General features: G+C 32.4%; 2 protein-coding genes, 2 non-coding genes and 1 pseudogene across 7 annotated transcripts; all 5 read left to right on the forward strand.

Moving 5' to 3' along the window:
- Positions 1-7,889: 7,889 nt before the first annotated feature.
- LOC150023309 (uncharacterized) lies at positions 7,890-11,636 on the forward strand. Its single transcript, XM_090296937.1, has 2 exons — positions 7,890-11,047; positions 11,148-11,636. Exons 1-2 carry the CDS (start codon positions 8,104-8,106, stop codon positions 11,513-11,515), a joined length of 3,312 nt encoding a protein of 1,103 aa, XP_090153063.1. The 5' UTR covers positions 7,890-8,103; the 3' UTR covers positions 11,516-11,636.
- Positions 11,637-22,935: 11,299 nt separating this feature from the next.
- On the forward strand, positions 22,936-26,649 carry LOC137810546 (uncharacterized; annotated as a pseudogene). The gene is made up of 2 exons (XR_016517499.1): positions 22,936-26,062; positions 26,166-26,649. The product of XR_016517499.1 is annotated as an uncharacterized LOC137810546 (transcript).
- A 22,779-nt stretch (positions 26,650-49,428) lies between these two features.
- Positions 49,429-52,236, forward strand: LOC137809040 (uncharacterized). 3 transcript variants are annotated; one of them, XM_090297518.1, is made up of 7 exons: positions 49,442-49,612; positions 50,070-50,162; positions 50,422-50,499; positions 50,828-50,917; positions 50,996-51,079; positions 51,159-51,233; positions 52,070-52,236. In XM_090297518.1, the coding sequence occupies exons 1-7, from the start codon at positions 49,524-49,526 to the stop codon at positions 52,140-52,142; spliced, it is 582 nt and encodes a 193-aa protein (XP_090153644.1). In that variant the 5' UTR covers positions 49,442-49,523; the 3' UTR covers positions 52,143-52,236. The 3 variants fall into 3 exon arrangements, with proteins under 3 accessions (XP_090153646.1, XP_090153644.1, XP_090153645.1); XM_090297519.1 differs by lacking the exon at positions 50,422-50,499 and having other exon boundaries at positions 49,456-49,612; XM_090297520.1 differs by lacking the exons at positions 50,070-50,162; positions 50,422-50,499 and having other exon boundaries at positions 49,429-49,612.
- Positions 52,237-58,584: 6,348 nt separating this feature from the next.
- Positions 58,585-58,780, forward strand: LOC137811916 (U2 spliceosomal RNA). The gene has a single exon (XR_011081195.2). It is a non-coding gene; the product is annotated as a U2 spliceosomal RNA (small nuclear RNA).
- A 2,270-nt stretch (positions 58,781-61,050) lies between these two features.
- On the forward strand, positions 61,051-61,354 carry LOC150023310 (signal recognition particle RNA). Its single transcript, XR_016518033.1, has one exon.
- The last annotated feature ends 10,735 nt before the right edge of the window (positions 61,355-72,089 follow it).

Consider the following 72,089-nt stretch of genomic DNA (forward strand, 5'->3'; position numbering starts at 1 on the left):
CTCCTTAATATGACTTTATAGTGAGAAATGCATAATAGGTTCAAACATAATGTCATTTTTCATCAATAACAACATAATTTGTTTTCCACAACATAATTTACATGCATATACATAAAGTAGAAAACATAAATTTCAGAAACTTTATTTATCAATGAGCTCAGAGTGTCAAATAAGCATTAATAACAACATTCATCATTCACTAGTAGACATAATACCCATACTTACAACATGACCAGTAAATGTTTTGGGCAGTAACCCTTTTGTTAAAGGGTCAGCAATCATAAGATCAGTGCTAATATGTTCTATTGACACTCTATGTTTCTGAACTTCTTCTTTAACGGCAAAATATTTCAATTCCATATGTTTAGCACCTTTGGAATACTTGTCGTTTTTAGAAAAGAAGACAGTTGCAGAGTTATCACAATAAATTCTCAGCGGCTTGGCAATACTGTCAACAATCCCAAGTCCTGAAACAAAATTCCGCAATCAATTAGCCTGAACTGTGGCCTCAAAGCATGCCACAAATTCAGCCTCCATGGTGGATGCAGTAATGATTGTCTGCTTCTCACTTTTCCATGAAATCACTCCTCCGGCTAAAAGATACACATAACCAAAAGTAGACTTTCGTGTATCCACACAACCAGCAAAATCTGAATCTGTATATCCAATCACCTCAAGATGATCAGATCTTTTATAAGTAAGCATGTGATCCTTCGTTCCTTGCAAGTATCTTAAAACTTTCTTTGCAGCTTTCCAATGATCCAATCCTGGATTACTCTGGTATCTACCAAGCATACCAACTGCAAAACTAATATCTGGTCGTGTACAAGTTTGAGCATACATTAAACTCCCAACAATAGATGCATAAGGTATATTCTCCATCTGTTTCCGTTCCAAGTCATTCTTTGGACATTGCATGAGACTAAATTTGTCTCCTTTCTGTATTGGAACAAGAGATGTCGAACATTTATCCATTCTGAATCTCTCTAAAACTTTATTAATATATGCTTTCTGAGATAAACCTAACAGTCCTTGTGATCTGTCACGGAATATTTCAATTCCTATCACATAGTATGTCTCACCCATATCTTTCATCTCAAAGTTATTAGAGAGAAACTTCTTAGTCTCACTTAATAGACCAAGATCATTAGTTGCAAGCAAGATATCATCAACATACAGAATCAAGAATATAAACTTGCTCCCAATGACCTTCAGATATATACACCGATCAACGATGTTTTCCTTAAGATACCATTGCCTAGAAGCTTGTTTAAGCCCATATATTGATTTTTTAAGTTTACACACCATGTGTTCCTTTCCTTCTTCAATGAACCCCACTGGTTGGTCCATATAAACATCCTCTTCTAAGTCCCCATTCAGAAAGGCAGTTTTGACATCCATCTGATGTAGCTCAAGATCATAATGAGCTACTAATGCCATGATAATTCTAAAGGAATCTTTCTTAGAAACAGGTGAAAATGTTTCCTTATAATCAATGGCATCCTTTTGAGTAAAACCTTTGGCAACAAGTCGGGCCTTGTAATGTTTGATATTGCCATGAGAGTCATGTTTAGTCTTAAAGACCCATTTGCACCCGACTCTCTTGCATCCTTCTGGCAATTCTATAAGGTCCCATACATCATTCTGTGCCATTTTCTAACTCTTGTAGATAAACCACATAATCATTCGAAATAGCAGACTTTCTTTCTCTTTGAGATCTTCTTAATACTATTTCTTGTGGTTGTTCTACTACAGGTTCATTGTTAACTTCATGATCATTAATTTGTTGTTCTTCTTCATTGTTGAGTGACTCAACTACATTAGGAACAACAATACTTGAAGTAAATGTACTAGTTAAAGGAACTTGTACTCTAACTTCCTTAATCTCCACATTTTGTGAAGTATCACTCCCACTGGTTTCACCATTTTCAATGAACCGTGCATTTCCAGATTCAACAATTCTTGTGCTATGGGTAGGACAGTAAAACATATACTCTTTTGACTTTGCTAGATAACCAATGAAATATCCACTGATTGTTCTTGCATCCAATTTCTTCTCTTGCGGATTGTATATTCTAACTTCTGTCTGACATCCCCAAACATGCAGGTGTCTCAAACTGGGTTTCCTTCCTGTCCACAATTCAAAAGGTGTCTTTTGAACTGCCTTACTAGGAACCCTGTTCAACAGATACATGACAGTTTTTAAAGCATACATCCACAATGAAACAGGTACAATTGACTTACTTAACATGCTCCTAACCATATCCATTAAGGTTCGATTACGCCTTTCCGAAACACCATTTTGTTGTGGTGTACCTGGCATTGTGTATTGAGCACAAATACCACGTCTTTCAAGGAACTTTGCAAACGGACCAGGGTGTTGTCCACTTTCATCATACTTTCCATAATATTCACCACCTCTATCTGACCTGACAATTTTCACCTTTCTGTCTAATTGCCTTTCCACTTCATTTATATAATCTTCCAAGGCATTCACCGCTTGCGATTTTTCATGCAGTAAATAGACATAACCATAACGTGAAAAAATCATCAATAAAAGGTGATAAAATACCCTTTTTTATTGAAATAACTTGCATCAAAAGGTCCACATATATATGTGTGTATAATTTCAAGAAGCTGAGTACTTCTTGTGGCTCCTTTCTTAGTGTGTTTTGTTTGTTTGCCTTTAATACAATCCACACATACATTCAGATCAGTAAAATCCAAACTTGGAAGTATTTCATTCTTTACTAATCTTTCCATCCTTTCTTTAGAAATATGTCCCAAACGTTTGTGCCACAAGAAAGCAGAACATTCATTCACCAAACTACGTTTAGTGCCAACATTATGATGCGAGGTCATAAGAGTTTCAGCATATAAATTATCAAGATTCAATCTATATAATCCATCATAAAGAGCACCAGATCCAATCAAATTGGCACACTGATATAAACTGAAACAACCATTCCCAAATTTAAAAGAGTATCCAGCAACATCAAGTTTAGATAACGAAACTAAATTCCTAGATATACTAGGTACATAAAAAGTATCCATTAAGTCTAAATAAAATATAGTGTCGGGGATTAAACGATAAGTCCCGACTGCTTTCACTGGAACCTTCTCTCTATTCCCCATGAAGACAAAATTTTCATTTGGCTTTATGGTTCGGGTTGAAAGGAATCCTTGCATCATGTTAGAAACATGAGTTGTGCATCCATAATCAATCCACCAAGAATTATGTGGAACTTCCGTTAAGTTTGATTCAAAACATACATAATAAGCATTCATGATGTACTCATTAATGTTCCAACAAGAGACTTATCAGCGGTTTGGGAGCGCTCTTCCATAGACTTCATGAATTCTTTTTGCATTCTCGGTTTCGGGAAGAGCAGACTTAATATTGTTTGCTATGCTCATCCGCATAAACATCAGGCTAAGTCTGTTTGACTTTTCCCAAGCTCTATAATGAGCTTTCTCCTCATTGCTACTATCATCAGTAATAGCAGCAAGTTTCTCGATTCGAATGGCCAAATCAAGATCCAATACACCTAAGTGAAATTGGACTTTTTCACTCCAGTCAGAAAAATTTAGACCATTAAAGACTGGAACAGACGTAACTTGCAAATGTAAGGCTACAGGAACAGATACTGCAATCACACATGCTTAACATTAATACTTCGAGTCATAAACTAACCATACAATACAAATTCAGAAAACATTCTATGTATACTAATGTTCTCCTTTGGGAGATTCATTAATACACAAAACATAATGATGCCAATAGTATTAACTTTATTTGGCAAGATATATGCATTAACTAGAAACACTTGTTATCTTTGAATATACATGCAAAACTAATAACACATACTCACTACCAACAATCATATCCATTAATTATAAGGACAACTAATCAACCTTTGGGCGATCCAAAAATGTCTTATAATAACGAATTTCCATTTACCCATATTTAAATAATTTAGCATCCATTCTATAGGTAATTGAAATAAAATTTATCAATAATCTGGAATTAAATAAAACTTAAAGATTTGATCACTTTGGTGATTACAAATCTACCATACAAATAATTCCATAAATAATATCATTAATTGAAATAAAATTTCATCATCCATAATTTGGAATTAAATAAAACATAAAGATTTGATCACTTTGGTGATTACAAATCTATCATACAAATAATTCCATAAATAATATCATTAATTGAAATAAAATTTCATCATCCATAATTTGGAATTAAATAAAACATAAAAATTTGATCACTTTGGTGATTACAAATCTATCATACAAATAATTCCATAAATAATATCATTAATTGAAATAAAATTTCATCATCCATAATTTGGAATTAAATAAAACATAAAGATTTGATCACTTTGGTGATTACAAATCTATCATACAAATAATTCCATAAATAATATCATTAATTGAAATAAAATTTCATCATGCATAATTTGGAATTAAATAAAACATAAAAATTTGATCACTTTGGTGATTACAAATCTATCATACAAATAATTCCATAAATAATATCATTAATTGAAATAAAATTTCATCATCCATAATTTGGAATTAGATAAAACATAAAGATTTGATCACTTTGGTGATTACAAATCTATCATACAAATAATTCCATAAATAATATCATTAATTGAAATAAAATTTCATCATCCATAATTTGGAAATAAATAAAATATAAAGATTTGATCACTTTGGTGATTACAAATCTATCATACAATAATTCCAAAATCATAAATTTTTTTTTACATAAAGCGGAAAAATTAATTTTCCATTCCTCACTTTCAATCAATCAATTAAACTTTAATTTAATGCAAATTAAATTACATTATAACATAATAAAATTTCATTAAAATTTGAATTTAATGCAAATTAAATTAAATTAAAAATTAATACATAAAGTGGAAAAAATAATTTTCCATTCCTCACTTTAATTAAAATTTTAATTTAAATCATTAATAAAATAAATGAGGTAAGGAAATTAATTCATAAGTTTCAGTAATTGAATTAAAAATAAAATAACATAAGATGAATGAATGACATAAGGTGCGGGAATGAATTCATTGTTATTCATAAATTGAATTCAACATTATATTATAATTTAATCTAAAGTGCAGGAAGAATCAATTCATGCTTTTCATTAATTTATATTATAATATATATTATATTATAATTCCATAATCAGAAATTAAATCCACATCATCATCTTTCTCACACCTTTCTTTTGGAAGGCTCCTACCACAATCACAACACTACCACGTGCAAATAAGGTTCACGGAAGCGGTGAAGGCTTGCGGTCCCACTAATAGGTTCATAGGGTTTTTAACACTGTTAATGGCGTTGGGTGCAGGAAGATTAGGGTTATGTTAATGGAAACCTTAATCCATAAACCCTAATTTTAAAATTAGGGTTCTTCAATTGGATTATTTTAAAATTAGGGTTATTTAATTTTTGATGGTTTAGGACAATTAGGGATCTATTATAGAGGAATGAAAACCTTAATCTATAAATCCTAATTTTAAAATTAGAGTTCTTAAATTGGGAATATTTTAAAATTAGGGTTCTTTGATTTTGGAAAAGCATTAATGGAGAATCACAAAAATGAGCAACTAGCTCTGATACCACATGTAAATTTTTAAAACATGAATGAACGTAAATTGAACACATACAATAATGTTCACATATAGATCTTATCATATCATGACTCTCACACAATCATACAATCAAGAAGGAATAGGCACTTACCTTGATGATCCATGAGTGATCCTAATTGAGCAATTACTTTATCTCCTTTGTCCCAATCTATCTCTTAGCAATTCCGTTCTTGTCACACACTTTCGTGATGGTTATCAGTGAGACAACTATTATTTGCAGAGACAGAACCCTATAGCCTTTTGTTCCCAATCTCTATGAGATGTGGGTTTTCATTAGGTATATCATCAGATATATATTTCTCACGTTAACCAATTGACCATTTATTCTATTATTATTATTAAATCATATTTGGGCCCAAAGCCCAAACTCTAAGTCATGTGAGTCACTTTATAGAAGTTAATTTACATAATTTCTTACACATTTTTCTTTTGCAAAGATTAGTGCAAAGAGCAGGAAGGCAACCAAGTTGTAACCAACAGAAATGACCTTACAGTTTTCTAGTCCAAGTATGTTTGGAGGCTCTGAAAATCAATCAGTGAAAAGCAGTAACATGTGTCGATTTTATCTATCAAAATACATTTTTATGGGAACAACGTCTAAGGGGTCTGAGTAAAGCAAACAAGAACCGTGGAGGGAAAAGTGACTTATTTCTGTTGTGCTTGTTAGGAAATTCAGTCACATGGTTTTTTCATAGGTTCAAGTTTGGTGTATTTCTCTTTTGGTTTAATAGTTGGAAGAAATTATTGGTAGTTATCTATGGACTCATTTTACTATCCAAAGCTATTTTATTATTTTCTGGGATGCAGGTTTGGTTTGTAGGTTTGGTTTGTAGGTTGTGTTAAGAACCTTACTTTTTTATATAAAGGTTGAAGTTATTAAGGCTGGTATTATACGTAATTGAATTTATAGTTAATTAGCCTGCACTACAAGAAAATATTCTGTTTATAATATTTATTATCGACGAATAGATTTACTTACAAATTTTTGTTTGTCGATAATTACGGACGAATATGAAAATTAAATTTTTTAACCAAATCAATACTCGTCAGTAATATCTCTTAGTAAAATTCGTCAATAATTGAACATAAATCAATATATGTCGATAATATTGATCGATAAAAGAGTTTCAATATTAATATTATCATAATTATATAATAATAATACTATTAATTAAGATAATAATAATAATAATATTATTATTATTAATAATAAACAAATAATTATAATGATAATAATAAAAATAATAAAAATAAATATAACAAAAATAATTTCGTAATCACTTAATTATTTTCATCAAGTTGTTAAAGTTTCTCCCATATACTTAGTGAACCTAGATTTGATTCCCTATAACAAAAAAAATTTAATATTAACTATCATAACTCTGATAATAATAAATAAAAATATTATTAATTACCAATAAATTTTGATCATTTATAAAATTATTTTTTTCTGTTATGTTCAAATATTTGTAAGTTTTTCCTAACAATCCAGACAAAACTCCTAAAAAATTAAGATTATCTAAGATTTGTAATTAAGTTCTTCTTGACAATTCAAACAAACTCCTAAAAATTAAGATTATATATATATATAAACGCACACACATATAACTTTGGTTAAGTTTCCTTTGGTTGAGCTGCAAAGGAAATTGGATATAAATCTAAACCAATATCCAAGATTAGTTTCTTGTTATTTTTATGCTTATGCTACATGCTTATGTCACACTTAATACTTCTAAATTTTTTGGTCAAACCTGTCGCCCCATTTGAAATTTCTACTAACATCTGCAAAGCATCTTCCTACGTTGATTTAATTCAATTTTCTTTCTTGTGTAGACTTGGAAACCTAACTTGGTGCTTTGTTCGATGCAAATTTAATTAATTAGATTAATTAGTATAACAACTTCTCTTTTTAACTGCTCCTAAATTTTTTATTATCATAAATGAGACCATCGAAGTGTGAATTTGGGATGTTCGTTAACAACAATTTCTAATTATGTATAATAAACAATTTTCAAGTAGACTTTGACTTCCGAAAATGCAAAGAATTTCATCATTGTTTAAATGGAGAAACTTCGGTTAATTTTCTCTACTCTCACACCATTAAACAAATTAAAATATCAGTTATTCTATAATATAGTGAGCTACAAGCATATGCCTATCATATTCAAGTATATATAGTGAGCTACAAGCATAGTTATTGACACCCAACACTGTTATGTTATGTTGCTACCTTTCTCATTTTCCTTTTCTCTCAATCCTCTTCATTCAGATTCTAGTCATCAATTTCTTTAGAAATCTCATTCAAACTTTCATTATAAAGCGTGAAGATAGGTACTTTTTCTCTTCAAAACTGTTGTAGCTTTTGAATTATCAATTTCTTTTTAGCTTGCATGTGTGTGTGCTAACTACACACATCATGGTGAGATTCAACTTGGTCATGCTTTGCTTATCTGTGTTGTTATGTGTTGTTAATGCATTGAACACTGATGGGGTGACTCTTCTGTCACTCCAGAAGCATTGGACATTTGTTCCTCCTTCCATAAACTTGAGTTGGAATGCTTATGATTCCACTCCATGCTCTTGGTTAGGAGTCCAGTGTGACAATAACCATAATGCAATCTTTCTTAATCTCTCTGAACACTCAATTTCAGGTCTTTTGGGACCTGAAATAGGACACTTGAGTCATTTGCAAACACTTGACTTGGATTCAAACAACTTCTCAGGGAAAATACCTCCTGAGTTAGGAAATTGTAGTCTGCTTCAGAACCTGGACCTTTCTTATAACAGTATCACAGGAAACATACCTGATAGTTTGAGAAACTTGCATAACTTAGTCTCTTTCAGTGTTGGGTACAATATGCTAACTGGTCAAATTCCTGAGTTCTTGTTTCAACTTCAACACTTGGAAGATCTTTTCCTGAACCGAAACTCTTTGATTGGTTCCATTCCAATGAATGTTGGGAACGGTACACAAATTTTGATGTTGTATCTGGATGGTAATCAGTTGTCAAGAGGGATTCCCCCCTCCATTGGAAACTGTAGTAAGTTAGTGGAGCTATATTTGGATTATAACCAGTTGCATGGAGTTCTACCTGAAAGTCTTAACAATCTCCATAGTGTTGTTAGGTTAAGTCTTAGTAATAATAGACTTGAGGGTACCATTCCATTATTTGGTTCTAGCATATGTAAAAGTTTACAGTATTTGGACCTGTCAGTCAATATATTTAGTGGAGGCATACCTTCAACCTTGGGAAATTGCAGTGGATTAGTAGATATTTATGCTTTCAACACAAGTTTAGGAGGCAACATCCCATCATCCTTGGGCCAACTAAGAGAACTTTCTATTCTTCGCATTGAAAACAATCATTTGTCAGGACAGATACCTTCAGAAATTGGTAATTGTAGGTCATTACAACAGTTGATGTTGAATAACAATGAACTTGAGGGAGATATTCCAAGTGAATTTGGAAAGCTAAGTCAATTGCAAGATCTCAGACTTCATTACAACCATTTGACTAGTGGAATTCCAGTAAGCATTTGGAAAATTTCTAGCCTTCAAGAACTGCATGTGTATTACAATAACCTTTCTGGGGAGGTGCCTTCAGAATTGGCAGAACTCAAACAACTGAAAAAACTCACCTTGTATCAGAATCAATTCTCTGGAGTCATTCCTCAAAGCTTAGGAATCAATAGCAGTTTAGAGGTGTTGGATATCTCATATAATCACTTCACTGGCAACATCCCACCTAATCTTTGCTTTGGACAGCAATTAGTTAGGCTAATCTTGTCATCAAATAAATTTCAAGGTGGTATACCACCTGACATAGGAAGATGCACAACACTTGTTAGGTTACGACTTGATGGAAACAACTTCACTGGACCTTTACCTCATTTTACAAGCAATAGTAGTCTCACCTTCGTGGACTTGAGTGAGAACAATATCAATGGAGCAATTCCATCAAGTTTGGGAAACTGCACAAATCTTACCAATGTTATTTTGTCCCACAACAATCTTTTTGGTATCATACCCTTTGAGCTAGGAAACCTTGTGAACCTTCAAAGGCTAAACCTTTCTCACAACAAATTAGTAGGTCCTTTGCCACCTGAGCTGTCAAACTGCAAGAAAATGCAATACTTTGATGTTGGATTCAATTCTCTAAATGGTTCATTCCCATTGAGTTTAAGAACTTGGACAGGGTTGACAACATTAAATTTAAGGGTCAATCATTTCACTGGTGGTATCCCAACTTTCTTATCAGAATATGAAGGCCTTTCTGATCTACATCTTGGGGGAAATGATTTTGGAGGCCAAATTCCTAGATCAATTGGTGAGTTGCACAATCTTTTGTATGAGTTGAATCTAAGTGCTAATGAGCTGACAGGTGAAATTCCTCCAGAGATTGGGAAACTGAAATCCTTGCAAAGCCTCGATATTTCTCTTAACAACCTGACTGGAAAAATTGAAGTTCTTGAAGATCTTTCTTCATTGACTGAACTCAATATTTCATACAATTCTTTTTCTGGTTCTCTTCCAGACACACTGGTGAACTTGCTCCATTCTTCTCCCCTATCATTCTTGGGCCTTCCTGGCTTATGTATCAGATGTTTTCCATCGAATTGCTCCAAAAGTAACAGCTTGAAGCCATGTGATGAAGGAAATTCTACACATAAAAAAGGGCTGAGTAAAATTAAAGTTGTGTTGATAGCACTTGGATCTACACTACTTGTAACATTTCTGTTACTTGGTCTTGTTTACTGGCTAGACTATAAGCAACATGTGAAGATTTTTCCTGAACAACGGTCATCAACTTTCCTCAAGAAGGTGATGAAGGTTACACAGAACCTAAATGATAGGCATATCATTGGGAGAGGAGCGCATGGAGTTATTTACAAAGTTGAATTCGACCAAGACAATGTTTTTGTCATAAAGAAATTTCCCTTTTCAGACAACGATGATCAGATCACTAGCATGACCACAGAGATTAAAACCACTGCGATGATCAGGCACCGAAATCTAGTAAGAATAAAAAACTTCTGGTTAACAAAGGACTGTGGTCTAATTCTGTACAAGTACATGGAAAATGGAAGTCTTCATGATGTTCTGCATGAGAAGTATCCACCACCACCTTTAGAGTGGAATGTCCGCTATAAGATTGCAGTTGGAATTGCACATGGACTTGAATATCTTCATCATGATTTTCATCCTTTCATAGTGCACAGAGACATTAAACCAAAGAATATACTTTTGGATTCTGACATGGAGCCTCATATTGCTGATTTTGGCATTGCAAGGCTTCTAGACCATTCCTCTTCATTGCAATCTTTCTCTTTTCCTGGTACAGTTGGGTACATTGCACCAGGTAATTTTCTAGTATTTTTGTTTATTATGTTTACATTAGTCTCTCTTTTAAATATGAATTCTTGTAGGGAATAACACATGTTTGTTTTGGTATGCATCAGAGAATGCTTATTCAGCAGTGATAAGTACAAAGTCTGATGTGTATAGTTATGGAGTGCTTTTGCTAGAACTGATAAGCAGAAAGAAGGTGCTAGATGATCCTTCATTTGTGGAAGGAACAGATCTTGTGGAGTGGGCCACATTTACCTGGGAAAAAACAAAAGGCATTGATGGGATTGTTGACTCAGGGCTTGGAGAGGAACTTTTGGCTTCAAATTTGAAGGAAGAAGTTGAACAAATGCTTCTGATGGCATTGAGATGTACTAAGAAACATCCAAGTGAGAGACCAACAATGAGAGAAGTGGTTAAGGACATGACAGTTAGATGCAAAAAAGGTCCTGAAATGAAGAGTAGCCACATGTTGGCCTAGGACATTCACTGTATAAAAAAGAAAAATACTTAAATAGCTCATGAGCACACTTGCTTTATGTATTTATTCAATAATGATTTGTAATGTATAGAAAAAATTGTATGAATGAATTTTTTTAGTGGATTATTTATGTTTATAAATAGATTAAATTCCTTATAAAAAACCAAAAATTTATAAAAATAATTTGATTAGTTCAAATAATAGATTTAAATTTCATCTTGAAGAAGTAATTTTTACAGATTTATTGTCTTCTTAGTTTCTTTTTGTCAAAATGCCATTAGATTAAAAAACATAAAATGTGAATATAATTTTATTACAATCTATTTTATTGGAACTAAAGATATATATACTATTTACCCTCTCAAAATTGATATGATATCTTTATGAAATAGATCAGTGTATTATTGGTAAAAGTTTTTTTTTTCTTCTGTCAAAAACTCTGTTATTTTGTAGCTCTTAGAGTTTGGGACATGTTATTGGTCAAAGGAAATAAACTTTAATTTTTTTTTGTAAAGACTTTATGTCACTTTGCAGTTCCTTGAACATGGAAGACCAATATGAAAAATAGGTGGAATACACCTTAGATTAATAAAAGGGAACCTTAATCCCTTAATTACAATATAAACATCTTGCTTGCTGATGTACATATAGGCTGGTAATCGAACCTAGCAAGCAATAGAACCATTATGCAAATCCATATGAGCAAAAGTATACTAGTAGTATAAATAAGGGACAATTAGTACGGTTTATGATTACACATTTATTATCTCATATTTTCTCTAAGTGATTGTCATGTTGAAGTGTATTTACATATTGTTAGAAATGTAGGCTTAAATGAGAGGGGCGAATTGTTTATAAAAGATTTTCGTAAATATTGAAGGTAGATTGAAAGACAATGAAGAATCAATCAATTAGAAATCAATTAATCCAATTAGAAAACTGTTTTTAACTTGATTGCAGAAAATCAACTGGTTGTTTTTGCAAAACAATCGGTTGTTCATATCAGTAGTGTTGAAAATCAAAGCAAAAGAAAATTTAAAGAGGGTAAGGATAGAGAGATTAACACATAATGTTTATACTGGTTCACTCTTTATCAAAAGCTACATCCAGTCCTCAACAACCACTGAGAATTCACTAAGTAATCAAAACCTTTATTACACACAACACACCAAAGTGGTGATCTTGAACCCTTCAAGAACACATACCACCTTTGGCAAATACAACACTGTTGTCAGAACAACCTCTGAAATTGCACAACACCAATTCACACAGGATTACAGTGATCAAGAAAGAAAAGAATAAAGTACATCTGGATACAATCAAAGATTAAAGCTCACTTAATACAACACAATCTTATTCCACTCTTAAGAATGATCCAAAGCATTTTGAATTCTTGGAAAATTGATTTGAATAATTTATGTTTGATGATTAACAACCAGGAGTGTAAAACAACTTATTTAAACTCCAAATAGTTGGTCAAAGCATTTAATTCCATAACCAAAAATAGTTTTAATAATTTAAAACAAATTAAAGTCACTTAACAAAATTTTGTTAAGGTTTTCAGAAAAATAATATGTTGAAAGCACGAATCAATCGATCAAATTTGTTTGACAGCAAAGTCAAACAAAGTCAAGCTTTTTCAAAAACACTAAGTGTAAAACAAGGGTCTTCATGCATTCCACTTGGATTTGGAGACATCAAAACACCTTGTTCAACAATCTCCCCTTATTTGATGAAGACAAATCTCTAGTTTACTTGTGTTGCCATTTTTGAATTTGATAGATCTTGCAAAACAGAAATTGTGCACATACAAGGCATATATAGCAACAGGATAATCCATGTTTGAAAAGCACCCAAGAACTAGTTTTCTGCAGAAGCTTTCAAGCAAAAAACCAAAAACAATGTATGAAAAACAGTGAATTGAGGTGCAGATCAGAGATATATCAGAGCAATAGCAACAACATAATAAACCATAGTTAAAGTAGAATGTACAACACCAAAACCACATCATTCTCCCCCTATTTGTATTCACAAATAGAGTAAGAAAAGGGATGAAAACAAAATTTAAGAAAGAATTTAAGAATAAAAAAAACCCAACTCATTTCTTAAGAAGAAAAACCCTTCCTTAGACAGTGGCTTAAAGAAGATATCTGCAAGTTGCTTTTCAATTTCAATAAACTGAATTTTACAATCCTCATTACTCACATGATCCCTTATTAAGTGGTGGTGGATCTCAATGTGCTTAGGCATTGAATGCTGAATCTGATGTTTAGTGAGGTTGATAACACTTGTGTTATCACAAAGCAAAGACACATTGTTGACCTTCAACCCAAAATCCTCTAGCTATTGTTTGATCCAAAGGATTTGAGTACAATAGCTACCAACAATTATATACTCAGCTTCTACATTTGAGTTGGTTACACAAACTTGCTTCTTGCTATGCCAAGATATGAGACTTGGACCAAGAAGATGACAAGTGCCACTTGTGCTTTTTCTGTCCAGCTTGCACCCTGCAAAATCAGAATCAAAATAACCAACCAAATGTATAGTAGAGTGAGAGGGATACCATAAACCAACAATGGTTGTGCCCTTAAGGTATTTCAGAATTCGTTTGGCAGCCTTAAAGTAAGATTCTTTTGGATTTGATTGAAATCTAGCACATAGGCAACCACCAAACATGATGTTTGGCTTTCTAGCAGTGAGATAGAGCAAAAACCAATCAATCCTTTGAATTTGGTTTGATCTACTATTGTTCCAGCCAAGTCAGCATCCATATAACAGCTTGTGGGCATTAGTGTGGATGCCTCTTTGCAGTTTTCCATCTCAAACTTCTTGAGAATCTCCTTGCAGTACTTGGTTTGGCTTTGGAAGATGGCATCCTTTGATTGCTTGACCTGCAACTCTAAGAAGAAGGATAACTCTCCCATCATAGATATTTCAAACTCCCCCTGCATAGCTGCCATAAATTCCTCACATAGACACTCATTAGTAGCACCAAATATGATATCATCAACATAAATTTGAACCAAGATAATGGCATATTTTGACTTTTTAATAAAAAGAGTCTTATCAATTTTCTCTCTCTCATAGCCATGAGACAAGAGAAAATTGCTAAGCCTATCATGCCACTGCCTTGGGGCTTGCTTGAGTCCATACAAGGCCTTTTTCAGCTTTTACACATGATTAGGATGTTGTCCACAAAAAGATCTCTAGGAATCCTCCATTCTTTGGGAAGTTCATCATGTTGCAGAATTTCAATCGGCTGTTTCGCAGAATCAATCAGTTGTTTTTTCTGGACAGGATTCCAGCTTCTGCAGAATGGTGTTCTAATCATCCTCTTCTGCATAATTCTTTATAGATTCGTGTTCTGTATGGTTAGTTTCATCATATGCATATTTAATGAGGGTATAACTTGGATAAGGATCGAAAGTAGGAAAATACACAACCAAAAGTATTCCAAACAAAACCCGAGCAACCACAAAGATGTCTCTTGACATTCAAAGAACCTTGCAAGACAATTGAAAAGTGTAGGCACAAAGACTATCTTTACTCTTGATATTTTCCGTTTTAGCAGTCATTCTTCAAACCCAAAAGTGATTCTTGGCTACTAAGGATACCTACAAGAAAAGGTTAAGAAGCAAGATTTGGTCCCCTTATGAATTTGGGTCCAATGATGTTAGTAGGAACCTTAGTAACCTTAGGATACCATTTCAAAATACCTTTGGGAACAAAAACTTTCCTTACTCTGCAGAATCTAACAAAGTGGCCCCTTTTCATGCAGTATAAGCACAAAACAACTGGTTGTTTCGACAATTCAATTGGTTGTTTTTTCAAAGAAGCTTGAAAATGGCTTTGAAACTGATCTCTTCTTGCTGTGTAGATTAAAACCCAATCTAGCTTTGTCAAAGACACATTTTTTAGATGCAAGAACAATTTCAAAGTTTGATTGTCCTTTTGTTTATCCACAATTTTTACACGATAGTGGACTTTTTTTTTTCAAGTGATTCACAATTTTTATAAAAGCTAGAGTCACATTTGCAATAAGAGATTTTGTAAATCATTTCCAGATTTTCAAAATCATTTTTCAAAATTTTCAACTCTTCTTCCAATGTCTTGACTCTGTTTTCAAGCCAATTATTCATGCCTTTCAACTGGTTATTTAAAATGGCCAGCCTATTAGCTTTTTCATGAATGTCTTTAAAAGCATCAAGAAGTTAGCTATAATTTTCAAAGTTTATTGAAGTGTTGGAACTTACACTGCTTGTTTCAGATTCTCCCTTTGCCATCAAGCACAAATTTGCTTCTTCATCTCCATTTGATGATGAGCTAGGGAAGAAACATCATTGTCTTGCCAAACAATGTAGGCTCTTTTAGCTTTGCCCTTATTCTCAAGTTTCTTGCTTTCATTTATGTGGCAATCAACTTTGATATGCCCTTGCTTACCACATCCAAAACATGTATAATTGTTAGAATTATAATCATTGAGATCTTACTGTTATACCTATTTGAAGACTGGTTCTTGTTTCTATTCTTCTTCAAAAACTTGTTGAATTTTATGGTGAGCAAGTTAAGAGTTTCTCCATCACTGCCCTCACTTGATTCTTGACCACCTTTATGACCAACAACTTTCAAAGCAATGCTCCTCACATGTTTCTGTTCATGTTCTTGATCATTCAGAATGTTCATCTTGAGTTCATGTTCCCTAAGCTTACCAAACAAGGAGGCTGTAGTCAAGGTTATCAAATCCTTTGGATTCAGAGATAATAGTGACTTTGGGCTGCCAAGATCTGCCCAAGCATTTGAGTAACTTGATGTTAAGTTCCTCTCTTTCGAAGATTTTTCCAAGACTGATGAGATGGTTTACAATATGAGTGAATCTCTTTTGTACATTAGTAATGGTCTCCCCTTTCGACATTATGAACATCTCATACTCCTGAATTAGAGCATGTTTTCTTGCTCTCTTGACATCAGTGATTCCTTCATGTGTAACTTCAAGAATATCCCACATCTCTTTTGCTGAAGCACATTGTGAGACCCTGAAAAACTCATCAGAATTTACAATGGCATCCCAGATTCCTCTATCAATTGATTCCACAAAGATTTTCATTATGAAATTCCAAAACTGATAATTCATACCACAAAACATAAGTGACCTGTTTATTGAAGCACCCTCCCCAAAGGGTAGTTTTTCAGCCAATAAAAAGGTTTTAAGGATCAAAAACTTGAATGACTTTCAAGAACTCGGCTCCTGATGCCAATTGTTAGAAATGCAGGCCTTAAACAAGTGGGGGGGGGGGGGGTGAATTGTTTATGAAAGATTTTCGCAAATATTGAAGGTAGATTGAAAGACAATGAAGAATAAATCAATTAGAAATCAATTCAGACTATTAGAAAACTCTTTTTAACTTGATTGCAGAAAATCAACCGGTTGTTTCTACCAAAAAATCGATTGTTTATATCAATAGTGTTGAAAATTAAAGCAAAAGAAAATTTAAAAAGTGTAAGGATAGAGAAATTAACACAAAATGTTTATACTGGTTCACTCTTTACCAAGAGCTACATCCAGTCTTTAGCAACCACTGAGAATTCACTAAGTAATCAAAACCTTGATTACACACAACACACCAAAGTGGTGATCTTGAACCCTTCAAGAACACACACCACCTTTGGCAATACAACATTGTTGTCAGAACAACCTTTGAAATTGCACAACACCAATTCACACAGAATTACAGTGATCAAGAAAGAAAAGAATAAAGTACATATGGATACAGTCAAAGATTAAAGCTCACTTAATACAACACAATCCTATTCCACTCTTAAGAATGATCCAAAGCACTTTGAATTCTTCGAAAACTTATTTGAATAATTTCTCTTTGATGATTAACAACCAAGAGCGTAAAAGAACTTATTATACTCAAAACAATTGCTCAAAGCATTTCATTCCATAACAAAAAATAATTTTAATAATTTGAAACAGATTAAAGTCACTTAACAAAATTCTGTTAAAGTTTTCAGAAAAACAATCGGTTGAAAACACGAATCAATCGATTGAATTTGTTTGATAGAAAACTCAAATAAAGTCAACAGTTTGACTCGAAAACATATATTTTTCACTAGTTGAATCGAAATTTCTACAATTTGATTTTAACTTCCTTTAGAAAACATATATATTTTTTTAAAAGGATTGAAATCAAACAACCTTGGATCATCACACAAAGTGAATTAACAAATTCAAATACTCTACACACACACACAACCAACAACAAGGGTCTTCATGCGTTGCACTTGGATTTTGGAGACATCAAAGCACTTTGTTCAACACATATATCTCCCGATGAATTGACAGAAAAAGGAGAGAATACTTGGTGGTCTAGAAGGAGGAAAACATTGTTGAAGTTGGTGCTGAATTATTCAAGTGTTATTTGATCAATCCAATCTCTCCTTGAAGAGTTATTGACTATTAAAAATTTAGATGTGTCTAGTGTTTGTTTTTAATTATTATTTGTATGTAAGCTTCTTTTTGGTTAGTTTGATCTTTAATTACTCACCAGAAATAAAGTTGTTTCAAATATTTTTAAACTTATCCTAGTGACATTATAATTTTAATTTATTAAAAATGTTATTATTTGAAGTTTGAAATGGTATTGGAGGATATTTTAATCGATTATATTATCGATTTAATAATTATACTTACTTAGAACTATGAGTAGTTTATGAGTAGTTTGAAAGTTTGTTTTAATATATTAAAGCACGTTTTTAATAGATTAAAACTGTTTTGTGCTTTCAAAATGATTTAACCATTCTATTTTAACATATTAAAATAGTGATTTAATTGATTAGAAGTCACTTGATCATTTGGAAGATGAGGCTGCAATCATATTATGCCAATTGGACTTATTTTTCTCTTTCATTTTTTGATATCATGCTTCATTTAATTGTCCATCTACTTAGAGAGGTAAGTGTTGGGTATGAAGGCAGGATCAATTAAGTTGGGTTGACTAAACACCATGTTTAGTGAGTAGGCTTAATCATTGTGTCCCCTTTATAATTTATATTTAAAGAGATCATTGTACTTGTAATTGGTGTGCAACAGGAAAGAATGAAAACCTAATAGTTGCCTGTGTGGATGTAGGTTGCAGTTGGCGACCGAACCACGTTAAATCCTGTGTTGTTTATTTTCTGCAGTTGATTCGTGATTATGTGTGTTGCTTCCACGTGCGTTTTTCCCATCAAGTGGTATCAAGAGTTTGGTTTGTTTACACACTAGAGTTCCGATCAGAAGAAATTAATCGACGAGACATGAAAATTGCGGTTGTAGGGACGACATCGGCATTCCAAAGCTAGGGTTTCGCATAGGCGGCAACAACGTCCCAAAGCTAGGGTTGCGTGTGCATTCTGCAGGTGTGCTAGTCTATGACGACACATAGTGTAGTGCGACGATAATGACTAGCCATGATGGTGGTGCGAAGTGCGCCAGTGCGGTGCGAAGCGCGAACAATGGCAGTGCGCGTCCTGGCAGTTGCGGTCCAGTGCGGCAAAACGCCAGTGCAGTGGGGACTGCGACCAGGTCTGTTGGTGAGTGATTTTGGGTGGTGCAATTTTTGTGTTCTCGATTTAAAAAAAAAATTGTCAAGATCTGAAATTAGTTGTACTGAGTATCTCAACTAGTCGTTTGAGATGGCAGAAGACAGGAAGTTCCAAATTGAAAAATTCGATGACACAAATTTCAGTTGGTGGAAAATGCAAATTGAGGGTTTGCTAGTTTAGTTACTGAGCACATCAATAAAATGAATTTGATCTTAGCCAAACTTACGTCAGTGGGCATTAAGTTCGATGATGAAGTTCAAGCTTTACTATTGATATCGTCATTACCTGACAGTTGGTCCAGAACGGTTACAACACTTACTAATTCAACGGGACCCGATGGATTCACTTTTGAGAAGATTCGTGATCTCATTCTTGGCGAGGACGTCGGAAGAATGAGTTTTGGGGAATTATCTAGTGAATCACTAAATGTCATCAAAGGTAAGAAATATAAGAGGTAGTGGGAGCAAGATCAGAAGAAGGAGTCAGTCAAAGACTCAGGATTGCTCAAGTGTAACATGTTGGAACTGCAAGGAGGTGGGGCACTTCAGGAATCAATGCCCAAATGATAAACAAGTCAACATTGCAGAAGACTCCTCGAACGAGGACCTCTTAGTCTGTTGCCCGGATAACAATGTGGATTTCTGGGTCATGGATTCTGGTGCTTCATTTCATGTTACCCACAATAGTGAAACATTGCATAATCTAGTTATTGGAGACTTTGGAAAAGTAAGACTAGCAGACAACAAAACTCTTGATGTTATGGGCATGGGTGACATAGTGTTGAAGACTCCAGCTGGTTTATGAACTTTGAAGGATGTCAGAGTTGTTCCAAGCTTAACGAAAAGTGTGATTTATGTTAGGCAGTTGGACGAACAGGGGCATAATATGAAGTTTGGAAATCAGCAGTGGAAGGTCGTCAAGGGAAATCTTGTCATGGCCCGCGAAAGAAAGAAAGGTTTACTGTATATGGTCGGATTACCATCTGAGGGAGTGATCGTCCCAGTTCGAAAGATAAACAAAATCCGGTTCATAGAATCTCGTGGGCAAAAGAGGGTTGTCGTTACAAGAGAGAAACCCAGAGCCACATGTCAGATTCAGGATGAACGAGCATGGAAAGGTTCAGGTAGACCAGTCAAAGGTACTTATAGCAGTGGGAGCACGGGTTGTGCTTCAGCTAAGGTTCCTAGATGACAGTGGGTGAGGAGAACCAGTATTCCAGCTGTTGAAACATCTCCAGAAAATTTCTTGTTGAGTATGGAGTATGTTTGTTCTTAGGCTATTCCAGGATCTCGCAGTTCCTGTAAGTGGGAGCCGGTATGAACAGAGAACGGGTAAGTGAGTGACGTGTTGAAACTCATGGGAGTTTTAACGAAGTCTTCAAAATTATTATGAAGGTTGGTGGCAACTAGAGGTGGAACATTGAGTTCCGTCGACATATCACAAAATTACATGTACACAGTTGATGCGCAAGTGAACATTGTTCTGTGGCTTCAAGGGGAGATTGTTGGGTATGAAGTCAGGACCAATTGGGTTGGGTTGACTAGACACCATGTTTAGTGAGTGAGCTTAATCATTGTGTCCCCTTTATAATTTCTATTTAAAGAGATCATTGTACTTGTAATTGGTGTGCAACAGTACAAAATGAAAACCTAATAGTTGCCCGTGTGGATGTACGTTGCAGTTGGCAACCGAACCACGTTAAATCTTGTGTTATTTATTTTCTACAGTTGATTCGTGAGTATGTGTGTTGCTTCCGCGTGCGTTTTTCCATCAGTAAGGTTGTGTAACTCTGTTTATTTAAGATGGATGTATCAAATTGAACGATAGTTTGAAGATTTTGAATGGCATACAAAGAATTCTTATCGACCTAACACTACAAGAAAAATGCGAATTATATACGGATTATTACATACAGATCAAAATCCGTATGTAAAATTAACATTACACACAGAAAAAATCTGTATGTAATTACACACGAAAATTTGGCACCAAAAAATAAAATTTCCATTGTATAGGATTCAAAACCAAGTTCCTTCAATAACCAAAAAAATTTTAGCCACTACACCAAGCAAATTCTTTAGTATTATTATGATTTTTATTATACTTATTATTATTATTAATAATATTAATACAATATTAACAATATTACCAATATTAAAAATATTAACAATATTAAAAATATTAACAATATTAAAAATATTAACAATATTACCAATATTAAAAATATTAACAATATTAAAAATATTAACAATATTACCAATATTAATATTAATATTAATATTAATAATATGAATATAATATTAATAATATTAATATTAATAATATAAATAATAATAATAATAATAATATAATAATAATATAATATTAATAAATATTAATAATATGAATATAATTTATTTTATTATTATTATTATTATTATTAATTATATTAATATACATAAATTATATTAATAATAATAAATATAATAAAAATGATAATATGATTAAAGAACTTGTCGGATCTAGTGATAGAAATTGGATGTAGTTCATATGTTTAAGTGAACCAATATAACAATATTTATTTTTTTAAAGAAATTAAATTTCTTTATTTAAAAATTGGTTTCTAAGTAAAAATTTATAGAAATAGTTTGATTAGTATAAATTATAGATTTTAAATTTCATTTAGAAGAAGTTATGATTAAATTATTTCGTTTTTTTTTGTTACACGTGTTTATTCTCTTCTTACTTTCTTTTTGTCAAGATGCCATAAATTTTTTAAAAAAATACAAAATGTGAATAAACTATTAACTTAAAAACATATAAGGGCTGAGTATATATTTTTTGCTTTTCATTTATTACAGCCAATTAGAACTAAAGACATATATGATATCTTTGTAACTACAATAAAATCATGAAATAGAAACTAATTTTAGAGATAAAAATAATTAGTTCTTATAGTGACTAAATTAGTCATTTTAGAAATTAAAATATTTTTTGGTTTTTAAATTAGTTTCTATTATTGTTAAATAATTTATAAATTGGTATCCAATTAGCTACCAAGATTTTAACTACCAATTATTTAGATCCTAAATTTGATAGCAAAAATTTTGGTAGTTAATTAAATATCAATTTAGAAACCATTTAACAATAATAGAAACTAATTTAGAAACTAAAAGTTTTTTTAGTTTTTAAAATGGTATCTAATTATAGTAACTAATTATTATTTTTCTCTAAAATTAATTTTTATTTCATGATTTTATTGTAGTATATTAAATAGATTAAAGAATTTATTTTCTTCTTTCAAAAAAATCTACGTTATTTTGTTGCTATTAGAGTTTGGAACATGTTATTGCTAAAAGGAATAAACTTTAATTTTTTGGTACTATCTCCAAGACCTAGTCAACAATAGGACCACATCATGCAAACCCATGTGGGTAAAAGTCTACCAGTAACTATAAAATATGAATTATTATTACACATTAATTAATTTAAATAGTCAACAGAACATTTTATTTCTGTAGTTTTGGACCTTCTAAGTACATATTCGATATTTATAATATTATTTAAATTATATTAAAATTTAAGGTATAATTAACATAAAATTTTAATGTTTGAGTGTTTTAAATGAAGTATGTAAAGAGCATATATGTGTAATATGTATGGATTATTGAAGACCAAATTCATACATACAAATGTTAGGAACTAAAATGAAACATAAGTTTATAATTTTTTAAAGGTTAAAGTACATACAAAAATTTAAATAAAATATATGGATCATATTTAAGTTGACACTTATATATAGTGAGCTACAAGCATAGTTCTTGACACCCAACACTGTTATGTTATGTTGCTACCTTTCTCATTTTCCTTTTCTCTCAATCCTCCTTCATTCAGATTCTAGTCATCAATTTCTTTACAAAATCTCATTCAAACTTTCATTATAAAGCGTGAAGATAGGTACTTTTTCTCTTCAAAACTGTTGTAGCTTTTGAATTATCAATTTCTTTTTAGCTTGCATGTGTGTGTGCTAACTACACATCATGGTGAGATTCAACTTGGTCATGCTTTGCTTATATGTATTGTTATGTGTTGTTAATGCATTGAACACTGTTGGGGTGACTCTTTTGTCACTCCAGAAGCATTGGACATTTGTTCCTCCTTCCATAAATTTGAGTTGGAATGCTTCTGATTCCACTCCATGCTCTTGGTTAGGAGTCCAGTGTGACAATAACCATAATGCAATCTCTCTTAATCTCTCTGAACACTCAATTTCAGGTCTTTTGGGACCTGAAATAGGACACTTGAGTCATTTGCAAACACTTGACTTGGCCTCAAACAACTTCTCAGGGAAAATACCTCCTGAGTTAGGAAATTGTAGTCTGCTTCAGAACCTGGACCTTTCTTATAACAGTATCACAGGAAACATACCTGATAGTTTGAGAAACTTGCATAACTTAGTCTCTTTCAGTGTTGGGTACAATATGCTAACTGGTCAAATTCCTGAGTTCTTGTTTCAACTTCAACACTTGGAAGATCTTTTCCTGAACTGAAACTCTTTGACTGGTTCCATTCCAATGAATGTTGGGAACGATACACAAATTTTGATGTTGTATCTGGATGGTAATCAGTTGTCAGGAGGGATTCCCCCCTCCATTGGAAACTGCAGTAAATTAGTGGAGCTGTATTTGGATTATAACCAGTTGCATGGAGTTCTACCTGAAAGTCTTAACAATCTCCATAGTGTTGTTAAGTCTCAATAATAATAGACTTGAGGGTACCATTCCATTATTTGGTTCTAGCATATGTAAAAGATTACAGTATTTGGACCTGTCAGTCAATAAATTTAGTGGAGGCATACCTTCAACCTTAGGAAATTGCAGTGGATTAGTAGATATTTATGCTTTCAACACAAGTTTAGGAGGCACATCCCATCATCCTTGGGACAACTAAGAGAGCTTTCTATTTTTCGCATTGAAAACAATCATTTGTCCGGAAAGATACCTTCAGAAATTGGTAATTGTAGGTCATTACAACAGTTGATGTTAAATAACAATGAACTTGAGGGAGAGATTCCAAGTGAATTTGGAAAGCTAAGTCAATTGCAAGATCTCAGACTTCATTTCAACCATTTGACAGGTGGAATTCCAGTAAGCATTTGAAAAATTTCTAGCCTTCAGGAACTGCATGTGTATTACAATAACCTTTCTGGGGAGGTGCCTTCAGAATTGGCAGAACTCAAACAACTGAAAAACTCACCTTGTATCACAATCAATTCTCTGGAGTCATTCCTCAAAGCTTAGGAATCAATAGCAGTTTAGAGGTGTTGGATATCTCATATAATCACTTCACTGGCAACATCCCACCTAATCTTTGCTTTGGACAGCAATTAGTTAGGCTAATCTTGTCATCAAATAAATTTCAAGGTGGTATACCACCTGACATAGGAAGATGCACAACACTTGTTAGGTTACGACTTGATGGAAACAACTTCACTGGACCTTTACCTCATTTTACAAGCAATAGTAGTCTCACCTCCGTGGACTTGAGTAAGAACAATATCAATGGAGCAATTCCATCATGTTTGGGAAACTGCAAAAATCTTACCAATGTTATTTTGTCCCACAACAATCTTTTTGGTATCATACCCTTTGAGCTAGGAAACCTTGTGAACCTTCAAAGGCTGAACCTTTCTCACAAAAAATTAGTAGGTCCTTTGCCACCTGAGTTGTCAAACTGCAAGAAAATGCAATACTTTGATGCTGGATTCAATTCTCTAAATGGTTCATTCCCATCGAGTTTAAGAACTTGGACAGGGTTGACAACATTAAATTTAAGTGACAATCATTTCACTGGTGGTATCCCAACTTTCTTATCAGAATATGAAGGCCTTTCTGATCTACATCTTGGAGGAAATTATTTTGGAGGCCAAATTCCTAGATCAATTGGTGAGTTGCACAATCTTTTGTATTTGTTGAATCTAAGTGCTAATGAGCTGACAGGTGAAATTCCTCCAGAGATTGGGAAACTGAAATCACTGCAAAGCCTCGATATTTCTCTTAACAACCTGACTGGAAAAATTGAAGTTCTTGAAGATCTATCTTCATTAACTGAACTCAATATTTCGTACAATTCTTTTTCTGGTTCTCTTCCAGACACACTGGTGAACTTGCTCCATTCTCCTCCTCTATCATTCTTGGGCCTTCCTGGCTTATGTATTAGATGTCTTCCATCGAATTGCTCCAAAAGTAACAGCTTGAAGCCATGTGATGAGAGCAATTCTACACATAAAAAAGGGCTGAGTAAAATTAAAGTTGTGTTGATAGCACTTGGATCTACACTACTTGTTACATTTCTGTTACTTGGTCTTGTTTACTGGCTACACTATAAACAACATGTAAAGATTTTTCCTGAACAACGGTCATCAACTTTCCTCAAGAAGGTGATGAAGGTTACACAGAACCTAAATGATAGGCATATCATTGGGAGAGGAGCACATGGAGTTATTTACAAAGTTGAATTCGACCAAGACAATGTTTTTGTCATAAAGAAATTTCCCTTTTCGGACAACAATGATCAGATCACTAGCATGACCACAGAGATTAAAACCACTGCGATGATCAGGCACCGAAATCTAGTAAGAATAAAAAACTTTTTGGTTAAGAAAGGACTGTGGTCTAATTCTGTACAAGTACATGGAAAATGGAAGTCTTCATGATGTTCTGCATGAGAAGTATCCACCACCACCTTTAGAGTGGAATGTCCGCTATAAGATTGCAGTTGGAATTGCACATGGACTTGAATATCTTCATCATGATTGTCATCCTTTCATAGTGCACAGAGACATTAAACCAAAGAATATACTTTTGGATTCTGACATGGAGCCTCATATTGCTGATTTTGGCATTGCAAGGCTTCTAGACCATTCCTCTTCATTGCAATCTTTCTTTGTTCCTGGTACAGTTGGGTACATTGCACCAGGTAATTCTTCTAGTACTTTTGTTCATTATGTTTACATTAGTCACTCTCTTTTAAATATGAATTCTTGTAGGGAATAACACATGTTTGTTTTGGTATGCATCAGAGAATGCTTATTCAGCAGTGATAAGTACAAAGTCTGATGTGTATAGTTATGGAGTGCTTTTGCTAGAACTGATAAGCAGAAAGAAGGTGCTAGATGATCCTTCATTTGTGGAAGGAACAGATCTTGTGGAGTGGATCACATTTACCTGGGAAAAAACAAAAGGCATTGATGGAATTGTTGACTCAGGGCTTGAAGAGGAATTTTTGGCTTCAAATTTGAAGGAAGAAGTTGAACAAATGCTTCTTATGGCATTGAGATGTACTAAGAAACATCCAAGTGAGAGACCAACAACGAGAGAAGTGGTTAAAGACATGACAGTTAGATGCAAAAAAAGTCCTGAAATGAAGAGTAGCCAAATGTTGGCTAGGACATTAATTGTATAAAAAAGAAAAAAAATACTTAAATAGCTCATGAGCACACTTGCTTTATGTATTTATTCAATAATGATTTGTAATGTATAGAAAAAATTGTATGAATGATTTTTTTTAGTTGATTCTTTATGTTTATAAATATATTAAATTCCTTATAAAAAACCAAAAATTTATAGAAGTAATTTGATTAGTTCAAATAATAGATTTAAACTTCATCTTGAAGAAGTAATTTTTACAGATTTATTGTCTTCTTACTTTCTTTCTGTCAAAATGGCATTAGATTACAAAAACGTGAATATAATTTTATTACAATCTATTATATTGGAACTAAAGATATATATACTATTTACCCTCTCAAAATTGATATGATATCTCTATGAAATAGATAAGTGTATTATTGGTAAAAGATTTTTTTTTTCTTCTTTCAAAAACTCTATGTTATTTTGTAGCTCTTAGAGTTTTGGGACATGTTATTGGTCAAAAGAAATAAACTTTAATTATTTTTTTTTTGTAAAGACTTTATGTCACTTTGGAGTTCCTTGAACATGGGAGACCAATATAAAAAGGCAAATGCTCCTGCACCATATCAATTCCAACATACACCCAATCTGGTGTTTAAAATGACAAAAAGGGCCTTTTAACGGAAATAACTTTAAAAAAGAAGGGTGTAAATAAAAATTACTTCTAGAACCTTTTATCTGAAAATATTATGGATTTGGATATCCAGAACACATTTTTGAATTTCAATTTTTTTTATCCAAAATGCATTTTTTATTTTCTGTTCCGAATTTTTTTTATCCGAAATGTACTTTTTATTTTTGAATTATTTTTACTATTCTAGATTTTTAAATTTGGAATAAGGGTAATTTTGAAAATTTTGAAAGATGATTGGGTGTAGGTTCGAATTGATATGGCGCAGGAAGAAATTACCATATAAAAAATAGGTGGAATACACCTTAGATTAATAAAAGGGAACCCTTAATCCCTTAATTACAATATAGACATCTTGCTTGCTTATGAACATATAGGCTGGTAATCAAACCTAACAAGCAATAGAACCGTTATGCAAATCCATATGAACAAAATTCTACTAGTAGTATAAATAGGGGACAATTACAAGGTACGAACTGTTTATGAACACATTTATTATCTCATATTTTCTCTAAGTGATTGGCATGTTGAAGTGTATTTGCATGAATTGAGAGGAAAAAGAGAGAATACTTGGTGGTCAAGAAGGAGGAAGACATTGTTGAAGTTGGTGCTGAATTATTCAAGTGTTATTTGATCGATCTAATCTCTCCTTGAAGAGTTATTGAGGATTGAAAATTTAGATGTGTCTAATGTTTGTTTTTAATTATGATTTGTATGTAAGTTTCTTTCTGGTTAGTTTGATCTTTAATTACTCACAATAAATGTTTTTAGACTTATCTTTGTGACATTATAACTTTAATTTATTTAAAAAAATTAATTTATTAAAAAGGTTATTATCTGAAGCTTGAAATGGTATTGAAGGATATTTTAATTGATTATATTATCGATTTAATCAATTAACTTAGAATTATGAGGAATTTGGAAGTTTGTTTTAATATATTAAAGCAAGTTTTTAATAGATTAAAAATTTGTTGTGTTTTAAAAATGATTTAACCATCCTATTTTAACATATTAAAATAGTGATTTAATTTATTAGGAGTCATTGGATCATTTGGAAGATGAGGCTGCAAGTCAATTGGAGTTATTTTTTTCTTTCGCTTTTTGATATCCTGCTTCATTTAATTGTCCATCTAGTTAGAAAGATAAGGTTGTGTAACTCTCTTTATTTAAGATGAATGTATCTAATTGAACGATAGTTGAAGATTTTGAATGACATACAAAGAATCATTGACCTAAATCATCAATAGTTGAAAGTTATATTATATAAGAGATTGTAGAATTTTTATGTGTACTTAACAAAAACACATATAATAAGAGTGCATAAATGTCATATATTGGAGCAACTAGCTCAAGAAAGAGGGATTCAGTAGAACCATATACTCTTTCTCGCAAACAAAGACTAGACTATCTAGCACATAACCAAAGAAAAAATAGCAATTCAGTTTTGTTTAACTTCAGTTTTGTTAGAGTTAAACAGTGTCTAAGTTCAAGAGGGGAGGGGTGAATTGAGCTTATCAAATTTTCGCAAGCACAAACTGTTTTCAGTATATCAGAGGTAAAAGGAACAAATTGATTCTAAATGAAACAGATTGATTTTCCAAATGACTTTAGCACAAACAAAACTTGATCAACAAGATTTAGATCAACCAGCAAGAATAGCAGAGACAAATTGATTAACTTTTACAGCTTACAAAGTTGCGGATTATATCACAGGATTAATCAATTTTACTTAACATAAAGCATCTAGGGGAATGACCAAATGTCAAGTTCAGTCACGACAACCAATTCACACTTTAGCCATATTACAGATTCACATAGCAGCTTGATTTATGTTTAGAAGATTGACATATTTTATCAGGTCCAGAATTAAAAAATTAAATTCAAAAGAACAGATTCCTTTCTTGACAGATTACGTGAAAACTTAGAAATAAGTGCAGGGATGAGGAGAGAAACACAAGAGAATTTTTATACGGGTTCACTCATCAAGAGCTACGTCCAATTCACTTTACTCCAAGGTGGAATCCACTAAAACACATGCAATCAATTACAACATACACAGCAGTTCTTGAACCCTTCAAGAACTTCAACAAACAAGGCTGAAAAACACTATTCATTTATTCAATGACCAGAATTAAACGAGGATATATAGCTCGCAAACGGAGGACAAAAATTTGTTTATTCGTATAGCACACCTTGCACTCCAAGAAACACTATCAAAGAGTGACTAACACTTACACCTATTACAAGAATGAATAAGGGAAGGATTACACCTGAAATTGTGTTGCAAGAACATAAACCAGTTGTTCTATTTGCTTCAAGACAGTACCAACACCTTTATCCAGCACAAGGTTCTTCAAGAACAAGCATACATGTATTTTCCTTTGAAAAACCTTTGCAAATCCTTTTTCAATTCTCTTTCTCACTCAAGAAACGTTTTTCTCTCTGTTAAAACTGTGATTGCTCAGCCCCCTTCATGTGAGAAGGGCATTTTATTTTATAGAGAACAGTTTCTAACCACTTTTCAAAAAGCAGTTTCAGAGCAGTTTTGAAAACAACAGATTAAATCTAAAAACAACAGGTTAAATGTTAACAAAACTGTCAGCTCAGTTTAACTGAAATAACAAACTGAGCTTTACCTTTGGTGCCCTAACAGAATTTCGAAAAGCCTTTCAACAGAGCAAAAAATAAACCTATTGTTTCTCAAGAAAACAAATTTATTTTTGTACTGAATCAAACTTTTTAAGAAACCTTTAAAAAGCTTTTCAAAACCATTTAACCACATCATGTGCTTTAAAAAGCTTCATCCTCAACAAGTTTTATGTGTACCAAACTTCATTGATCCATACCAAACTTCTTAAGCAACTCCTTGCAGTACATTGCTTGATTTATGAAGATTCCATCCTTGAGTTGTTTTACTTGTAGTCCAAGGAAGAAATTCATTTCTCCTAACATTGACATCTCAAATTCACTCTTCATTGCATCAACAAAAGCTTCACACATTTCTTCATTTTTGGATCCAAAGATGATATCATCCACATAAACTTGCACAAGTATAATGTCTTCTCTTTTCTTCTTTATGAACAGAGTTTTATCAGAATTGCCACGGTTATATCCTTGAGAGAGCAGAAACTCACTTGGCCTCTCATACCAATGTCTAGGTGCCTGTTTTAATCCATACAAGGTCTTCTTAAGCTTGTACACATGCTCTGGATTTTTGTAGTCTTCGAATCCTGTAGGCTGAGATACAAACACCTCTTCATTATTGTAACCATTCAAGAATGCACTCTTGACATCCATTTGAAACAACTTGAAGCCTTGTATGCTGGAAAATGCTAAGAGTAATCTGACAACTTCAAGACGTGCTACTGGTGCATAGGTTTCACCAAAGTCTATTCCCTCTTCTTGGTTGTAGCTTTTGACAACCAGCCTTGCTTTATTTTTGGTGATGGCTCCATGTTCATCCATTTTTTTCCTGTACACCCATTTGGTTCCTATGATATTCATCTCATGTGTTCTTGGAACCAAGGACCATACTTCATTGTATTCAAACTGGTTCAGTTCTTCCTGCATTGTTGTTATCCAATTACTGTCTTGTAGTGCTTCTTCCAGACTTTTAGGCTCAATCTGTGAAACAAAGGCCACTGTTCTACAGAAAATATTAAGTGAATTCCTTGTTGAGACTCCTTTCTCAATTTTCCCAATTACATTATCAAGTGTGAGATCCCTTGGAGTCTTCCATTCTTTAGGCAATCCTGCATTCACAGTAGATTCTTTGACAGTATTTGGATTAGTTGCATCAAACTCACTAGATTGGTTCTTTTGCAAAATGATTCTTAAATCATCCATACCAGGTTCATCCATAACAGGTTTAGACACATTACAATCTGTTTCATCAAATACAACATGTATAGATTCTTCTACTGCAGCAATCTTTTGTTATACACTCTATAAGCTTGTCCATTTATAGCATATCCAATATGTATTCCTTCATCTGATTTAGGATCAAATTTCCCCAGATTATCTTTACCATTATTTAGAACAAAGCATTTGCAGCCAAAAACCCTAAGATGACTAATGTTAGGCTTCCTACCTTTATACAATTCATAGGGAGTTTTCTTAAGAATGGGTCTAATCAAGGTTCTGTTAAGCACATAAGAGGCAGTGTATACTGCATCTGCCCAAAAATATTTAGGTAAACCAGATTCATTTAACATGGTCCTAGCTAACTCCTTTAATGATCTATTCTTCCTTTCAACTACACCATTTTGTTGGGGTGTCCTAGGAGCAGAATAGCTATGTGTGATCCCATGTTTTTCACAATACTTATCAAATTTTGCATTTTGAAACTCTCCCCCATGATCACTACGAATCTGTTTTATTCTATTTTCATTTTCATTATGCAGAACCTTAGCTAGTTTCTTAAAGGCTTTATATGCATCATTTTTAGAAGCAAGAAACAAAGTCCATGTATATCTTGAGAAGTCATCAACAATCACCAAAGCATAGTAATTTCCAGCTAAGCTAGCAGTCCTAGATGGTCCAAACAAGTCCATATGTAAAACATCCAAAGCTTTATTTGTAGAAACCACATCTTTAGATTTAAATGAAGTTCTTATCTGTTTGCCCTTTACACAAGCATCACACAATCTATTATTTTGAAACCTTATATTTGGTAAACCAGAAACAAGATCTTTGGACTTCAACTTATTCAAGTGATTAGTGTGGATATGAGCTAATCTCCTGTGCCATAGCCAAGATTCATCACTTTTTTATAACAAGCATTCATTTTCAAAATTACTATTCATGATATCTAAGAGATAGATGTTATTTACCCTTCTACCTGGAACAACACCTTACCAGAAGTTTCACTAGAGATTGTACATGTGTTGGTTTCAAAATTAACCTTGTAGCCCTTGTCACATAGTTGGCTAATGCTTAGGAGACTATGCTTTAGTCCCTCCACATATAGGACATTCTCAATTGTGGTTGACTCTGCAGTACCAACATCTCCTCTTCCAAGAATTCTTCCTCTATTATTATCACCATATATATGTGACATGTCCTTCAGCTTTCAGTGTTAGACTTGTGAATTGAGCAACATCACCAGTCATGTGTTCTGAACAACCACTATCCAAGTACCACTGATTTTTCCTGTTGTTTCTCTGCAAAACAAAATAGATTTAACACATATGGTACCCCTTTCTAGTCTAAAAAACATGATTAATACCTTTCCTTAGGAAGCCATTTGACCAATCCTTTGGGAACAAGGTACCTTCTAGCTTTACATGTTCTAGATATATGTCCATTCTTCATACAGTAAAAGCAAGATGTAGTATGCATGGTATTTAAGCTGTTAAAAGAAGAAAACCATGTTTTGGAAGGAACAAAAAAACTGGACAGCTTTTTCACATTGATTTTCATTCCAGGATTATATCCTAGACCATTTTTATTAAAAACAACATTTTGTGAACCCAATAAAACTTCAAGATTTTCTCTTCCTTTGGTGAAATTTGATAGAGTTTCTAGCAGATATTCAACCTGTTTTTCCAGCTTCTTACAATTATCACAGGTTTTTATTGATGCATGCAAACATGTTAATTCAAGGCTAACCAATTCAGTTTTAGCTTGGTGCAGTTCTTCCTCAAGAGCTTTGACCTTAGGTTCAAGTACCCTATTTACTCTATTCAATTTGTTGCAAATGACAGCTAATTTGTTTGGTTCATCATGTGTTTCCTTAAAGACAATTAACAGTTGATCATAATTTTCAGAATCAGTGGAAAAATCACTTACTGAATCAGAGTTAGATTCTTCATCCTTCACCATAAAGCATAAGTGGACATCTTGGATAAATCTCTGGATTCTGAGATTGCTGTTACCTTAGGCTGCCAGCTTCTATCAAGGCATTTCAGAACTTTTATGTTGAGCTCTTCCTTGTCAAACACTTTGCCAAGACCACTGAGATGATTTACAATATGTGTAAATCGTTTCTGCACATCTGCAATGCTCTCTCCAGATAGCATTCTAAACAGTTCATATTCCTGGAAGAGTGAATGCTTCTTTTCTCGTTTCACATCATCTGTGCCTTCATGAATTACCTCCAGTACTTCCAACATCTCCTTAGCTGAGTTGCATTGGGACAATCTAAAGAATTCATCCATATTCAGTGCAGAGGTGATGATGTTCTTGGCTAAGGAGTCATATTGAGCCTTCTTCCTTTCAGTGTCATTCCATTCAGACCAAGGCTTCTTCACTGTCTCTTCTTTGACAACCTGCATAGGTATAAAAGGTCCACTGACCACTGCATCCCAAATACCCATATCAATGGACTCCATGAAAATCTTCATTCTGATTTTCCAGAGAGCATAATTAACACCACCGAACATGGGAGGTCTGTTGATAGACGCTCCTTCAGCAAAAGGCATCTTGAATTCAGACATTTCTGCACACACTTGAGTAACCTACAAGCCCTAGCTCTATGATACCAATTGTTAAAGTTAAACAGTGTCTAAGTTCAAGAGGGGAGGGGTGAATTGAGCTTATCAAATTTTCACAAGCACAAACTGTTTTCAGTATATCAGAGGTAAAAAGAACAGATTGATTCTAAATGAAACAGATTGATTTTCCAAATGACTTTAGCACAAACAGAACTTGATCAACAAGATTTAGATCAACCAACAAGAATAACAGAGACAAATTGATTAACTTTTACAGCTTACAAAGTTGCGGATTATATCACAGGATTAATCAATTTTACTTAACATAAAGCATCTAGGGGAATGACCAAATGTCACAGTTCAGTCAAGACAACCAATTCACACTTTAGCCATATTACAGATTCACATAGCAGCTTGATTTATGTTTAGAAGATTGATTAACAAGCAAGAATGGCAAATTTTATCAGGTCCAGAATTAACAGATTTAGATTCAAAAGAACAGATTCCTTTCTTGACAGATTACGTGAAAACTTAGAAATAAGTGCAGGGATGAGGAGAGAAACACAAGAGAATTTTTATACTGGTTCACTCATCAAGAGCTACGTCCAATTCACCTTACTCCAAGGTGGAATCCACTAAAACACATGCAATCAATTACAACATACACAGCAGTTCTTGAACCCTTCAAGAACTTCAACAAACAAGGCTGAAAAACACTATTCATTTATTCAATGACCAGAATTAAACGAGGATATATAGCTCGCAAACGGAGGACAAAAATTTGTTTATTCGTATAGCACACCTTGCACTCCAAGAAACACTATCAAAGAGTGACTAACACTTACACCTATTACAAGAATGAATAAGGGAAGGATTACACCTGAAATTGTGTTGCAAGAACATAAACCAGTTGTTCTATTTTCTTCAAGACAGTACCAACACCTTTATCCAGCACAAGGTTCTTCAAGAACAAGCATACATGTATTTTCCTTTGAAAAACCTTTGCAAATCCCTTTTCAATTCTCTTTCTCACTCAAGAAACGTTTTTCTCTCTGTTAAAACTGTGATTGCTCAGCCCCCTTCATGTGAGAAGGGCATTTTATTTTATAGAGAACAGTTTCTAACCACTTTTCAAAAAGCAGTTTCAGAGCAGTTTTAAAAACAACAGATTAAATCTAAAAACAACAGGTTAAATGTTAACAAAACTGTCAGCTCAGCTTAACTGAAATAACAGACTGAGCTTTACCTTTGGTGCCCTAACAGAATTTCGAAAAGCCTTTCAACAGAGTAAAAAATAAACCTATTGTTTCTCTAGAAAACAAATTTATTTATGTACTGAATCGAACTTTTTAAGAAACCTTTAAAAAGCTTTTCAAAACCATTTAACCACATCATGTGCTTGATCTTGCTCCTTGATTTGGCATCTAGGATGAGTCATGTAGCAAAAGACAACCTTGAACACACACAAACCTAAAGTACAAGATCATCTAAGACACATTACAACCTTCAAAGCAAACCAATTAAAATCTACATCAAACAGACTAAGGGTAGGCAAAGACAAGCTTCATGCTCAACAAGTTTTACACTAGTTCGCCCAAAATCATATACTACATGCAATTCTCCCTCAAGACAACATATTATGAGGTTTCACTAATCAATCAATGATTACAACGACTACACAAATCACTCTTAGTTGTCACGACTACATAAATCAATTTTAGTAATCCCTTAAGGTATAATTAGGATTGGTTGGCTTACTCGTTGTAATCATTTGATTTTATTATTGTAACATCTTGAACAAGTTTCTTTAGGTAGATCTCGATGTAGCTCATATGTTTGAGTGAACCAATATTTATTTCTTTTAAAGAAATTAAATTTCTTTATAAAGAAATTAAATTTCTTTATAAAGAAATGAGTTTTAAGTAAAAATTTATAGAAATAATTTGATTAGTTTCATTTAGAAGAAGTAATGATTAAATTATTACGTTTTTTTTTTCTTACACGTGTTTATTCTCTTCTTACTTTCTTTTTGTCAAGATGCCATAAATTTTTTTAAAAATGTGAATACACTGTTAAGTTATTAACTTAGAAGCATATAAGGCGTGAGTATATATTTTTTTCAGCCTATTATATTAGAACTAAAGACATATATACTATTTAACCTCTCAATTTATATGATATTTCTGTCGCTACAAAAAAAAATCATGGAATAGAAATCAATTTTAGAGACAAAAAATTAGTTTCTATAGTGACTAAATTAGACACCATTTTAGAGATTAAAATATTTGTTGGTTTCTAAATTAGTTTCTATTATTGTTAAATAATTTATAAATTTGTATCCAATTAGCTACCAAGATTTTAGCTACCAGTTATTTAGATTCTAAATTTGGTAGCAAAAATCTTGATAGTTAATAGATATCAATTTAGAAATCATTTAACAATAATAAAAACTAATTTAAAAATCAAAAGATTTTTTTAGTTTCTAAAATGGTCTCTAATTTAGTGACTATAAAAACTAATTATTTTTCTTTTCTAAAATTAGTTTTTATTTCATGATTTTTTCTAGTGTATGAAATAGGTTAAAGATTGTTTTTTCTTTAAAAAAATCTACGTTATTTTGTAGCTCTTAGAGTTTGGGACATGTTATTGCTGAAAGGAATAAACTTTAATTTTTTGGTACTATCTCCAAGACCTAGTCAACAATAGGACCACATCATGCAAACCCATGTGGGTAAAAGTCTACCAGTAACTATAAAATATGAATTATTATTACACATTAATTAATTTAAATAGTCAACAGAACATTTTTTTTTCTGTAGTTTTGGACCTTCAAAGTACATATTCAATATTTATATTATTATTTAAATTATATTAAAATTTAAGGTATAATTAACATAAAATTTTAATGTTTTAGTGTTTTAAATGAAGTAGCTAAGGAATATATATATATATATATATATATATATATGTGTGTGTATAATATGTATGGATTATTGAAGACCAATTTCATATAGAAATTAGGAAATAAAAGGGAAAAACTTAAATATACACGTGATAAATCATTATTCTTTTATGATGTTCGAAATATAGTATAAGATTAGCCTATGTCAAATATTGAGAACACAGGTTGATTAATATTCTTTCTTTCACAAATTTAAATTGGAGGTTTTGGATGGAGATTAAAATTGACCACACAAAAAAATATAAAATAAATTATGATGTAAATTATCTAAAGACGATTGTCTAATAAATCGTCTACCAACAATTAAACTTTGAATACTAAAAAGTAAATAAAAGTGTGTAAGAGAATTAAACATAAACTAAAAACTGGAATTAAATTGATAGAAAATAAAATTACAATGAAGAAACAAAAATAGAGTAGGCATTAGACGCTTAAAAGAAAATTTCATGATTCAAGTATACATGATAAATGAATTGAAACTACAATCTAATTCTATACCAAAAATAAAACATGGATGAATTTGTGTAGTATGAAAATTAAGTACAGTTGTTAGACTATCTAGTCAACAATTGTCTACCAGACCAACTACCAAAGAAAAAATAGTGTCTAATGGAATTATAAACGACATAAATGTAAACACGAAAAAACAGAGTATGACTGGAATTAAAAAGTGCAATTGAAATTAACTGAATTGAAATGAAATAAGTGCAATAAATTGGAAATGTAAAGTGTAGAAATGTAAACGAATAGAAATTAAAAGAAATTTCAATAAAAAGAAGCAAATTTTAACAAAAAAACACAAAACAAAGAATGGAAATCATGGTCAAGCCTTCTTAATGTAAGAACACAAATATGGATTCGTTGCAAAATAAAGAAAACGCATAATCAATTGATTTGTAGGTTAAAAAAATGATTTTCAATTGAAAATAAAATTTTGAAAAATTTTAAAGAAAAAAATTACTCAAATTTAAGATCGTCTAACATAGTTTCATATTCTTTGTTACCCATTTGCAAAATTAATCAACTTTTCTAACGTAAATTCGTATAACGAAAATTATAAAGAAACATAAAGCACAGAGAATAGAAGAGAAGTCATGAGAGAAATAAGAGAGAAAATGAAGAACTTGAATAAACAAAAATGTAAACTAAATAATTTTTAAACAAATTACATAAGAAAATTTTAAAAACTGAAACATAAAGTTGTCCAACTACCTATTCTCTCATCTCTTCATTTATCCTCTATTTATTATGTTCTAAATTACTATAATTGGATGGGGTTTGCCTAAAACAGAAATTGGTTTCACTGAAAATATAATTCAACATTGTCCAATATTAGCTTGCCTTAGGCTCCTAGACCGTCTACCACCTTTTGTTAACAAAATTGATAAATTTGATTCTTTAAGCTTAGTTCTCTCAATGATCCACTTATCTTCATTAAGACTCCAAAAGTCAGGAACAAAGATCAACTATCATAGATATTTATAAAAAATTATGATCAAATCAACTAGTTCCAAAGTTTAAGCTAAAAATAAATATTTAAAAAAAAATTATTGCAACTCTTATTTACTAAAAAATATACAAATTTATACAATAAAATAAAATACACCTCTAGAAGATACAATTAGTCTAGAAAAACATGAAGAACACAAAGTCATCAACGTGTAAAATTGCTTCTTAGAGTCAAGGAAAGATGTTTTACCTTAGTATTTAAATTAATAAATTAATATAATAAGTAAGATGTTTATATTATTGTATTTTAAAGAAATAGAGAGACTCCCTGGACAACTTCTACTTATTTGTCCTAAGGACAATGTTGTTTGCTGATTTTTCTAACTAGATGGTAAACTCAACAAGAATATAAAAACAAATGAGTATTTATTTCTCATACTAAGTGATTACATTTTTCTAAATATCTATGTTTAGTTGTACTCTTATTTATCTTTCTCATCAATATTGTCTTCAAACTTTGTAAAACAATTGATGGGAAACACACAAGTCTAAACATGAACTCGCAATTGATTATGATAATTGTAAGTTTGATTTTAGTACATCATAAACAAACTTACTAACTTATATAATACCTGATTTTAGTAGAATGAAAACTTTGTAATAGATATGAATAATAATTGTAGAGAATGTAAGAGATACTAGAAATTAGATAATATAAAATGTTGTTTTGATCTTCATGTGATTTTTTTATAAGGGTTGAGACACCCCTCAAATGTCCCTCTTAATTTTAATTTATTCTTTACTGATAAAAAAAACTTATTGTTACTTTATTAAATAATATAACAATTTATGTTATGGGTTGGTTTTAGTTAAGATGAATCATTGTCAAGGAGAAATTTTAAAAAATCAAATGGACAAGAATTTAAAACACAAATTTTATTAGTGTTTGTATTTTTATGTATTTTGAGCCAAAAAAATTGTATTTGTATGGAACTAAAAATATAGTGAAGTATTTTCAAGTTTGATTATTATGTTATATATATTATTATTTTTTGGCTACATTTTATTTTATAAGGGGGAATTAATTACCCAAAAAAAAAATTGCATTAAAAAAATTAACATTATAATAGACATTGATGAACTAACATGGATTCATCGTCTTTCTAAGTAATCAACATAATATACTTTCTATTTTAAAATTGATGTTACACACCTAGAATTTATTGGTCCCATATGATCAATGTCTTCCAAATGAAAATAAAACAAAAAAAAACAAAAAAAAAGGTATATGTGAATTAAAATGCAAAGGTTAATGGCGTCATGTTTAACCTAATTCCTATATTTTTTCTTTTGTAGAAACTTTTATTCAAGAAGTCGTTCACACGTTATATAAGACTAGGGGACTTCTTGATGAAAATATTTCCAACTACCAATAAAGAATAAAACGCCATTAGGAACAAGTGTCGGTGGCAATCATAGTCAACCACTCTCATTTTTTACTAAATATTCCATGCAAACGTGTTGATATGAGCTTAAACCCTACAAAATAATGGAACTTGACTTGTTAAAACTATGCAATAAAAGATAAATAGAAATAAAAGTAACTATCATGCCGCCATAAAAATTATTAAATAAAAATAATTAATTATTATATTAATTAAATTATATATTATTTTAAAAATTAAAAAAAATTATTAATATCTAAAATAATTTATTCTTTACTGATAAAAAAAAACTTATTGTTACTTTATTAAATAATATAACTTATGGGTTGGCTTTAGTTAAGATGAATCATTGTCAAGGAGACATTTTTAAAAAACAAATGGACAAGAATTTAAAACACAAATTTTATCAGTGTTTGTATTTTTTTATGTATTTTGAGCCAAAAAATTTGTATTTGTATGGAACTTAAAATATAGTGAAGTATTTTCAAGTTTGATTATTATGTTATATATATATATTTTTTTTGGCTACATTTTATTTTATAAGGGGGAATTACCCAAAAAAATTTGCATTAAAAAAATTAACATTATAATAGACATTGATGAACTAACATGGATTCATCGTCTTTCTAAGTAATCAACATAATATACTTTCTATTTTAAAATTGATGTTACACACATTCTAGAATTTATTGGTCCCATATGATCAATGTCTTCCAAATGAAAAAAAAAAAAAGGTATATGTGAATTAAAATGCAAAGGTTAATGGCGTCATGTTTAACCTAATTCCTATATTTTTTCTTTCGTAGAAATTTTTATTCCAGAAGAAGTCGTTCACACGTTAAATAAGACACTGTGCAAAAAGATTAAAAGATTACTCCTTATTAAGTGCGGGTTTGCGATTAAATGCATTTGTAAAAAACGTGGTGACATTTTTGAAATTAAATTGATTTACAAATGCAGTTCTAGAGTAAAATCGCATTTGTAAATCAATGCCAATGATTTACAAATGCGGTCATATGAAAAAACGCATTTGTAAATCAATGTGCAATGATTTACAAATGCGGTCATATTAAAGACCGCATTTGTAAATCAATGTGCACTGATTTACAAATGCGGTCTTTAATATGACTGCATTTGTAAATCATTTTTACCCTAAAAATTTGAAGCGCGCCACTAGTTTCAGACTTTCACTTTCTTCTCCGCTCTTCGTTTCCACGTTCTTGCGCTCAGTTTCAGTTTCTTCTCCTCTCTGCATTTTGTAAGTTTCGTTCGTTCATTATTCATTCATTTGTTTTCGTTCCTGACTTCGTTGGCATTGGCATTTTCGTTTCCTAACTTCGTTGGCGCATTTGCATTTAGGTTACTGTTCCATTGGTCTTCGCTGGTGTTTTACTGCTCCGCCACCGCCAACGCTTCCGCCGACGCCTTCGCCTTTTTCTTGTGCCTCTGCCACTCCGATCACCAGCAAGCTTTGTTCACGGAAAGGTTGGTGTTGTATTTAAATTTTTTTGAATTTTTATTTAATATTTTGAATTTATATTTTTCTGTATTATAATTTATATATAACTAATAACTAATACAACTTAATACAACTTGGAATTTAAAACTAATAACTAATAATTTATATATTTTTGTGTATTTTGAATTTTTGTTTATTATAATTTATATATAATTTAATAAATTAGTTACGGAAACAACTAATTTATATATTATTATATATAAATTTGTATTATATAATTTGTATTTTCTTAAATTTATATTATATATTTAGTTAGTTGTTAATTACATTTTAATAAAAGTTTTATGTTATGTTAGTTATTGTTACTTTTAGAATAGAATTATCGTGTTTGGATTGAGTCCGGGGGTGTTCGACCCTCGGCAAATGTGTGAGATAAAACACTAATTATTAGAAAATCCTAACTATTCCAGAATATATAATGGATCGAGGTTGGATTAATGTTGTTCGTATAAGTGATGAGTACGAAAGGGGAGTAGAGGAATTTATACAATTTGCTCAGTGTAACGCGATTATTAGTGGTCATGATGGAGCAAAGATCAGGTGTCCGTGCGTTAACTGTTTGAAAGGAAGGATACTAGATGTGAATATCATGAGGGAACACCTGCTATGTGATGGGTTTCTTCAATCTTATACAACTTCGACATGGCATGGTGAATTATTAAATTTACCACGTGTTTCCGTAACTGAAGAATATGTGGGTTCTACCATGGATGAAGCAGTACACGATGATGGAGATGATGATCGATTGGAGGACATGTTTCGTGATGTGGGAGCTGAGTGTTTTGCAAAAGCGCATGGATATGGAAGTATGTCAAAAGATGTAGAGACTCCTTTGTATCCTGGATCAACTAACTTCACACGGTTGTCGGCGGTGTTAAGATTGATGAATTTGAAGGCAATAAACAGATGGACTGATAAAAGCTTCACGGAATTGCTCCAGCTGTTGAAGGATATGCTTCCAGAGGGAAATAGTCTACCTAATCATAATTACGAGGCCAAAAAGATTCTTTGTCCAATGGGTATGGAGTACAAAAAGATACATGCATGTCCTAATGATTGTATATTATACCGGAAAGATTTTGAATTGTTGAAAAGTTGTCCGAGGTGTGGGTTATCACGTTATAAGTTGAAACAAAAAGATGATGATTCTATTGATGAAATGGAAAAGCATGGACCCCCAATGAAGGTTATGTGGTATCTTCCCATCATTCCAAGGATGAAGCGTTTGTTTGCAAACCCAGACGATGCTAAGAATCTTAGATGGCATGCAGATGAGAGGAAATGCGATGGCATGTACCGACATCCAGCTGATTCTATTCAATGGAAGAAATTTGATGATGACTTTCTAGAGTTTGGTAAAGAATCAAGAAATATCCGACTTGGTTTAGCTACATACGGAATGAATTCGTTTGGTAATATGAGTACAAATCACAGTTCATGGCCTGTATTACTAGTTATTTACAACTTACCTCCTGGATTGTGCATGAAGCGAAAATACATGATGTTGTCTATGATGATATCCGGTCCGAAACAGCCAGGGAATGATATTGATATTTATCTAAGTCCCCTAATTGAAGATTTGAAGTTAATGTGGGACCAGGGTGTTGAAGTATTTGACGGATTTGCTAATGAAACTTTCAAGCTTCATGCCATGTTATTTTGCACCATCAATGACTTTCCGGCATATGGTAACCTGTCAGGTTATAGTGTTAAGGGTCACAAAGCGTGTCCAATATGTGAAGAAGACACTGCTTCTCAACAATTGAAACATGGAAGGAAAACAGTATATCTTCGGCATCGGAGGTTTCTTAGAAGTCATCATCCTTACCGGAGGTTGAAAAAAGCCTTTAATGGACACCAAGAGGGTAGTGGTCCACCAACTCCATTAACCGGTGTTGACGTTTACGAAAAGGTAAATAACATAGACCACACCTTCGGTAAGTAAAAAAAAAGTCATCTGTGACAAATATTTGGAAGAAGAAATCAATCTTCTTTGATCTTCCGTACTGGTCGAGGTTAGAAGTCAAACATTGTATAGATGTAATGCATGTTGAGAAGAATGTGTGTGATAGCTTAATTGGTACACTTATTAACATTAACGGGAAGACGAAGGATGGTCTAAATGCTCGTTTAGATTTGATTGAGATGAACATACGCGACGAGTTGGCACCCATAGAAATGGGTAAGCGTACATATTTGCCCCCAGCCTGTTACACAATGTCAAAAGATGAAAAAAATAGTTTTTGTCAATGTCTAAAAGGTGTGAAAGTGCCACAAGGACATTCCTCAAACGTGAAGAGCCTAGTGTCAATGCAAGATTTGAAGTTAATTGGGTTGAAGTCTCATGATTGTCACATCTTGATGCAACAGTTGTTGCCGGTAGCTATCCGTGGGATCTTACCAAAAATGTTAGACATACCATAACCTGTTTGTGCTCATTCTTCTCTTCCATCTGTTGTAAAGTCATTGATCCCTCAAAACTAGATGAACTTCAAAATGAAATTGTTGTTATCTTGTGTGAATTGGAGATGTTTTTTCCTCCGTCTTTTTTTGACATCATGGTTCATCTAGTTGTGCATCTGGTAAGAGAGGTTAGATTGTGTGGACCAGTGTACTTAAGATGGATGTATCCTGTTGAGCGGTATATGAAAATTTTGAAAGGTTATGTGAAAAATCATTATCGTCCAGAGGCTTCAATGATTGAAAGGTACATAGCTGAAGAAAGTATTGAATTTTGTTCAGAGTATATGACGAAAGCAAATCCAATAGGTGTTTCAGCTAATTCATGGCACCACAGGCGTTCTACAAGTAAATGTTTACGTGGTGTGAATATTGTAAGCAAATCTCGATCAGAAGTCTTGCAAGCACATTTGTACATATTGAATAACACAGATGAAGTTGTACCTTACATAGAAGCTCATAAAGCCATTATGAAGGCAAATAACCCAAGACAAGCAGAGAAATGGGTCTTGATGGAACATAATATAACTTTCATGCCTTGGTTTAAAGACGAGGTGTTCAAGGATTCAACGACATCAGAGACCTTGACCTGGTTGGCTGTTGGATTGAAGTTTGATGTCATCTCATGTATAGCGTACGAAGTGAATAATTGTATATTTTACACGAAGTCCATGGATGAAAAGAGTACAGTTCAAAATTCTGGTGTTACTCTTGAAGCCGAGTCAATGCAGTTTTCGACTTCGAAAGATACAAATCCAGTACTTGGATCAATGGCATACTATGGGTTTATAGAAGAGATATGGGAGATTGACTACACTAAGTTTTCTGTTCCAGTTTTCAAGTGTAAATGGGTTGACAATAAAAGTGGGGTTAAAATTGATGATTCAGGATTCACACTAGTGGACTTTCGAAAGATAGGGTATCGAGATGAGCCATTTATAATGGTTCAACAAGCATCTCAAGTTTTCTACGTGAAAGATCCTACGTCAGAACATTGGTATGTCGTTTTACACGGCAAAAAACAAGGGGAGACCATAGATGATATTGAAAATGGTGACCCCTGTTCATTCACACCAAAGATAATTAATAAAGATGACGATGTAGTTGATGATGTACATGCAACCCGTAAAGACCATAGTGAAGGAATTTACATATAAACTTTCAACCCCCATGCAACCTGTAAATAAGCATTTTAGATTTACATTTTTATGTATTATTTTTAGAATATTTTAATTCGATGCAGATTAACTAATGTTTGTTACCAAATTTTTTTAACAGAGACATGGATGACGATCAGACCCCACTCAAACCTCGATCCGGACGAGGCAGCAGAGGACCTACTAGATTGAAGCGTCTCGCATTGAGACGTGCTGCTGGTGAGAAGACACGTGTTGACATTGACGTTAACACTGGAGTGGCTTTTGGTCCTAAGACAGATGAGTTTATGAGCTATCTTGGAGTTGTTTCTCGTGAGAGGCTCTCCATTCTGATTAATTCATGGGATGAGGTGTCAGAGGTCGATCGTAACATGATCTGGGAGGATGTTCTGGTAAGCTTTACATTTTGATATAATGCTTTTTAATATTCATTGATTAATTTTAATTTGCTGATGTTACTTTGCAGGCAAACTTTGAAATTCCTGATGTGGAACCGCTTCGATCAAAGATTATATCCAATATCGGACTCAAATTTCGTACCTTTAAGTCAAGACTGACTTCGAGATACATTTTTGGCGACCTTAAAGACGAAAATTCATGTTTAAAGTACAAACATATTGATGAAGAGACATGGCGTCTTTTTAGAGAAAGCCGTGAAAATGAGGCTTGGATGGTAAGTGAAGTAACTTTTTTGTTTATATAACATTAATAAGTTTATCTTATTTACTTCAGTTTGTTTATTTCAATTATGACAGGATCGTCAGAAGAAAGCTCAAGACATAGCTTTAAAGAATCTTACCCCGCACGTTATGTCTCGTTCGGGGTATCGAAAACTTGAGCAAACACTGATGGTGGAAAAGGAGAAATCTAAACAGGGGACATTGTCTGAGAATGTGGAAACAGGGGTCACTTCTCCTCCATCACCACCTTTTCGCCATGTAAAATGGAAGAGGGCCCGAATTAAAAAGTCGGGTGCACCAAGTTCTGAGCAGTCCGGGGTTATCATCGAAAAAATTGTAAGTTATTTTTGTTATTTTCATTTATTTTAAAGCATTAATTATATTAATGCTTGAAAATATGATTTTTGTGTACTCTTGCAGGATTCCTTGGAATCCGACGGTAAATTTGTTGCTGAAGGTCGTCACGATATCCTGGTTGAAGCAATTGGATGACCTGAGCACTCTGGTCGTGTTCGTGCAGCTGGACAAGGGGTCAGAATTAAACTATATTTTGGAGTTTCAGAACGACAATCATCCTCCTCCTCCAAAGAGAACGAAACTCAAATGAAGACTAAGATACGTGAAGAATTAATGGAGGAGATGAGAAAGGAGACTGATTTGATGTGGCTACAGATGAAAAAGGAGAATGATCGAATGCAACAAGAGTTTCTATCGCAACAAGTTTGTGCTGAGCCGATTGAACCCCTTGTTAGTCCCACTCCCAAGAGCACAAAGGGGTGCAGCTCCTCCAACATCAGGGGATGATATCAATGGGCAGACGGAGGATTGTGAGCTACTGGTAGTGGGCGGCAAACTTTCTCGGGTGGTGGCCCTTGGAAAAGTCTATCAAAACGCCACCACCTTACATAACGTTCCTCTCTCCCCTGATGTAGCGAAGGTAACAGTTGAAAAAATACGATTTCCTGATGCTCGTGTTCCACTACCTTCATATGAGGTAACCACTGTGGCCGATGCATTTCAGACATTCGTTGCCTGGTAGAGAGCTCATTCGATCTATGCCCAAACCTCATGTAATAATTTCATTTCATTATATTATTTTTTATTTATATTTATATATTACATATAATTTAATACAAATGTTGTTTATCTTGTAGAAACCTTTTCAACCACCAAGTCCGGAAAAGAAGCGTGAGGTTCCAGTTAACGATCCTATAGCTTCCTTACGCCTCATTGCTAGTCAGATTGGCAATGAACCTTTTCCAGTTCCGTGGGATGATACATTTTTTCAAATAAACACTGAACTGCCACTGATGATTTACAACACAGATTTATCAGAATTTATATCTGGGAAACAGGAGCTCAATATAAGTATAATTCAATTTTTTATGATGTAAGTATCTTTACCTATTATTCAATTTACTTTATGTTAAATTATTATTGATTATGCTTTAACTGAAAGCTTGTAGGTTTTTGCATAGAGTCTGTATCACTGAGGGGAAGGAAAATATGTATGGATTCTTAGATCCTGCATATACTAATCCCGTTGGACCAAACTCATCTGAGACTCAAGCATACATCACTAACACCCTGGAAAAAGAGGGAAAACAAATTTATTTATGCCCTTATATTAATGAGTAAGTTTAATTATATGTCATCAATTATTATTATTTCATGTTTTAAATATTTACTAACTCTTTTCATTGATGATATAGGCATCATTGGCAGTTACTTGTCTTATCAATGGTTGATAAGACTGCTGTGTGGTTCTGTTCCCTACACAAGAAGATTCCCAAAAACTTTAAGGATATCATTGATACGTAAGTACAATATAAACTGAACTTTGTATATGTTACTAATTAACCATCTACTTACGAGGTTTTTTGTATTAACCAGTTCATGGCGTGGATATAACATCCTAAAAGGTCGATCAATTTCAAATAATTTGAACTGGATAAGAATAAAGGTTTGTAATTTTTTTCTTTCTCTATTATCATTGTTTATCAATATACTAACATATTACTTTTTATTGAATTATAGTGTAATAAACAACCAGGAAGCTATGAGTGTGGCTATTACATTATGCAATGGATGATTACCATTATAAGACTAGGTGTTAAAACTGGTTGGAAAGAGGTACTATATATGTTAAATCATTTTTATAATTCTTGAACATATATATATCTAAAAACTAATTTATGTCAACTTTTCAATGCAGTTATTCACAGAAGAAACACCAATGAATGAGGAAGGCATTTCATATGTTAGAGATTCTTGGTCCACATATTTCATAAATTTTTATAACTCTAGCATAGGTAAACAATAGTGGTTTTATTATATGTAATTTGATTACTTGTAAATGTACATTTTGATGATCTCAATTGATTACTATATTTCTGTATTTGTCTGGCTGGGTTTGATCATTATGCAGGTTATTAATTTATATGGTTTATGCACAATACAAACTGCACTTTAAAAAAAACACTATTTACAAATGCGGTCATTTACCAAAACCGCATTTGTAAATGTGAATTACCTATTTACAAATGCGGTCATTTACCAAAACTGCATTTGTAAATGTGATTTATGAATGCGGTTTTTACCAAGACCGCATTCGTAAATCCTAAACCATCATCCCTCATTCAGAATAATATACAAATGCGGTTATTTTAAATAACCGCATTTGTAAATCTAATTTATAAATGTGGTTCTTTGACCGCATTTGTATATGTCCGATTTACGAATGCGTGCTGATCAAATACGATTCTATGACCGCATTTGTAAATGTAAAATAGCCTTATTTATTTTACATTTCTGCACTAGTGAGACTAGGGGACTTGAAAATATTGTACCATTTCCAACTACCAATAAAGAATGAAACGCCATTATTAAAGATTGTGTTCACATTACTTGGCTATATACACAGAACAAGAGTCGGTGGCAATGGTGTAGTGAAAAGATTATGATATATGAACACATATTCATAGTTAACCACTCTCATTCTTTACTAAATATTCCATGCAAACGTGTTGATATGAGCTTAAACCCTACAAAAGAATGGAACTTGACTTGTTAAAACTATGTAATAAAAGATTAATAGAAACAAAAGTAACTATCATGTCATTACATAAAAATTATTTAAAATAAAAAATAATTAATTGATATATTAACTAAATTAGATACTATTTTAAAAATTAAAAATTATTAATATTTAAAATAATTTATGTTATTAATAAATAGTTTCTAAATTGATATTGTTAACTAAAACTTTAATGATTAATTAATTACTAATTTAAAAGTTATTTAATAATAATATAAATTATTTTAAATATTAATAATTTTTTTAATATTTAAAATAGTATATAATAATTAATTATTTTTTATCTTTAAAACTAGTTTCTATTTAATAATTTTATTATAATGTCACTCTGCTTAATCATGATATATATTGTCTTTTCAGTTGAAAAATCGGTATTATAACACTATAAGAAAATTATTAAATAAAATTTATTTTTAAAAATTAAACTAATTTGTTATTATTTGACTAAATTAGTCTTATAAACTAAAAAAATTATTGGTATTTAAAATAGTTTATATTATTAATAAATGTTTATAAAATAGTTTCTAAATTCGTATTTAACTATTAGTTACCAAAGTTTTAGTTACTTATTACTTTAAATTCTAAATTAGTCTCTATTAGTCTTTTAGAAACTAATTTAGAATCTAAAATATTAGTAGTTAATTTACATATTAATTTAAAAATTATTTTATAAATTTTTATTAATAATAAAAATAATGTAAATAGAAATATTTTTTAATCTTACTTTATATTTTTTATCTTTAGATTTAGTTACTATTTAATGATTTTATTGAAGTGGTAGGAGAGATGTTGGTTTTAATATTTGTCTTTGAATATACTTGTCAAAGTAGACCATAGACCAAGTTCTTCAGTCACACAAATGGTTACATATTATTTCTGAAAAAGTAAAGAAAAGTTGCCATAGTATTACACACTAATTGTTGTTTTGTCGAGGACGTATACGACGTGCAGAATGGGAGATGGAAGTTGTTTATTTCCATATTTACAAAAAGCTGAGACTAAGAAGAAAGAGTCATGGCTTTATACAGCACACCAGCACCACTGCATTCTATCATCTCTATAAATATCACTTCATTTTGAGTTCTCCACAACAATCACACTCAACAAAACCTACTTCAGATCTTTCTTCTGAAATGGCTTCTCAAGAGGGTGTCATCGTGTTTCTTCCATTCCTTCTTTCTGTAATGTTGCTGCATCATCATTTTCCCACTTCTGTCATAAGGTAACATTGCTACTCATATGTTTTATGCTTTATAGTATGCTGTAAAATTATGCAGGTAGCATTGTTTATCAAATGTTTTTCTGGTTTTGAAGCTGAAGAGTTTTTTTTAATTTATTTATTCTCTGTATGTATATTATAAAGTGGACTTTAAGTTTAATCAAATCTTATAAAATCGGTTCATAAGGTGAGATTTGCACTAATTATATACAATGAAATATTCTCATATCTAATTGATGTGTGATTTCCAACACACCTCCTCACGTCAAGACTGACAGCAAGTGCGTGAGACAACATATTATAGGTAGTCCAATAACAGTCCGATAGCGGGTGACATGATATATTCAACAAACACTCGTTAGAATGAGTCTCATATACCATATTACAAAATGAAATTTAAATAACTGTGTATTTTCTATTTTTAGATTCTTTGTTAATATGTTACAATTTTTTTATACAGTGCTGAAAGTGATAATCTCACACTCCCATTACTTTCTCCACCAACTCATGCTGATGACCAAGTGTCAAGCAACATCAATGGAGGAACAGAGTTGTATGTTGCAAATGACTCAAATATAAACTTTATTAGTTTATTATATATCTCAACTGATTTATTTATGTCTTTTTGTTTAATATACTTAATCATTTTACTATTTTTATAATTCATACTTTTAAATTCAAATATATTTTTATTCTTAAAATATTTCAATCATACTCTATTGATTTTTATTAGTAATTAATACATTTTTTTATAATACTATACTTTTTACCTTATATATATAATAATATATTTTGCTAATTATTTTTATAAGTGATTCTGACAAATCCACGCCTCCACCTGACACTCAAACTGAGAACGTATTACAAAATTCCGATATAAATATCGAAGTGTAAGTTGTTACTATAACTTCAAATATTTATTATATTTATTTTATTAGGCTTATAGATCAATAATTGATATAGTTATTGTTGTTTTATTTTACTATAAAATCATATCCAATGAGTGTGTATATAGAATTTTATTGAATAAATAGTTTTTTAAATGTATTTAAGAAAAATTAATTATGAGTTTGGTACCATAGAAATGGAAGGAAGAGGATGAATGAGAGAAACAAATAATAATAAAGGATAAATAATAGGACTTAAATTGATTTTTATATTCTTTATCTTTACCATCAATTTAAACTCAAAATAATTAATTTTTATAACTTTTAATAGGATTCAAAGTGATTCTCATACTTCTCCATCTCCACCACCAAGTGAAATCCAGAAGAATGTGCCAAGCAATTCTAATCTCAAAGAGCAAAAGTAAGTTGTTAATAACTTAAATATCAATTATATATTAATTTTGTACAAACCAAATTATTATTAACTCTTTGTTATTAGGATTCAATCTCCTCCACCTCCACCAAAATCACCAATTCAAACTGGGGAAATTTCACCAAGCATTTCTAATATAAAACTACAAAGGTATGTTAATTAATTATAACTCAAATATCAATTATATATTAATTTTTCATAAAACTAATTATTAAATCTTTGTTATTAGGAGTAAATCTCCTCCACCTCCACCAACTCAAACTAATAAAATTGCACCTGGCAATTCCAATTTAAAAGTACAAAGGTATGTTACTTATAACTCAAATATCAATTACATTTTTTATTTTTTTAAATAATTTCTTATCAAATTAATTAGTAGAATTCAGTAGCTTTATAATTAATGAGTAGTAATTATTATTTTTTTAATTAATTCATTTATAGAATTTTATGTATAAAATTTTAACACGATATATATATATATAGTGTTTTAGCTAAAATTTGGATAGTTAATTAGATATAATTTAAGAATTATTTATCAATAATATAAATTAATTTAGATACAAATAATTTTTTTAATTTTTAAAATAATATTTAATTTTGTAGTAATATATATATAATGAGAGTAATGTTGTGAGAAGTAATGATTGTTATCCATCCTAATTAAATAAATGTTCTTTCAATGTTTACTTGACAATAATAATTTTATTCGAATTGAATTTGTTTTTAATTTATTGTTTTTTTAAATTTAATAAGAAAAATTCACATATCAATGTACATTCTATTCTATTAATTTTAAAATTAAAATGAAAAAAAATGTTTCCTATACCATAAGAACTCGACTAAAGTCCTCAATAGTTTTTATGAACGATTGATATTTTAATTTTTATTTATTTATTACTTGTTTGTCTTCACCAAAAAAGGACTTATTTTATTTTATTTTATTTATTATTACATTTAATTTATTATTCCTTTAATATGTTTTTCTATTTATTTATTTATTTTATTTATTATTACATTTAATTTATTATTCATTTCATATGGACATGCACACTTGTTGTGTTTGGCAAGAAGTAAATTTAGTAAATAGTATAAGAAATTAAAAGAGAATAAAAATACTAACGTTTTTTATGGATTTTTCAGGACTGAAGAATCTTCTTCAAATCACTTAGAGATGGTCACAGACAATGATGCAATTCTTCACACTGAGCTTTAAATTGAGAGAAATACAATGTTACAATATTGTAGAATAATATAGCATTCCTTATGATTCAATTCTACAAATAAAATATAGTTGTTTTGACCCTAAATGTTAGTTTTACATAAATATAACAATATTTTTTTTCTTCTATCTATCGACAAAGAATTAAATCAATTAGAAGGAGCACTTTAGGGATACTAATCCTTATACAAAATCATCCTAACAACCCTACATACTACACCTACATACAACCATATGACCATATGGGTAATACAACTGGATAAGCCAAACACCCTTCTTGTTGTACTTAATTCTGGAAGAGACTCCTTTACACATTACAATGAATTTACTACAAGAAAATTATTAAATAATATTATCTAAATTAGATACTATTTTAGAGACTAAAGAATTATTGGTATCTAAATTAGTTTCTATTATTGATAAATAGTTTATAAATTGGTATATAATTAGTTACTAAGGTTTTAACTATTAACTTTAGAATGTAAACAATTGATAGATAAAACTTTGACAACTAATTATATATCAATTTAGAAACTATTTATCAATAATAGAAACTAATTTAGATACCAATAATTTTTTTAGTCTCTAAAATTATATTTAATTTAGTCAATATAACAATTAATTATTTTTTGTCTCTAAAATTGATTTCTGTTGGTCAATACAATCATCATATGAAAGATGAAATAGTCACTTATCTTGTAGATACAAAATTCATGTTGTGGCACTCGACGCCTAAACGTAACAATGTTAAAAGTAAATCTAATTTAATATTACTTTAATTTAGTATTTACTTAGTTTATTGTAAATATTTTAAATTAAAATATAATATTTTTTTATAGAAGCTCTCATGTTAGACATTATTATGAAACTTGACATCTCAGCTAAGTTGACATCTCAAGTATCAACAATCATCTGCCACAACATTAAAAAAATATTATTAAAAAAAAGAAAAAAGAAATAAAGAAAGGAAATAACAAGTATAACTCCATAAAACTTAGCAACCAAAGCAGTCTAAATATCAAGGAAAGCAGAGAAACCACCAATAAACTCGCTCATACTCCCACGAAAATACCACCACAAGCAGCAAAACCAGGAGAACCCCTAGCAACACCATCAATATTAATTTTAACTCAACCTGATGAAGGAAACTCCCATCTAACAAGAAAGGATGAAAAACTTTATCACTACGAGTATCAATATCAAAGAACTTAAGCACATTGAAGTTGAGCATATCATTCCTCATAGAGCTTTTAGACGAATTACCCACTAGACAAGTGAAATTCTTAATGGTGGAAATGGCCCTGGAAAGATCAATCTTAACCTGAAATCTAGCATAATTCCTCATATGCCAGATCATCAAAATAGAGAAGGTAATGACAACAAGTTTAATCAAATTAACCCAAGGACTACCATTTCTGCTTCACTGCTCAACTTGCTTAAGAATAGAAGCATGCCATTTATACACATTAAAACTATAAGTAAGGAAACCAGTAACCAACCAATTGGATCTGACCCATCATGCTAAGAGATTTCCCTTTTCAAGTCCCAAGCTTCAATTTGACTTTATCAGCCAAAGATTGAATAAACCTGAGCTTGGGAGCACCAACAAATATAGACACCCCTAAATAGTTAAAAGGTAAAAGGCCATGACTGTAAGAAAGATGACGTTGAATTTTTTGTAAAGAATCTTGCAGAATTATCCATGGTGAAAAATCTACTTTTAGAATTGTTAACATACTGATTAGAAAAATCACCATGTTTTTGATGAAAAATACTCAAATATTTAAGAGACTTATCATCTGCCCTACAGAAAACAAATATATCATCAACATATAGAATGTGAGAAAGAGTGATATAACATTTAGGACTAGCCATATGCATAATCCTCTTATAATTCACAAGCTTAAAAATGCCTTTGTTCAAAACCTCCTTCGCAAGACAGAAAAGCAAGGAGCTACATGTTCCTACAACGTGTGGCAGAAAAGGAAGAATATTAAAGAATTTGATGGTCCCTAATCATAAAATCTTCACGAAATTCGGTAAGGCTTGATGATTTTTTGATATTTAATAGTGTTTTTTTTTTCTTTTTGAAATACATAGATTGTTTATGTTTCAATACTCATCCAATGTAGTAGTTGAACGTAAGTCATTTTTATAATGAAATTTAAATACACACATATATATATATATGTATATATATAATGGATACTATTTCATTATATTTTTCAATTAGAATAGTAATCATGTGTCTGCATGCATTACCTTAAAAAAATGTATATATTTAATGAAATATTTTATTAATCAATTTATTAGTATGATTAAAATCCAAATTTCATTGAAAATGAGAACATAATAATAATTTATCTTTACCCATATCTTATTACGCATTTGTCGTGAGAATAAACGTGAGACGATTTATCTAATTCATTTAAATATTAAAAAGAATATTAATTATATTTAAAAAATGTATATATTTAATGAAATATTTTATTAGTCAATTTATCAGTATGATTAAAATCCAAATTTCATTGAAAATGAGAACATCGTAATAATTTCTTTTTACCCATATCTTATTACACATTTGTCGTGAGAATAACTGTGAGACGATTTATCTATTAAAAAATATATATTTATTATACGAGTCAATTCTTATGTACCGAGTGTTGCTAAATAAAATGTAATAAAGATTAGTCAACTAACATAAATTTGCAATGAAGGGTGTATGGGAATACTAACGGTAGAAGAATAAAAAGTACAACATAGTCAACAACTTGGATCTGTATTATTAGTGTTGCTAATGTGATGAAATTTGTCAAAATCATGGATGAATTAATTGGTAGATGCATGTAACATGATTATGCTTAGTTTTGTTAATGATAAAACCACATTGATAGGTAAATGTAGTAGGAAAACAAACACATATGTTACAAAAATGTTAGCAACAATTGTTGATATGATACACTGGATTTTGGAAGAAGGAAGTCAATTATTTGGCATATGTCTAGCATTTTGGCTCAATGCACAACTCTCTTTATATGTTGTAGCAAGGTGACCCAATTCCTATCCAATAATTGTGTTATATGATTACATTTGAGTGCTAATAAAGGTTATCTAGCCAATTGAAAATTGTAGTGTTGCAGAGAATGGAGTTCAATGATGTTAAACACAGATTATTATACTAAAGCCTAGATATGGTTTTGTGTTGTTGGGAATCCCTCCTCAATTAATGGGAGACCATGATCAATGAATCTTGATAATCGATCCATTGAATATATTCAATGATGGACATTCCAAAGTCTTGAAATTATACCTCTCTTGAAGACTATGAAGTTCAACCTAGAAAGTTGAAGATAGTTTTTCAAGGTATTTGAAAATGTGACAAACATTAATTATCCATTATCTCTTTAGGAAGAAGTCTTTCTCTCCTTCTCTATATAAAGGCAAGCAAGTGAGAAGAACAACATAGAGAGTAAATGAGATAATTGATATCTACCATAGTGAGATTAGAAATCCTAGTGAGAGGGTAGAGAGACATTGTATTTCATCATTGTTGGGTGAGATTAAGTGGTACACTCATAGAGTAAGAGAAACAAATCTTGTAATCCTACTTTCATAGTTGAGACATTTTCTGGACTAGGTTCCGTGGGTTTTTACTTCTCAAGTTGAGGAGGTTTTCCCACATTAAAAATTCTTTAAGTCATTATTTTATTTTGCTGTATTTTCTTTTTTCTGCTTATTACTTTTGCAAGTTTCCATTTTGTATCTATACAAAAGATGGAGAATTAGTTATGATTTTTCCAACAGGTGTGAACATGTTTGTGCCTATGTTGGGTTCTTGTTAGGCATTGTTGTAGTTGGAAACCAAGTGACTTCTACTTGGAGTATGAATATTCTTTTAAGCTTTTCATTGTAGGGATGATTGTTTTCATAAAAAGAATATGATTTTGTAGGATGATCATCCAAGTTTATTAAAGCAAGCGAAATAGAATGGTTTGGTGTAAAGACAAACATAAGATTGTTTGGAATTTTAGCTCTTAAAATGTTAAAAATGGGGACTTTAATAGTACCTAGTAAGTAGACTCATCAGGTTTGGAACATACAAGGACTTGAAGGGGTGAAGCTCATGTTTGCAAGAACATAAATTATAGTGAACCAACATTTTCAATAGTGTAGGGTAAACCAATTTTAATGATAGTTGGATTCACATGTATGACATGTAGATGGACTCTTCAAGGGTTGAATAAGACCTCTTTGAGAATTGGTTGAATAAGACATCTTTGAGAATTGGTTTTGTATCTAATGAATTTTTTCTTAGTCATGGTATGAATGTATGTGGTTATTTATGGATGATGCATTGAGAGGTAAATGTAGTTGGAAAACAATCCCATGAAGAAAAATTATACTTTCACATCCTTATAGTTGTATACATCTCTTATTTCATAGTTTTAGAAAACAAATATATAATAATGGATACATTTAAAATTAGATGATATATAGTAGATTTTAGCAATGTAATCCTACAAGTAAAACTTATATATATTTTGCTTTTCACTTAACTATTTTTTTAACCTTCTGAATCATGTCATGTCGTTATAAATGTGACTCTCCTATAATTGTTCCTATTGGGATAACTAAGTATATGAATGGAATATTCACTTATTACAATTCAGCATAACTAGAAATCTTCGTAGTCTTATAAAAATTAATTTTAAGTCATGATACTCATTCGAATACATGCAAAATACTCTATAGTCTTTGTGATGATAAATGGTTATATGTTTTACTTTTATAATTGTATAAGATAATTGAGTTTTATACTTGAACTGCATGAGTCTCCCATATTTATCCATATTTTTTAATTAATTATTAAATATACAAATTTATTTATTTTTTAATTTTTTAAATAAGAAATTTCACATATGTAAACCAGTGTAATTACAAAATGATCATTACAATAAGTACGAATCTCCATATAATAATTAAAGTTTTATCTAAAATTTGAATAATACAGTGGGTTATGTTCCATATGCTACTTTGTGACAGTATAAACTTAGAGTGCATTGAAAATACCTAATAATATATTCAAAAGTTATTTGTCCAAAGAGGGAGTGTGTTTGAACTCGGTTATCATTTGTACTCTTTTAACCTTACCTTCAGGTCCCACATTGGTCAGGACTCTGACAAACAATTGGAACTTAGAAAATAAAAACTCACCACTTGCACTGTTAGAAGCCTCCTTTTCTCGATCTTTTGGCTAAAATTAAGTGTATAGGGTTTAGGGTTTTAGAGTGTATTATCTGTTCTTATCAGTTTAATATAACCATAGGCTTATGCATGAGGCTTAATATATTTGCACACATCATATACATGTCAACTCTAAACTGTGAGAAAACAATTTAAAGACACTGTTACAAATAACTAGCACGACTTTTTCTTTGTTTGTGAGAAGATATTAAACAAACAGTTTAGTTTAGTTCAATAAACTCATTTTACTCATTGTTTATGTTTGGGTTGATCCACCGGCTCTCAATTTTTTTTTTTTCAATCATGTTTAATTCTTTCTTCATAGCATTAATTCACTTCATCACTTTCAGCTTCTTCAAATTCAGCGTTCTAAGACAACCACATTACACTTTTGATTATTCAAATTCAGCAAAGACAACCACATTACACTTTTGATTATTCAAATTCAGCAATATCTGCCCACTCCAAGTTGAGAATTGAGGCTGGTGACTTCACTGGATGCTTAGGTTTGACTCTTAAAGTGGAGGACTTACAGGCTGCTGCACTCAGTCCTATTGGCTTGGTGTGCTAGTGTGCTTGGACCATCACTTTTTTTTTTTCAAAATCATTTTGGAATGGTAAAAGATTCTTCACATATCAGAAGAAAAAGTGCTAAATTGCTGGAAGATACTCTTTTTTTATATTATCTTCTCTGTAATGAGTAGCTGCAGAGATAACAAGTTAAGCAAACCTTTTAGCCATTGCAACTTTATTTTTAAAAAATTAATAACTCAAAACTCGGTTATGTTAGAAAAGAAAAATAACACTTTTTTTTCCAAAAGACATGAATTACCATGACTGATTATTAGACTTTTCACTAAATCCATTCTTCTCTCAATTTTAAACACAGCATAATAAATTAACAAAACTGTTGCAGTAGAATTGTATATTCTAGCTATATTAACAAACTCTTCATCACTAGTCACATGAGGCTCAACAAACATCTTCAAGTTTGTCGTGTTTGTGTCTCTCATTTGTGGGATGAAAGCTGTCTTCTACAAATTTTGAGGCATTCAAAATCAAACTTAAATATACGGAAGTTTATCAAATTATTTTTATCCTCTCTTGTTGAAGCATCTTAATTAACTGACAAGTTCCACATTTGTCAGGACTCTGTCAAGAAGATGGAGCTCACAGTATAATAATACAAATCATACCTTTCTCGGCCTTTTGGCTAAGATCAAGTGTAGTATCTGTTCTTATCAGTTTAATATCTGATATGTGGATCATTGATTCACACGATATTAAATTAATATTTTGAGGGAGAGTGTCCATTGCAATAGCTTGCTATTGGGACTCTTAGGCATTGCTCTTGTCTTGCACTATTGCAAGAGTTTGGTGCATCCCACTCCAAACAAGTTTAGAGTATTGTTACATGTGAAGAAGAAAATGTTATAAGCTGTGGTTTTTGCATTGTTACAGATCAACAAATGGTTTGGATAAACAACAAATATAGAATTATTCAGATTATCCTAAACCTTGCTGATATAGGGTACAATCCAGAGCAAAATGTTGGCAGCTGAGAATTCTGTCTCTACCAAGAATCTTACTTTGATTCTAAAACATCTTTCCAAATCCACTTTTCTTTTTTCCAACCTCCTCTTCCATTTTCCTTCCTAATAAGACTAAATTAAATGTTTGAATCTAATAACATGGTATGCAAGATGATCTCAAGAGATGATTTTATAGGTTCATGGAATTCTCCATGACAGCAAGAAAACTTAAAAGAGAAAAAAGAGGGAGAACGGAAAATTGGAAGAAACACAAAAGACAGAGCACATGTATTATTCTCGTAAAAAAAGAAAACAAACTAATACTAACTAACCATCAAGATGGTCTAAACAATATGCTAAGATGTTAGACGATCTCGTATAAAACAAGAGGTCTCGTATAAAACAAGAGGTCTAGACTGACTATCAACTAAACGATCTAGTAAGAATAAACGACTTGATGTTTAGATATTCTAAACAAAAAATAGACTAGACGGTCTAATGAAGATCATCTACACAAATACTAGATGCTTTAGCAAAAGACAAAAGAGTGACATTATAAGACTATACTAGACAATCTAACATAATACTGTCTATATATAAAAGCAACACCCAAAACAAATGAGTGGCTATACTACAATCAAACAGGCTGATTAGGTCATACAATTTTAGCAAAACATGTCTTCAAAACAATGTCATCTTGAATTATTAGTTCCTTCAACAAACTATTATTCTACAGAAGTAAAATGTCTTCAAATTAACTTCAATTTATCTCAATGAAAGTTCAAAAATTATAATCTTGATTTGAACTTCCATCATCTTATTACTATTAATCTCGATAGCTTCCATGCTTTATGAAACCCGTCAATTTCTCCATACAGATAGACAAGTTAGTGCTTTTAGTCCACTAAGACATGTCATAATTATCAAGATAAGTGTAACTAACATGTAAGCATTATTTGGAACATTCAAGTAGAACACATGTACTTTAATTGTATTTTTCATGATAATTAAGAAATGAAATCTTTGACTTAACTTATCAAGATGATGATCGATTATTGAATAAATAAAAACTTCAAATTTTTATGAGAGTGTAAGACCTGTCAGGAAGTTTTCTTACAACTTCAAACCTTGCCTATGTCTTAAAGAGGCTAGCTATATACACAAATTTGGTATACTATTGCAATTACAATTCATCTTATTATGAAATGACAATAGAAGTAGACATTTTGTGAATACTAGGAAATTGCTACAAAATAACTATCATGAATTATTATTTTTAGAACATTCTTCACAGCTTTAAGCTTTCCATGTTTTTGTTACTTATTTGTTTAAAAAGGCTCTCTACTACCAATTTTGAGGCATTCAAACTCAAATTTTAGAGAGTATGAAAAGAAACAACATAGTGCAAATAATAAATTCAAACAAACTATGGAAGAATTTGAACTCACTTACAATGTCAAATTTGAATAATAATACATCATTGCAATTGTTGATTTAATTCTAAAATTATTTTGCATTCCTGAAACATCTGCAGGGACATGTGAACTAATTAACTACTGAAGTTCTTAGCATAGCTGTTGCTTTGCACTGCTGCAACAACTTGCTGCATCCCTCTCAAAACAGTTTAACTAGTAGTTGATTATTGAACTTGCATTAATGTGAAACTAGCAAAAATATTACCGCAATTAGCATTTTGTACAGCAAAATTAAAAAAATGTATGCATGGTGCATGAATATTGAAAGTTCCGTAATTCTTCTATCTATGCAGAATGTTTGGCATGGTGCATGAATATTGAAAGTTCAGTGTGTATTGAAAGTTCCGTAATTCTTCAGTTGTATCAGAACAATTCCTCTTATTATGAAATGAAATGACAATAGAAAAGACAATTTGTGAATACTAGAAAGTTGCAGAGAATGCTCACATACAATATTTTAACATCTTAAAGCACAAATTAGGATATTTTGTCTTCCCCAAATTCATACAAATATTCTATTCTATATTTCATACAAATGAAAAAAAAAGACAGAATTTTTTTAAAATTTAAACTTTATGCTAAATATATTCCACATCAGAAAGAAAATGAAACAAAAGTGTCTTTATAACTTCACTAACAAGACATCAGATCGCTGAGCTGAGTTACTCCAGCTTGTGACCCAAGTGGGAGCATCAATGTGATGGAACAACACTGAGACTTGCTGGGTTGGGCTGTGTCTACAATATGTTGGCCTGCCCATTCCAAGTTGAGAGTTAAGTCTGGGGACCTTAGTGAAGGCATAGGTCTCTTGACTCTTAGAGTAGAGGGCATAGCGTGAGGCTGGTTTCACAGAGCAGCGACCACCTCCCACTCCCACACCCACAGATCCTAAACGGAGTTGAGGAGCTCCTTGCATCAGCCAAACAGAAGTCTAAACTGTTGGAGAAGGTCATTGAACATTTGTTTTTCTGATAGCTTACAAAATTTGGAATATGTGTTATAACTGGATGAGAGTTCTTTTTGTTCATCATAATAATCCTTTGAACCATTTCCAACAGTTCTACCTCTTCAACTTACAGCAAAAGGAAATATGTAGTGGAGGGCCTGTGGACAATGATTATTTGGAGTTTATGGGAACCAAGAAACAGAGTGATTTTTAAGGATGGAAAGGTAGATGATGAATGTGATGATTGTGTGTTCAACGTGAGCAGATGATTTTGTAGTTGATAGAGCTCCACTCTAAGATGATGAAGTGTTTTATCTTATTTTAATATTTTGTTTTTAAGATGTGTAAATATTTTAAAATCTCTTTGATGAGAGATATATTTTGAAATAACTGATATATATATATATATATATATATATATATTTTGCATGCATGATGTAGTAATTAGATTTAGATGTGTTCAATAGGGATGTTATGATGGCATTTCATGAAGGTCTTCTTGAATCATGTGAGAAAAAGTGGTGCGGAAGCTATGAAGGTGTGTGAGCAAGATCCTCCTAAGAGTGGTGTTAATCTTGAAGGTGCATGATATGTATGAAGCTAGGGAGGTTCGGCCAACCCAAGGAGAGGTGAAGGTGATGAAGTTTAGAGCCTAGAATTCTAGGGAGAAGCAAAGCTTGGCACAAAATGGCAGCATAACTTTACTCACAATAAACTTGCAAATACAAGGTGTAGGCCTCCCTATTTATAAGCTACTTGGCCGTAAGTTTTAAGCTAATACATAATGAAATGAAAACCAAATTAAATGCAATCACAAAGCCATGTGCCATGACCGGCCAAACCTAGAGAGCTTCTAGAATGTTTCACTCAAATATGCTTTCTACACTTCTCTAATTACTAAGCACCCCTAATGGGCCTTTATGCAACATGTACAAAGCTTTCTCTCTTCCATCCGTGGCTTCATTTAATTGGGCTTGAATATGCTTAGCCATTGACCTTGTGATAGGTCCTAGACGGTCTAGGTCTCCGCCTAGACGCTCCATGGGTAGCCTTTCCCTTTCACGTCCTAGACGCTCCATCCTTCTAGCTAGACGCTCATCATGGTCTAGTGTTGGGCTTTGGCTTTCATGGTTAGCTGTGCTTGGCCCTCTTCAATCATCCCCTCCCCCTTGGAAAGGATTTGTCCTCAAATCCAGCTCGTCTTCGTCATTGGTACCTACAAATGGAGAAAGGTCAACTACATTAAAAGTGTCATGTACTCCATACTCAAGAGGTAGGTCCAATTTATATGCATTGTTATTGACTCGCTTGAGGACTTGAAAGGGTCCATCACCTCGGGGACTTAGTTTGGACTTCCTTTGAGTTGGAAATCTATCTTTGCGAAGGTGAAGCCAAACTAAGTCTCCTTCCTCAAAAATTATTTCTCGCTTCCCTTTATTGTTGTATTTTGTGTACTTCTCATTTTGGTGTTGTATTTGGAGTTTAATCTTCTCATGCATTTTCTTTACAAAGTCAGCTTTGATTACTCCTTCCTTATGCACAAAATCTTGTGGATTAGGAAGAGGTATCAAATCCATGGGTGTGAGAGGATTAAAACCATATACTACTTCAAAAGGAGAAGCATTAGTAGTCTTGTGGACCACTCGGTTGTAGGCAAATTCAATATGGGGAAGATACTCATCCCAAGATTTGTGGCTGCCCTTCATGATAGCCCTAAGCATAGTTCCAAGAGATCTGTTGACTACTTTGGTTTGCCCATCCGTTTGAGGATGACAAGAAGTTGAGAATTGTAGTCTTGTTCCAAGTTTACCCTAAAGAGTTTTCCAAAAGTGGCTGATAAACTTGGGATCTCTATCGGACACTATACTTCTAAGGAGACCATGGAGTCTCACCACTTCTCTAAAGAAGAGTTTAGAAATATTTTGAGCATCGTCTACTTTGTGGCATGGAATAAAATGGGATATTTTGCTAAAACGGTCCACTACCACAAAGATAGAGTCATGGCCTCTTGCAGTCCTAGGAAGTCCTAAAATGAAATCCATGCTAATGTCTTCCCAAGGAGCATTTGCAATCGGCAAAGGGGTGTAGAGTCCATGCGGCATTGTTCTAGACTTTGCTTTTAAACATGAGATGCATCTAGAACAATGTCGTTGGACATCTTTCCTGATGTGTGGCCAACAAAATTTTGCTTTTAAAAGATCTAGAGTCTTATCAATTCCAAAATGGCCCATGAGTCCCCCCTCATGTGATTCTTTGACAAGGAGTTTCCTATGTGTTCTTTGGGGAATGCAAAGTTTTCCCTCTTTAAAAAGATATCCCTCGGACACATAGTAACCTCATTGCGCTCTATGTAGACATTGGGCATAGATGGATGAGAGTTCTTGATCTTCTTGGTAAAGCTCTCTTATGTGGTCAAATCCAAGAATTTGGGCACCCAATTTTGAAAAGAGTGTATGCCGTCTTGAAAGAGCATCGGCTACTATATTGGTGCTTCCTTTCTTGTATTTGATTACATAAGGAAATTGTTCAAGAAATTCCATCTATTTAGCATGCCTCTTGTTGAGCTTGTTTTGGCCCTTTAAATATTTTAAAGACTCGTGATCACTATGGATGACAAATTCTTTGGACACAAGGTAGTGTTCCCAAGTCTTTAGGGCTCGCACAAGAGCATAGAGCTCTTTGTCATAGGTGGGGTAGTTGAGGGTGGCACCATGGAGTTTTTCACTAAAATAAGTAATGGGGTGTCCACCTTGCAACAAAATCGCACCTATGCCTACCCCCGATGCATCACACTCTATCTCAAAAGTTTTGGAAAAATTTGGGAGAGATAGAATGGGTGCATTGGTGAGTTGAGCTTTGAGCCTTTAAAAGGCTTGCTCATGCTTTTCATTCCAACAAAATGCAACATCTTTTTTAACAAGTTCATTCAAAGGAGAAGCTAGACTAGAAAAATTAGGCACAAACCTTCTATAGAAGCTAGCTAACCCATGAAAACTTCTTACATCACTTACATTTTGTGGAGTTGGCCACTCGCGGATGGCTTTGATTTTCTCGGGATCTACATGCACCCCCTTTTTGTTTACTATGAAGCCTAAGAAAACTACACTATCTACACAAAAGGTACACTTATCCCTATTTGCAAAAAGACTATTTTTTCTAAGCACTAGAAGAACTTCCCTAAGGTGACTTAGATGGTCTTCTAGGGTTTTACTATATACTAAGATATCATCAAAATAAACTACTACATATTTACCTATACAATCCCTCAAGGTGTGATTCATAAGTCTCATGAATGTACTTGGGGCATTAGTAAGCCCAAAGGGCATCACCAACCACTCATATAATCCAAATTTGGTCTTAAAAGCGGTTTTCCATTCATCACCCTCCTTGATTCGAATTTGGTGATATCCACTTTTAAGGTCAATTTTGGAGAATAGAGTTGACCCATGCAATTCATCAAGCATATCGTCAAGCCTTGGGATTGGATGCCGATACTTGATGGTGATATTGTTGATTGCTCGACAATCACAACACATGCGCCATTTTCCATCCTTTTTGGGCACCAACAAGACAGGTACAACACAAGGGCTTAGGCTCTTTTGAACCTAAACCTTCTCCAACAAGTCTTGAACTTGTGACTCTATCTCCTTTGTTTCCTCGGGGTTGGTTCTATAAGCAGGCCTATTTGGTAGGCTTGCCCCCGGAATGAAGTCAATTTGATGTTCTATCCCCCTAAGAGGAGGAAGCCCAATGGGCCCCTCATGGGAGAATAGATATTCAAATTCACTTAAAAGATTTTCTATTTGAGGAGGTAAACTCATAAGTTCACTACTTGTGGCAGTGCATGTAAGTGCTCCTTTACAAAAGATAAGGCTTGGTTGTTCAACAAGAAGCAAATTTTCAAAAACGTTTTCAAGAGGCTTTTCTTGTTGACCAACCTTGTGGGAAGGAACACTCTTCTCCCACGCCTTCCTATCCCTAAGGATTTTCTCTTTTTCTAGCGCTCTTTTTTTTTTGTTTTCCTCATCCCTCTTTTGCTTCATTTGTATTTGGTCTTTTACCACTTGAGAATGTGGTAAAGGACTAAGTACAAACTTTTTATACTTGTGGGTGAAGGAAATTTCGTTAGTGAGACCATCATGTAAGGTTTTCTTATCAAATTGCCATGGTCTCCCTAATAAAATATGACAAGCTTCCATAGGTACTACATCACATAAAACCTTATCTTTGTAGTTCCCTATGGAAAACTTGATTTCCACTTGCTTGTCTACTTGTAGTTCCCCATTTTCATTAAGCCATTGAAGTTTATAAGGTTTTGGGTGAGGAACTACTTGTAGCTTAAGCTTCTCCACCATCCTAGCACTACAACAATTGCAACTAGATCCACTATCCACAATGAGAGAGCATATGTTTTCTAAAACATTGCATCTTGTATGAAATATGTTCTCTCTTTGTGTTTCAATGGATGTGCTAGGGTGATTGTTGAGGGTTCTCCTAATCATAAGCAATTCTCCCTCTAATGGAGCTACCCTCTCATCCTCTCCCCCCTCCTCTTTCTCACTAGGCTCATCCTCGCCACTAGTGTACTCGTCTACACCCTTAAGAAACAAAGTCCTTTGGTTTGGACATTGTGCTTGCACATGCCCTCTTCCATAGCACTTGAAACACTTGACATCTCTAGCTCGGATGGGTGGGGTGGAGGTTTCTTTGGTAAAATGTTTGGTAGGTTCTTTTGGTTTTTCTTTGGATGTACTACCCTCCCTTCTAAACTCTTTCTTGGGATAAAAGTTAGAGTAAGGGCTCACCTTTTGACTTGATGTTTTGCGTAAAATTTGTTGCTCAACTTTAATGCAAAGTTGAACCAAATCATTCAAGTCTTGATAAGGTAAGAGCTCCACTCTATCTCTTATCTCAAGTGATAGGCCACTAAGGAACCTAGCTATTGTGGTATCCTCCTCTTCTCTAATGGAGGCTCTCATCATGTAGAGCTCCATTTTTTGTCTATACTCTTCCACACTCATGTTTCTTTGTTGGAGTCTTTGGAGCTTGTCCATCAACTCCCTATGGTAGTAGGAAGGTATGTGTCAGCGTCTTAGGGCTCCCCTAAGGTCATTCCAATATGTAATGGGAGGTTCCCTATGAAGACGCCTTTCTCTTTCGAGAGAGGTCCACCAATACATGGCATTCCCTTGGAAGCTAAGGGCGGCTAAGGGTACTTTACGTTCCTCACTTACCCTATGGCAAGCAAAGAGTTGCTCTACCTTCATTTCCCAATCTAGATAGATTTCTACATTTTCTTTTCCATGAAAATGAGGTAGGTCTACTCTAGTTTCCCTTGGCACCTCTTGTTCCCTTTGCCTATTCCTTCTAGGGGGTGGTTGGTAGTAGTCATTAATTCTAAGGCTTCCCTCCCCTAGAGACTCATTACTCCTAGATGCATGAGTATGAGTTTTTTTTTATTTTTGTGATTTTTGTGATTTCTCTTCTTGAGTTTTAGCCATCTCATTGATTTTGTTCTCATTCTCCAATTGTCTAAAAGAAATTAATTGTACCGCTTGTGATACTTCTTTCAAAAGAGTTTTCAAAGATTTTACTTCACTTTCAATAGACTTTGGAGAGTGAGAAGAAGAAGACATGGCTAAAACTTTGTGTATATAGGTGTTTTACTTTGAGAAAGTTTAGGAAAGTTAAAGAAGGTAGTTTTCCAGGTAAGGGAGGTGAGTCACAAAGGACTACTTAAGTACCAAGCCTTTTCCTTGCCAAAAACTATCCTCCAATATCTTCACACAAGACTTTCTCTTAGTGAAACACTTAGAACACAAATAAGTTGAGAAATAAATGCAAAAAAACAATGTAAGCTATCTATTCAACAAAGCTAGTCGGTTTAACACAAATTTAAAACAAAACTAACCATGCAAAGCGTCACTACTAAAGCAATAGAAAAACAATTACAAACAAGTAACAATTGCTAAACAAGAATGCTATACTATTCGGCCCTAGGTGAGGCTTCTTGGACACTTTGAGCCCTTGAAGACACACTCACCGTCTAAAGCGTAATTAAGAGGTAATTAACACAAATTAAGTTGTAAGGAATTTAAGAAAAACCCCCTTTGTTGATCCTCTTTTTGCTAATGGCACTCCCTCTTGTTGTCTTTGCTTGTTAGCCCTCCAAATGTGTGTAGTGTTTTGAGAAAGTTTGCTTCGGCTTTGTCTTTGTCTTCTCCTTAGAGTGAAGGTCTTGATTCTCCAATTTCCAGCACCTATCAAAGGGCTAAACCTTAACCAAGTCAAGTTTCCATTCACATAAGCACCAAAGGAGAATAAATTCCAGCACCCAAATTAGAGGTCAAAGAACAAAAGCAAGAAACAATTAAATTGAATAAAACAGTACCACCAAAAGGAGTTAGATTATGACAACTAGAAAGAGGTTCAAGAAATATTAAGCAAGCAAATAAAAGGTACCAAAATAAAGGTAGGCACACAAAAGAATCCTAAGAATGGCACTAGATTTAGATGACCAAATAAAAAAAACAGCACCACTGGAAAATGTTGTGGGCCAGAAACGTGTTTTTCCCCAATTTATGCTGAGCTGTGTTTTTAAGATATGATTCTGAAATTTGATATACAAGATATTCAAGATCTTAGCTAAAATCTGGCTTTGGAATCACTCAAAACGCATGCACCAGTTTTTTTTAATAAATTTTGCAATTTTGGTGTTCAGTTACGCCAGCTGTAGCGCCTCAGATTTGCACACTGATTTTAAAAGATTTATCATTTTTTTTCTGTTGATTCTTTTGGACTAATTCTTTTTTTGTCCTTTCTATAACACTTCAAACTTGCAAATTCCAGAGAATCAAAATTTTCCTATGAGTGAAAATATTTTTCTGGATCAAAACAGTCAGCACAGAAAATCTGAAACAAGGGATTCTGAAAACTGGAAAGAAAAACAGCAAGATACCAAAGTTTAGACACAATGGAAATTTGTGAAATAGAATTGTGTAGGATCTAAACACAATATGAACTCAAACTAAAATTAAAAAGGCACCAAAAGATCAAAGAACAGCAGATTCAAAGCAATTAAAGATACCCAAAATCAAGAAACAATCAAGCCAAATAAAGGACTACTAAGAATTGTTGACAATGTGGATGAACATGACTTGACAAAACATATAAGATTCAGAAATTAAAGACTCAAAAACATAATATGAACCAAATAATGAAAGCAATAAAGACTCAAAAGCCTAAAAGAAAATGGCAACTCAAAGGTGTATGGAATCCTATCACAATTTGCACAAGAACTTGTTCAAGATCAATTGAACAAGAGTGCTTCGGTTGGATCTTCCACAAAGCACACCAAACAAATTAAAATGTAAAAAACAGCAAGACAATTATGGAAAATAAGATGAACAACATGAAAGTAAAGAAGAACTAAAAATGAAAGACCAAAAGCAACTCATCTTGAAGAACCATAGCTCATGATACCAAATGATGGCATTTCATGAAGGTCTTCTTGAATCATGTGAGAAAAAGTGGTGCGGAAGCTATGAAGGTGTGTGAGCAAGATCCTCCTAAGAGTGGTGTTGATCTTGAAGGTGCATGATATGTATGAAGCTAGGGAGGTTCGGCCAACCCAAGGAGAGGTGAAGGAGATGAAGTTTAGAGCCTAGAATTCTAGGGAGAAGCAAAGCTTGGCACAAAATGGCAGCATAACTTTACTCACAATAAACTTGCAAATACAAGGTGTAGGCCTCCCTATTTATAAGCTACTTGGCCGTAAGTTTTAAGCTAATACATAATGAAATGAAAACCAAATTAAATGCAATCACAAAGCCATGTGCCATGACCGGCCAAACCTAGAGAGCTTCTAGAATGTTTCACTCAAATATGCTTTCTACACTTCTCTAATTACTAAGCACCCCTAATGGGCCTTTATGCAACATGTACAAAGCTTTCTCTCTTCCATCCGTGGCTTCATTTAATTGGGCTTGAATATGCTTAGCCATTGACCTTGTGATAGGTCCTAGACGGTCTAGGTCTCCGCCTAGACGTTTCATGGGTAGCCTTTCCCTTTCACGTCCTAGACGCTCCATCCTTCTAGCTAGACGCTCATCATGGTCTAGACGCTCTTCATGGTCTAGTGTTGGGCTTTGGCTTTCATGGTTAGCTGTGCTTGGCCCTCTTCCATCATGTTACACGCCCAATACTGCCTATATTGATATCTGTCAGATAAAACCTATATTAATGTAATTGCAAGGGTAAGAATTGAAACACTTGGAACAGGTAAGGTCTAGCTACTATGAAAAACTAAGTGGATGATTTGGAGATATTGGAGTAGGTATGTGTGCTAGTTGTGTGCATGGACACAAGATTTTATCTGGGTGCAGTTGTTGCAAATAAATCAAAGGTGGCCAATCTTCATTCAAGAAGTGGATGCAGATGAAGAAACTAGTTTTGGCAAGGAAAACTAGCTACAGAGGAGCATAATGATAGGCCTTGAATGGAAAATTTGCAGACCATGAGCACAAGGGATTTCATTTCCAGATTTTGGAAAAGATCTGCATCAAGGACAGCATCTTTAACCTTAAGCAGCTAGTTTCTGACATGAGGATCCATGAACTGCTTTAGCTCTGCATCATCAGCCAGAGAATGGATGGAGTGCAGCTTGGTTTCCAACTTGTTGAGCATCTTTTGATCAAGCTCTCTTGCATGAAAGAAATCGAGAATTTCAGGAGAAGCTAGCTTCTGGAATGCAACCTGAAGGAAAGTAGAAAGAAGAGCACCCCGAACAAGTTCTAATGCCATTGAATGGATTCAAGTGCGGCTAGTTTATGGCAATGACTCAGGGCAATGTAATAGTTGTATTCATTAAAAAAAAATATGAAATAAAAATCAATTTTTAAAAACCAAAATAATTAGTTGTAATAGTAACTAAATTAGAGACCATTTTAGAAACTAAAACAAAATTTGGTTTCTACATTAGTTTATATTATTTTTAAATAGTTTTTAAATTAATATCTAATTAACAACCAAGGTTTTAGATACCAAATTTAGAAACTAAATAACTGGTAGTTAAAAGTTTGGTTGCTAATTAGATACCAATTTAAAAACTATTTAACATACCAATTTAAAAACTATTTAACAATAATAGAAACTAATTTAGAAATCCAATTTTGTTTTTAGTTTCTAAAATGGTCTTTAATTTAGTTACTATTGCAACTAATTATTTTAGTATCCAAAAATTAGTTTTTAATTCATGTTTTTCTTGTAGTGATTGTACTTATGAATGAGTAGCTATAGTTATACTATTCACTCAATGAGTGAATTGTTTAAATTAAGATATATTTCAAAAAGCCTGTTAAAATCTATTATTTTATTAGTTGATATATTAATTTTTTATATATATAAAAGCTCTCATGTTGATATATTAACTTTTAATAATGTGATTTTTTTAGTTATGCAGTGGGAATTCTTTCATGATATTAAAATAATATTTATAGGAAAATCCAACATTTAATCTTTCTAGAATAATCTAACAACTACATGTATTTTCTTAACCTACATCTAGAACAGGAAACTTTGAATCTGGGAGAGTTGAAGTTGGCCAGAAATAGATTTACAACAATTACTTTTATCTTAACCTATATAAAACAATTCAAGAAGAAGAAAAAAGAAGTGAGACTAGATTGTATAGTGCTGAAACGTTACAAAATTTTATGCAACCATAAAAAATTTCATAAAGAATATTGTTCATATTTTATCAGCAAATTATAAGAAATACATCAACATATGATTATCCTAAATTTAAAAGTGATTATGATCAGTCGAAGCATGTTGAATTTTGTACCTTCTCTCATTGACCAATAAAAATCTAAAATATGAATGGCTAAGATGTGTTTTTCTCACCATTGATTCACTTTGCACAACCATCATTTATTGAAGTCGCCCTAACTACTCTATTTTTTATGTTAGTGGAGTGAAAAAAAATGGAAAAAAGAGTTGAAAATGAGATTTTCTAAATTAAAAAAAGTGAGTGGAAAGTTTGGAATAGACGAAATTGATGTGAATGAATAAAAAATAAAAGTTAATATTAAAAGAATTACTAATTCTATTATAAGTTTATTTTACATAATGAGGTAGTGTCAATATCCTTCGAAACTCAATCATCTCATCCTTTCTTATCAAAGGTATATTTTTCTACTCGCCTTTTTAAATTTCACTCCCAAAATCCTTCCTTTCCAATTTCCAATCTCTATTCTAGCCTCCTTAGCAAACGAGTTAGCATACAACTTGGGAAGGAATTTTCTAATAATGAGACTTTTTTTTTTTTAATGAAAGTTTTCATGTTAGGCATCACTATGCAACTTGACATCTCAGCTAGACTGACATCTCAAGTAACAACAATCATCTGCCATCACATGAAAAAAGTATTATTAAAAAAGGAAAAAGAAAGAAAATACAAAAATATGGGGGGACTAGACCAAAACCCACATGTTAACAAAAACGATACATAGGTAGACTATACCTATTCATAAAGAATTCTAAGAACAGACTAGATGGAAGTCTATTATACCAATGAAATGATTGTCTATGAATGAACCCTAAATTAGCCAACTTATCAGCACATGCATTTCCCTCACGAAAAATATGAGTAACCCTAAACCTGATTGTCCTACAAAAATTAAGACAAGTATTCCATCGATTACGAAGCATCCACGGAACATTAGTCCTAGCAGTAAACGCAGCA

Source organism: Phaseolus vulgaris, chromosome 11, assembly GCF_051622355.1.
Source record: "Phaseolus vulgaris cultivar YP4 chromosome 11, ASM5162235v1, whole genome shotgun sequence".
NCBI classification, from domain to species: Eukaryota; Viridiplantae; Streptophyta; class Magnoliopsida; order Fabales; family Fabaceae; genus Phaseolus; species Phaseolus vulgaris.

What these genes read in the sequence shown, in the direction of transcription:
- LOC150023309 (XM_090296937.1), top strand. Translation starts at nt 8,104, where the DNA reads ATGGTGAGATTCAACTTGGTCATGCTTTGCTTATCTGTGTTGTTATGT. An exon ending in AGTTGGGTACATTGCACCAG is followed by an intron (nt 11,048 to 11,147) that starts GTAATTTTCTAG and finishes GGTATGCATCAG; the next exon opens with AGAATGCTTATTCAGCAGTG.
- LOC137809040 (XM_090297518.1), top strand. Translation starts at nt 49,524, where the DNA reads ATGGCTTCTCAAGAGGGTGTCATCGTGTTTCTTCCATTCCTTCTTTCT. An exon ending in TCTAATCTCAAAGAGCAAAA is followed by an intron (nt 50,918 to 50,995) that starts GTAAGTTGTTAA and finishes CTTTGTTATTAG; the next exon opens with GATTCAATCTCCTCCACCTC. An exon ending in TCCAATTTAAAAGTACAAAG is followed by an intron (nt 51,234 to 52,069) that starts GTATGTTACTTA and finishes TGGATTTTTCAG; the next exon opens with GACTGAAGAATCTTCTTCAA.